Source organism: Rattus norvegicus, chromosome 2, assembly GCF_036323735.1.
Source record: "Rattus norvegicus strain BN/NHsdMcwi chromosome 2, GRCr8, whole genome shotgun sequence".
Lineage (NCBI taxonomy): Eukaryota > Metazoa > Chordata > Mammalia > Rodentia > Muridae > Rattus > Rattus norvegicus.
In genome coordinates, this window is record NC_086020.1 from 18,898,593 (window position 1) to 18,970,681 (window position 72,089).

Consider the following 72,089-nt stretch of genomic DNA (forward strand, 5'->3'; position numbering starts at 1 on the left):
ACTTAAAGGCATACCAGATTTGTTTTACTTTGTAGAGATATGCACAATACAGGCTGTACTTACAATGTAAAACAAAAGAAACTCCAGTGTACATTTTTGTTATTTCTATTAAGGATATGAATACTCATGGGTTAAATGTATTTTAGTTTGAGAATTTTATTCATTCATCCCCTTATCTCCTATTCTGTGACCTCTTCTTCTATAAAAAAAAATTTCATTTAAATAAGGTGGTTTTTTGTATAAGACCCATTAGGTTAAATGATTTTTTAACACTGGCATAGGTAGGAAGTTATTTACTAAAGGATTGGGTAATTTGTCAGTAACCAGATCTACTTAGAAGCAATTACATTACTATAGAAAATCTATGTCCCTCTCCCAACAGCCATTAATTGTGAATAATCTCTCATGGGCTCTTCTTCCATTAATGATGAAAACTTGACAGGCTGAATCTTGTGTGATTATATAAATACAACTGGAGTGACTTCTCAGTGAAATGGCTATGTTATACCAAGAAGACCTCTGCATCAATTTTCACCAACTCAGTGATTTGTGTCATTTTAAAAATCAAAGATAAGTGGTACCTGTTAGAGTATCACAGTCAGATGGGTAGAGAGTAAAATAAGGCCCTAAGAAATGATCTCCAATTATTTAATATTCTTACTTCTGTATTATGTCTTGTAACTAGGATTGGAATTTTAGGAAAGAAGAACTGTTACATAAACTTAGAAAATCAATTTTTCTGGCAGGGGTGGGGGAGCTAAGGATATAGCTGAGATTGTAAATTTCTTGGAGAGGATGCTTTAAGTCTTTGTTTCAACTGGTAACACTGCATATATAAGGCATGGTGCAAGGCACATATAATTCTAGCTGCTCTCAGAAAATAAAGGCAAAAAGACAAGAAGTTCAAGGCGAAATTTTGCTACATAGTACATTTGAGACTAGTATGGGAGTAAATGATCTTATCACAACAAACAAATAAAACTAAAAAGAGAAATAAGGTATGACGAAAGGAAAGCGAACACTTCAATTTGGTGGAAATGCTAGCAATATATATGCTTTTAAACTTTAAAGTAAAAAGATTTTCATATATTTAAACATTGAAGGATGTGCATTCAATACCACCCAAAATATCAATACTACAAATGAAATAACATTCCACTTTCAAAGAAGAGTTTTCAAAACGTAAGTTCAATAATGTTTTTAAATTGGAGATTTAAAGTAATTATGATTAAAAAATACATTTTACCTTTTTCCTTCTTTAATAATCCAAGCTATATTTTGCATGAATATGAGGATTATGTTGGCTTTCAAAAGAGAAAAGAGGTTGACAATAATTAAAGCAGACTCAACCTTCTTTGCAGATAGAGAGTAATTTATCTGCACTATCTCCAATTTAACAGAAAGTTCAAAAGACACATGGAAAAAGCTTCCTTACTCAGTAGGGAGAAAAAGCTTCGGTGGATTGAGGTTTATAGCATATTTTTCATCTTCTTAGCATATTTTTCTTTGTAGATTGCTTTCTTTTTATATGGTGGGTACTCTATTTTTATTATATTTGAAAAGGACAAATAAACTACTAGATTTCACTTAGCTTTTCTGCTTTGGAAAAGTCAAATGTTGAAGACATGTCATGTTACTACTTAGTGATATGAGAACAGAGGTGAGATAGGTTATCCAGAAAAGTAGTAAGGCACATTTCTTTGATTACTGTTTTGAAACTAAATTTTAGGGCTTGGTTTTTCTCATGTAAATTATCTCATCTTTTGAATTCTATTACTTTCTCTAGCTTCTTTATTTTTATTTTATTTTATTTTTTTTAGCCTACTGAAAGTCTTTATTCGAGCTGTCTTGAACCAGTATTTGGGGACCAAGTTGTAGCCCCAAGTGGCCACATCATGAATCCTCCCCTCTCACTGGATATTTTATTTATTTACATTTCACATGTTGTCCCCTTTCCTGGGGTTTCCTCTCTGCAAACCCATCTTCCCTTACCCTGTTTCTATGAGGGTGCTTCCCAACCCACCTACCCACTGTCACCTTACCAAACTAGTATTCCTCTACACTGGGGCGTTAAGCCTTCACAGGACCAAGGGCCGCCCCTCACGCCCTATTGATGCCAGTTAAGGTCTCTTCAGCTTCTTCAGTCCTTCCCTTAACTCCTCCCTCCTCCCTTGGAAGGATCTGGATTGGTCAGGATATGGCAGAGCTTCTCAGGAGACAGCTGTATCAGGCTCCTGTTCAGCAAGCACTTCTTGGCATCAACAATAGTGTCTAGCTTTTGTGTCTGCATGTAGGATGGATCACCACGGGCTCCCTCTGCATGTCCTTTCTTTCATTCTCTGCTCTACTCTTTGTCCCTGTATTTCCTTTAGACAGGAGAAATTCTGTGTTAACATTTTGGAGATGGGTGGATGGCCCCATCTCTCAACCGGAGGCCATGCCTAAACTCTAGATATGGTCTCATCAGGGCTCACCACTTTGTGGGGTATTTCAGGTAATGTCATTCCATGTGGTCTTGGGAGGCTCTTGCTTTCCTGGCAACTGGAAGTTTCTGATTGCTACCCTAAGTTCCCCATCCCCCATTGCTACACAACTCTTTTCAATTTCCTGAACCCCTGTACATCTCTCATCTCTTCCCACCTGATTCTTCCCCCCCTTTTCCCCTTCTGCTCCTCTCTTCCTCATAAGCCCTCCCATCTTCTACTTTCCTTTTAAGTAGGGCTTCTGCATCTACTCTTTGGTTTTCCTTCCTCTTGAGGTTCATGTGGTACATGAGTTGTATTATGGATATTCCAAGCTCTTTGCCTAATATTAACTAATCAGTGAGTATATATCATGTATGTTCTTTTGTGATTGAGTTGCCTACCTCAGGATAATATTTCCTAGATTAATTTGCTTGCAAATTTCATGAAGTCATTGACTTTAATAGCTGGGTAGTATTCCATTGTGTAAATGTACCACATTTTCTGTATCAATTTCTCTGTTGAGATATCTGGGTTATTTTTAGCTTCTGGTTATTACAAATAAGGTTGTTATGAACATAGTGGAGCATGTGTTCTTATGACATGTTGGACCATCATTTGGATATATGCCTAGGATTGGGATAACTGGGAAGTACTATGTCCAATTTTCTGAGACACCACCAAACTGATTTTCAGAGTAGTAGTACCAGCTTGAAATCCTACCAACAATGGAGGAGTTTTCCTCTTTATTCACATCCTTGCCAGCATCTGCAAGCATCTGTTTTGAATTTAGCCATTCTGACTGGCATGAGGTAGAATTTCAGGGTCAGTTAGATTTGCAATTCCTTGATGACTAAGGATGTTGAACATTTCTTTAAGTGCTACCCAGCCACAAAATATTCCTCAGTTGAAAATTCTCTCTTTACATCCGTTCTCCATTTTTGATAGGGTTATTTAGTTCTGTCCTGTGCAACTTCTTGAGTTCTGTGTGTGTGTGTGTGTGTGTGTGTGTGTGTGTGTGTGTGTGTATTGGATATTAGCTCTCTATCAGATGTAAGATTGATAATGATTAAGAAAATTGAAATAATCCCATGCAACCTACCAGATCACCACAGGCTAAGGTTGGTCTTCAATAACAAGAAAAGCAACAGAAAGGCCACATATACCTGGTTGATGAACAACATTCTACTCAAAGATAACTCTGTCAGGGAAGAAAAAAAGTAACTAAAATTTTCTAAAATTTAATGAAAATTAAGGAACAACATACCCAAATATATAGGACACAATGAAAGCAGCACTAAGATGATAACTCATAGCTCTGAGTGCCTCAAAAAAGAAACTGGCGAAAGCATACATTCGAAGCTTGATAGCACACCTAAAATCTCTAGAACAAAATGAACTACATATACACAAAAGGAGTAGATGCACTAAGTAATCAACCTCAGGGCTGAGTTAGTCTCTGTTAGCTCCCAGGTTTCTGGGTTGGTTACTGCTGGTAATCCTATGGGGTTGCCATCCCTTTCGGATACTTCAATTCTTCTCCTAACTTCCATAGAATTTCCAACCTCAATCCATGCTTGGCTCTGAGCATCTACATCTGCCTCAATCATGTTCTCATAGAAGCTCTCAGCAAGCAGCCATCCTAGACTCCTATCCCCAAGTAAACATAGCATCAGTAATAGTGTCAGGGTTTGGTTCCTGCCCATGGGATGGATCCCACCTTGGGTTGTTCCCTGTTTGGCCATTCTTTCTGTCTCTGCTCTATTTTTGTCCTTCCTTCCTTTTAGACAGAAACAATTTTGGGTCATAAGCTTTTGACCAGGTTGGTGTCCCTATCCCTCTAGTGGGGTATTGGTCTCTTCAGGCACTATATCTTCATTTCTGGACGTTTCAGCTCATGTCACCCACAGAGTCCTGAGAACCACCCCCATCTCAGGTCTCCTACATTTTCTAGAGATTCCCTGTACCCCGGGCAGCTGCATATTTTCATTCATTCTTCTGGTGCTCTGAGCTTCTTTCCAGTCTCCACCCCACAATACCTGATTTTGACCCCTTTTTCTCCTCCTCTACACACTCCCACCAGTTCCTTCCTACTCTCTGCCTCCACTGATTATTTTGTTCCTCCTTCTAAGTCGAATTGAAGCATTTCCTGAAGACTTTCACTGACATTGACCTTCAATTTCAAAATTGCCCACCAATTGGCCTGAGGTAAGGAAGTTAAGATATTAGAGGATTGAAATAAGAACTATAAATTGAAAAGATCAAACATGCATATTTTTAAAATGTAGACATATAACACATTATTAATGTTTAATATATAATCATTCAATATTAGTCAGTATAAACTAGAGGCACAGAAATTATGGAATATCTTAAGGGAATTTATTGTACTGACTTGTCATCTGCAGTCCAACTAGTCCAACAATGGGCAGCTATGAATGGAAAGTCCAAGAAACTAGTAGTTGTTTAGTCTCATGAGGCTAATTCTTTCATCTGGTCTCCTGTACAAGCTGGAATCCTAAAAAGTAGGTTCCAGCAGATGTGCAGGCAAGTAAGAGCTAGCAAGTGAAGAAGACTGAGTCATCTTTCTTCCAACATCCATATGTAGGCCTCCAACAGAAGGTGTAGCCTTTGATTAATAAGATAAATACCTTATATAAATAAGAGCAGCTGTGGAGATGGGGCTGCTTGGGAGATCTTAGTGTCTAAACCTGACTCTTCTAACTTTCCTCTACTAGTATATGAACAAAGCCTACCCAGCTTTCTCCTATTCTTTCCTTGTGGCTATGTGGGCAGCACATATTTTAAACTGTCCTAACTCTCAGTTGAGGAAGGTAGTAGTATATTTGATTTTTAAATGTTCATTTAATAAAACACTTTCCAACAGTGTTTATATTTAAACAGTGAAAATTGTGTACACACACACACACACGCACTTGAAGTAATGGTGACATCTGTGACCTACTCTTAAAAAATATTTATTTTTATACCTTTCATATTCAATGAAAATTGCTTTATCTTATATCTTCATTTCAGTATTTACTAGCACGCATGCCCGCTTGTGTGTGTGTGTGTGTGTGTGTGAGTGTGTGTGTGTGTGTTTGTGTGTGTGTGTTTAAGAGAGGAAGAGAATGCCATAAATGTGGAGGCTAAAGAAAAGCTGTGCAGATGGTTTATCTACTTCAGTATTAACTTGGTTTGCAAGGAATGTATTCAGAAACTCAAGAATGTCATTGCATACTTACATTTTCAGGCTTAAGCAACTTTAACTGTTGAGCCATCTTGGTGGCTCCAATATTTAACCCTTAAACAGAAATTATGCTAAGATATTTAAATTTTTTGTTTCATTTAAATATTAACCAAATAATTATCTTGGAGTTTATTTTGGAGTATAATTGAAGTAATTTTTAAGAATGTAATTTCATTGATTTATAGAATGAAGTATAGCCGTGCTTATGCAAGGCATATTAAAAAAGTATAAAAGTAAATAAATATATATCTAAAATAAAATTTCAAATATTAAATTATGTACATACAAATAAGATATAATTAAGCAATTAATAAGTATATAAACATATTTATAATTAGCATAGAATATGTTTCATAATGAGTTTTGTAATATAAATATTTAAAAGTAGTGAAATTGAATGACTGAAAGACTCATAATTGGATCATTGAATTAATCAATCATCAACCCCTAGGGAATCAAATCTTGAAAGTATGTAAAATGTTAAAAATACTGAAAAGTATATATAAATGACATAATGCTGGACTTGACTTGACAAAATAAATAAAATGATGTTAAGACAAAGTTTTCTTTGATGGCAAATCTATGAGGATTCACTGAATTTTCAGTTGTTTCACATTGATGTAAGTAGATAAAGCCATATTCTTGACTCCTCCACAAATGAAAATAAATAATTTCAGAGGTAGTGCTTTTTAAAAGACATTTTAATATAGCTGTTAAGAAGAGAGGTTTATAGAAGGAGAGAATCATAAGGAAAGAGCAATATGCACAAAAAAGCATGATTGTGGGCTTCTGAAGAGGAAGTCACAGTCCACTATTTTTAGCTATGTAGACTTGTTTGTGTGGCATCTGTAGTTGCACGTCAAAGTTTCTAAGGAACCTGAATATATCATATGGTGGTTCCTTTGCTCCAGATAAGACAGGGGGACTCTTCAGGGGGGATGACACAGGAAGGGCCAAATGTTGGAGGAACAGAAGGAGAGATTACAGGGAGAGACAACTAGAATGGTGAGGGACCATGTCTTTGATGAACTAGAAATCAAGTGCAAGGGAAACTCTTAGGAATCCAAAGGATGACTCTTACTGAAATTTCTAGCCGTGGGGAATATGGAACATGAACAGATGAGAATATAGAACATGAAGAGAACATCTCCTGTAACAGGCAAGATTTTAGGTGGAGGGATTGGTACACCAATCCAGCCACAAAACTTGTGATCTACAATTTGTCCTGCCTATAAAATATACAGCAAAAAAGATGGAGAAGAAATTAACAGAGTGGCCAACTAGTGACTGTTCCAGCACGACACCAGTGCCATGAGAAGGAGTCCACTCCAGACACTGTTAATGATATTCTCTCCTACTCCCAGACAGAAGTCTAAGATAATTGATCAACATCTGTGAGACTTCACCAGCAACTGATGGAAAAAGATGCAGAAACTTACAACCAAAATTAGTCAGAGACTGGAATCCTGTGGAATAGAGTAAAGAAAGATTGTAGGAGCCAGAAAAATCAAAATATCACAAGAAAGCCCACAGAAACAACAAATCTAGGCCCATAGGGACTTACAGATTATGAACCACTAACCAGAAGCCTGCATGGGATCTAGACACTTTGCATATATGCAACAGTTGTGCAACTGGGTCTTCATGTGGGACTCCTAACAGTGGGAGTAGTGTTTGTCTCTGACTATGATGCTTGTATTCAAGAACCTTTGCTCCTACTGGGCAGCTTCTTCTAGTTTCAATAGGCAAAGTTGAGCCTAGACTTACAATAGCTTGAAATGCCAGGGCTAGTTACTACTCATGGATGGCTTTCTATTTTCTGAAGAAAAGGGGGTCTTTCCTATTTTCAGAGGAAAAGAGGGTCAGGGGTGGAGAGGGGACTTGGAGAAGAGAAGAAATGAAAACTGATGATAGGATACAAAGTAAATAAATACATTAATAGATTAAAAAATAGTTCAGGTAACAACATAAAGCTTGAAGTTACAAGGATTGTAGGGAGTGTTATACAAGCAAAGGTTAAAATTTATTTTTGAGATTCCTAGAAAACTCCTGGGAAATGAGAAAATATACACTTGAAGATCAAGTTGGTGTAGACATAGTCTTAACATTCTCCTTGTATTAAAAATATTACCTCTATCTTGGTGATCTTCATAACAAGTTCTGTTAGCGTTGCTAGGATCTTTCATTCTTTTTGGTAAATGTCTTCAGTGTTGCGATCCATTCACTTCCAGTGTCCCAGTAGTTTTTCATGTCCTTCCCTTCTGCTGTATGAAGGCTTTATTTTTGTTCATACTTTTATCATTCTAAGAGTATTTAGAAAATAAAACAATTAGTGTTATGGCTGCTGTAATTTCACCTTTGTCAATTGTCCTGTTTTCCATGAAATAGCCTTCATTGATACTCTTGATATTGAAAAGCTTTCCCATATCACAAGCATTGAAGTTTACTTCATTTTAACATTAGTTAAACAAGGATCTGTGTAATTTACTAGGAGAGACAAATTAGCTTCTTTTAGAAATTTTTTTTATATATAACTCCTGATGGTGAGAATGAATGAGTCTCCCATTTTTGTGCCTACTCTTGATACTCTTTTCTTCTTATTAGTATGCACTGTCTAGCCTCAATGTGATGTTTTTGTTTTATCTTAGTTTATTTTTGGTTGGCTAGAGTCATGTTTGGTTGTTTTCTCCTAGTAACCTGTTCTTTTTCCTTTTCTTTTCTTTTCTTTTCTTTTCTTTTCTTTTCTTTTTTTTTCAGCAGAGTTACTCTGTGTAGCCTCGGCAGATTCAGGACTCACTCTGTATCTTTATATACTAGGCTGGCCTCCAACTCAAGAGATCTGCCTGCCTCTGCCTCCCAAGTTCTGGGATTCAAGATGTATAGGCATTCCTTCCAGGGAAGAAGATTTGTCCTGTGTTGGCACACTGTTATTCTGCTCGTTATCCTGCTCTCATTATGTCTTCATCTTTGTAGGACACAGTTTCTATGCACAATGCCTGGTTATAAAAAAAAATCTATTTTTAGTAAACAAAAATAATTTAAAAACAAAACATAACAAAGAATCTCAATAGGGACTGGGTGACATCAGAAAGAACTGAAATGAGAGGGCAGGATTTGGGTAATGCTTCCGCAGATTGGGCATCTAATGACAGGTAAAGCTTTCTTGACTTAGGTAGAGATCTCCCCATGTAGAATCAGTGAATATTACCAATTTGAATGCTTTCTAATTAACAACACCCCAACATTTCTCCAAAATCTCCACAATAGAACATTATAATACCATCACTGATAATTATAAATAAAACATCATTTTAATAAATAATTACATAATCAAAACCAAATATTTCTTTGATAGTGAAAATTTCTACTTCACTTTTCAGTTTATTATTGGACACCATAATACCCATATTTTTCCTATGCCTGGCCAAACTGTTGTATATTAGCTTTATTAGATACTTAGTATGTTGATTTAAGGAAGAAATAGAATTTTAACTTTGGGTTTCAAACTCTGTGAAGCTGATTTTGAATCTTCTTAATGGATGAGAACTGTCATCACTAGGTTCTATTGGTCTCCTTCTTATGAAGGGCATACAGTTTTGTTTTTATACTTTTCTCTGTTGTTATCTTATTTCCATTTGTGATTTAGCTGAGGATGATGTATTAATGTTTACTGCATCACATTATCGCTCTTAACTTATCAGCATTAGCCAGGGATCCATTTTCTTTTCCATCATGATAAGAAATGCGTTGCTTGATAAGAAAATATATCGCCGCCAAGCAGTTTGAAGTATTGTGTTTTCTCATTTGTATTCTCTGTAGGCATTGCTTCCAGGGGAAGAAAATTTGTCTTGTGTGGCACACTGTTATTCTGCTCATTACCCTGCTCTCATTATGTCTTCATCTTTGCAGGGCATGGTTTCTGTGCACAGTATGTCTTGCTGCTTTTAGCAATGAGAGGCTGCCTCTGACATTACAGGGGTGTGTGTCCCACTAGGTAGACAAGAAATCTTATAGAAAATGGAGTGACGATTTAATAGAAATAACTCCCTGTGCTTACATAGGTAGAGAGCACTGATCCATATAACAAGTCAGTATTTATCATGTGTCTCTTGAGCAGAGACCAGTACAAAATGATCTAAGGAATGTATAAGGGAAATGAAAAACTTGCAAGCTAATCTTAAGTACTTGATTTTATATCTTAGTCATAGCTGCATATGTAGAATTTTTGACTGAATGGGAGGACGTATAATATAAATATGTTCGAAAAAGTACTTAATCTATTTATCTCACTTAAAGAACATATTAAGAAAGTCTACTAAAATAAAATAACTAATCAAATACAGATTATACAAATAACTTCTCATCACACAATTGCAGTAACTTAGTTGTAAACAAATTAATTTTTTCACTATTTTACATATTTGGCTTTTTTATTTATGTACTGTAATTCACTTTCAAATTAGTGAATCAATTGAGAAACATATGTTCTTTATTACATTCTTTCTTGTCGTTGTTCATTAGTAGTTTCTTCAGAAATTGATAATAGTGTAGATGTCCCTCAAATGATTAATGAATAATTAAAATATGGTACACATATGTATTAGAATATTATTCAGCTATAAGTAAAAATGAAATTTGAAAGTAAATAAAAGCAGAAAGAAACAAGCATACTGAGTGAGCTAACTCAGACCCTGAAATGCAAATATTATCTTATATATAGTATATATATATATTTACATATATATATGTGTGTGTGTGTGTGTGTGTGTGTGTGTGTGTGTGTGTGTGTGTGATTAAATTCAGATTGCTTTTTGTTCTGTTACTAGTAAGGGGAGGAGAGGACCATCCAAGGAATGGAAGACACAGTATAGTGTTTTCATCAGATAAAGGAAAAGCAAAAATTCAATGATTCAATAGAGAAGAGATTGGAATGGCAGTGTAAATGAGATATATGGCAGTGACAGCTAACACTAAATGCCTCTTAAAAAGCCACATAGGATTACTACTATAGAAACCTTGTAACAAATATAGATATGAAATAATTTTAAAGGAGTCTTAATGGATAATGTTCTAATAAGTCATAGGACCAAGTAAAGCCTCCAGTACCAAGAGTGTCGTACTTTTGCTTGAGTCATTGTCCAATATACCCCACAGGGTCCCTAACCATACAACATCACAGTCTATTGCCAAGTATATTGACTATTGTCCATAACCATAATTCCCTATTATGAAGAGACAAGTTACATTTTTCAATACGAAGAATGTTGGCTAGTGCCCAACCAGAAACTGCACATCTCCTCACTAACATTCATGATACCTGGAGGTACTTCCATGCTGACCTGAGGAGAAAAGTCACCATCAACATCATTCAGTTACAAACACAGAAACCTCCAACGTAGATCTGTAACAAAGTCACAAATATAATGGGAGCAATTAGACAAATTTTATTGCATACTTTGTGAGATGGAACCCATATCTGACATTAGCAATGTGGCCAAGAATCTGAAACCTGAACCTAGGTCATGGGACAAGGGAAAAGATACTATCCTATTTTGCTAATGAAATATAAGAACAATAGGATTCCTAGTGACATATTACTATACTCATAGATCAGTTCATTGTTCAGCTACCGTCAATGAAGTTTCTTTTAATAGAATGTAAATAATACAGAAACCAAAACCTGGGCATTATGACGACAGGAAAAAAAACTGAACCATGCAGTTCTAAATATCTTTATATTTATATATTTACATTTGATGTCTTTATCACAACTATTTTCTGAAACTTCAGCAATCAATGCCAAACAGGCAACAGAATGATTATAAGAACCAGAGTTGATGGATAATGTCAGGGGGAAAAAAGTATCATCTATACCCAGTGAGACCTAGAAACTCACAGAAACTCTGGGGTTGCTCACAAGGTCTATACAGGTTCAAACAAACCAAAGTCCTAGCACAGAGAAGGGGTCATGAACAGAAAGCCTACCCCTAACCAACAAGTTTTTTGCAGTTGATAAACCACCAGGAAGAAGAAAATCAGTTTTCTTCACTGGACATTCACAGGTTATATGAACTACTCTTTAGGATAAGTCGCATTCATATGGGTAACTCAATTACACAATATAAACTAAATGATTTTTTTGTGGACCTTTTGTTTTTTTCTAGCCTTTTGTACTGTTGATTTTTTTCATTGTTTGTCTTAATTTTTCAAAGACATAAAAAGAACAAAAAATTGGGTAAGTATGTGGGCTGGATCTAGGAGGAGAGAAGTAAAATGTTATGAAATTGTATATATAATGGAAATCTTTCTATAACACTACCAAAATATACCTTGTTTCTATACAGTTTTCTTCTTTTTATCAATATAGCCTGATCATGAGGAGAAATCTTTCTAGAATCCCAGATCCCTACAAACCAAAATTCATATTGTTGTACTATATCTTAAAAAAGAGAAAAAGCAAACAAACAAAAAAATTCAAAACAAACTATTAAATAGAAAACAATTTTAAGGGTTTGTCTGCCATTTAAGATTAGGTATAGAAGAGAGTGAAGACTCCCAGCTCAAAGGACCAGTAAATATCTTCAACAAAATCATAGAAGAAAACTTCCCTAACCTAAAAAAAGAGATACCCATAGGCATACAAGAAGCCTACAGAACTCCAAATAGATTGGACCAGAAAAATAACATCTCCCGTCACATAATAGTCAAAACACCAAACGCACAAAATAAGAAAGAATATTAAAAGCAGTAAGGGAAAAAGGTCAAGTAACATACACAGGCAGACCTATCAGAATCACACCAGACTTCTCGCCAGAAACTATGAAGGCCAGAAGATCCTGGACTGATGTCATACAGACCCTAAGAGAACACAAATGCCAGCCCAGGTTACTGTATCCTGCAAAATTCTCAATTAACATAGATGGAGAAACCAAGATATTCCATGACAGAACCAAATTTACACAATATCTTTCTACAAATCCAGCACTAAAAGGATAACAAATGGTAAAGACCAACATAAGGAGGCAAGCTATACCCTAGAAGAAGCAAGAAACTAATCGTCTTGGCAACAAAACAAAGAGAAGAAAAGCACACAAACATAACCTCATATCCAAATATGAATATAACAGGAAGCAATAATCACTATTCCTTAATATCTCTCAACATCAATGGCCTCAACTCCCCAATAAAAAGACATAGATTAACAAACTGGATACTCAATGAGGACCCTGCATTCTGCTGCCTACAGGAAACACACCTCAGAGACAAAGACAGACACTACCTCAGAGAGAAAGGTTGGAAAACAACTTTCCAAGCAAATGTTCGGTAGAAGCAAGCTGGAGTAGCCATTCTAATATCAAATAAAATCAATTTTCAACTAAAAGTCATCAAAAAAGATAAGGAAGGACACTTCATATTCATCAAAGGAAAAATCCACCAACATGAACTCTCAATCCTAAATATCTATGCCCCAAATACAAGGGCACCTACATACGTAAAAGAAACCTTACTAAAGCTCAAAACACACATTGCACCTCACACAGTAGTAGTAGGAGATTTCAACACCCCACTCTCATCAATGGATAGATCATGGAAACAGAAATTAAACAGAGACGTAGACAGACTAAGAGAAGTCATGAGCCAAATGGACTTAACGGATATTTATAGAACATTCTATCCTAAAGCAAAAGGATATACCTTCTTCTCAGCTCCTCATGGTACTTTCTCCAAAATTGACCATATAATTGGTCAAAAAACGGGCCTCAACAGGTACAGAAAGATAGAAATAATCCCATGCGTGCTATCAGGCCACCACGGCCTAAAACTGGTTTTCAATAACAATAAGGGAAGAATGCCCACATATACGTGGAAATTGAACAATGCTCTACTCAATGATAACCTGGTCAAGGAAGAAATAAGGAAAGAAATTAAAGACTTTTTAGAATGTAATGAAAATGAAGGTACAACATACCCAAACTTATGGGACACAATGAAAGCTGTGCTAAGAGGAAAACTCATAGCGCTGAGTGCCTGCAGAAAGAAACAGGAAAGAGCATATGTCAGCAGCTTGACAGCACACCTAAAAGCTCTAGAACAAAAAGAAGCAAATACACCCAGGAGGAGTAGAAGGCAGGAAATAATCAAACTCAGAGCTGAAATCAACCAAGTAGAAACAAAAAGGACCATAGAAAGAATCAACAGAACCAAAAGTTGGTTCTTTGAGAAAATCAACAAGATAGATAAACCCTTAGCCAGACTAACGAGAGGACACAGAGAGTGTGTCCAAACTAACAAAATCAGAAATGAAAAGGGAGACATAACTACAGATTCAGAAGAAATTAAAAAAATCATCAGATCTTACTATAAAAGCCTATTTTCAACAAAATTTGAAAATCTCCAGTAAATGGCCAATTTCCTAGACAGATACCAGGTACCGAAGTTAAATCAAGAAAAGATAAACCAGTTAAACAACCCCATAACTCCTAAAGAAATAGAAGCTGTCATTGAAGGTCTCCCAACCAAAAAGAGCCCAGGTCCAGACGGGATTAGTGCAGAATTCTATCAGACCTTCATAGAAGACCTCATACCAATATTATCCAAACTATTCCACAAAATTGAAACAGATGGAGCACTACTGAATTCCTTCTGTGAAGCCACAATTACTCTTATACCTAAACCACAGAAAGACCCAACAAAGAAAGAGAACTTCAGACCAATTTCCCTTATGAATATCGACACAGAAATACTCAATAAAATTCTGGCAAACCGAATCCAAGAGCACATCAAAACAATCATCCACCATGAGCAAGTAGGCTTCATCCCAGGCATGCAGGAATGTTTTCATATACGGAAAACCATCAACGTGATCCATTATATAAACAAACTGAAAGAACAGAACCACATGATCATTTCATTAGACGCTGAGAAAGCATTTGACAAAATTCAACACCCCTTCATGATAAAAGTCCTGGAAAGAATAGGAATTCAAGGCCCATACATAAACATAGTAAAAGCCATGTACAGCAAACCAGTTGCTAACATTAAACTAAATGGAGAGAAACTTGAAGCAATCCCACTAAAATCAGGGACTAGACAAGGCTGCCCACTCTCTCCCTACTTATTCAATATAGTTCTTGAAGTTCTAGCCAGAGCAATCAGACAATAAAAGGAGGTCAAGGGAATACAGATCGGAAAAGAAGAAGTCAAAATATCACTATTTGCAGATGATATGATAGTATATTTAAATTATCCCAAAAGTTCCACCAGAGAACTATTAAAGCTGATAAACAACTTCAGCAAAGTGGCTGGATATAAAATTAACTCAAATAAATCAGTAGCCTTTCTCTACACAAAAGAGAAACAAGCCGAGAAAGAAATTAGGGAAACGACACCCTTCATAATAGACCCAAATAATATAAAGTACCTCAGTTTGATTTTAACCAAGCAAGTAAAAGATTTGTACAATAAGAACGTCAAGACACTGAAGAAAGAAATTGAAGAAGACCTCAGAAGATGGAAAGATCTCCCATGCTCATGGATTGGCAGGATTAATATAGCAAAAATGGCCATTTTACCAAAAGCGATCTACAGATTCAATGCAATCCCCATCAAAATACCAATCCAATTCTTCAAAGAGTTAGACAAAACAATTTGCAAATTCATCTGGAATAACAAAAAACCCAGGATAGCTAAAACTATCCTCAACAATAAAAGGACTTCAGGGGGAATCACTATCCCTGAACTCAAGCAGTATTACAGAGCAATAGTGATAAAAACTGCATGGTATTGGTACAGAGACAGACAGATAGACCAATGGAATAGAATTGAACAGCCAGAAATTAACCCACACACCTATGGTCACTTGATTTTTGACAAAGGAGCCAAAACCATCCAATGGAAAAAAGATAGCATTTTCAGCAAATGGTGCTGGTTCAACTGGAGGGCAACATGTAGAAGAATGCAGATCGAACCATGCTTATCACCCTGTACAAAGCTCAAGTCCAAGTGGATCAAGGACCTCCACATCAAAACAGATACACTCAAACTAATAGAAGAAAAACTAGGGAAGCATCTGGAACACATGGGCACTGGAAAAAATTTCCTGAACAAAACACCAATGGCTTATGCTCTAAGATCAAGAATCGGCAAATGGGATCTCATAAAACTGCAAAGCTTCTGTAAGGCAAAGGACACTGTGGTTAGGAAAGATCGGCAACCAACAGATTGGGAAAAGATCTTTACCAATCCTACAACAGATAGAGACCTTATATACAAAATATAGAAAGAACTCAAGAAGTTAGACAGCAGGGAGACAAATAACCCTATTAAAAAATGTGGTTCAGGGGTTGGGGATTTGGCTCAGTGGTAGAGTGCTTGCCTAGCAAGCACAAGGCCCTGGGTTCGGTCCCCAGCTCAAAAAAAAAAAAAAAATGTGGTTCAGAGCTAAACAAACAATTTACAGCCGAGAAATGCTGAACGGCTGAAAAACACCTAAAGAAATGTTCAACATCTTTAGTCATAAGGTAAATGCAAATCAAAACAACCCTGAGATTTCACCTCACACCAGTGTAATTGGCTAAGATCAAAAACTCAGGTGACAGCAAATGCTGGCGAGGATGTGGAGAAAGAGGAACACTCCTCCATTGTTGGTGGGGTTGCAGACTGGTACAACCATTCTGGAAATCAGTCTGGAGGTTCCTCAGAAAATTGGACATTGAACTGCCTGAGGATCCAGCTATACCTCTCTTGGGCATATACCCAAAAGATGCCCCAACATATAAAAAGACACATGCTCCACTGTGTTCATCGCAGCCTTATTTATAATAGCCAGAAGCTGGAAAGAACCCAGATGCCCTTCAACACAGGAATGGATACAGAAAATGTGGTACATCTACACAATGGAATATTACTCAGCTATCAAAAACAACGAGTTTATGAAATTCGTAGGCAAATGGTTGGAACTGGAAAATATCATCCTGAGTGAGCTAACCCAATCACAGAAAGACATACATGGCATGCACTCATTGATAAGTGGCTATTAGCACAAATGCTTGAATTACCCTAGATGCCTAGAACAAATGAAACTCAAGAGAGATGATCAAAATGTGAATGGTTCACTCCTTCTTTAAAAGGGGAACAAGAATACCCTTGGCAGGGAATAGAGAGGCAAAGATTAAAACAGAGGCTGAAGGAACACCCATTCAGAGCCTGCCCCACATGTGGCCCATACATATACAGCCACCCAGTTAGACAAGATGGATGAAGCAAAGAAGTGCAGGCCAACAGGAGCTGGATGTAGATCGCTCTTGACAGACACAGCCAGAATACAGCAAATACAGAGGCGAATGCCAGCAGCAAACCACTGAACTGAGAATATGACCCCCGTTGAAGGAATCAGAGAAAGAACTGAAAGAGCTTGAAGGGGCTCGAGACCCCATATGTACAACAATGCTAAGCAACCAGAGCTTCCAGGGACTAAGCCACTACCTAAAGACTCTACATGGACTGACCCTAGACTCTGACCTCATAGGTAGCAATGAATATCCTAGTAAGAGCACCATTGGAAGGGGAAGCCCTGGGTCCTGCTAAGACTGAACCCCCAGTGAACTAGACTGTTGGGGGGAGGGCGACAATGGGGGGAGTGTTGGGAGGGGAACACCCATAAGGAAGGGGAGGGGGGAGGGAGATGTTTGCCCGGAAACCGGGAAAGGGAATAACACTCGAAATGTATATAAGAAATACTCAAGTTAATAAAAAAAATATTCCTCTATTGATAGTTCTCTGTTAAATCTATTGCCATTTTTTCTTTTTCTTTTTATTGGATATTTTATTTATTTACACTTCACATGTTAGCCCTTTTGCCAGTTTCCTCTCTGGAAACCCCCTATCCCATCCCCCTCCCTTTGCTTCTAGGAGGTTGCTCCCTACCCACCCATCCCCCCGCCCAAGCCCATCTCCCTGCCCTCGAATTCCACAACTCTGGGGTATAAGCCTTCACAGGACCAAGGACCTCTCCTACCATTGATGTCTGACAAGTTCATCCTCTGCTATATCTGAAGCTGGAGCCATGGATCCCTTCACGTGTACTCACTGGTTGGTTGTTCAGTCCCTATGAGCTCTGCGGTGTCTGGTTGGTTGATATTTTTGTTCTTCCTATGGGTTGCAAACCCCTTCAGCTCCTTCAGTTCCTTCTCTAACTCCTCCATTGATGACCCCGTGCTCAGTCCAACGATTGACTATAAGCATCTTCCTCTATATTTGTCAGGCTCTAGTACAGCCTCTCAGGAGACAGTCATATCAGGCTCCTCCTGTCAGCAAAAACTGGTATCCATAATAGTGTCTGGGTTTGGTATCTATATATGGGATGGATCCCTAGGAGTGGCAGTCTTTGGATGGCCATTCCTTGCTATTTTTAAATTAGATTATATGGTTTTATGTTATCTATTTTCTTGAGCATACATAGTCCTTTTTCAGATGTAGAGTTGGTAAAAATCTTTTGCCATTCTGTAAATATGTATTGTAGGCTGCTGATCAGTCTAATTGATGATGTGACGTGATATCATTTGCCTTACAGAAGTATTTCAATTTCATGAGGTCCCATTTATTGATCTTAGTGCCTGAGCTATGGAAGTTCTGTTCAGGAAGTTGTCACCTATGTCAGTATACTCAAGGCTATTCCCTGCTTTGCCTTCTATCAGGCTGAATGCATCTAATTTTATGTTGATGCACTTTGACTTGGGATATTTGCAGGGTTACAAATATAGACACATTTGTATTCTCTACAATCAGACATTGACCAGCACCATTTGTTGAAGATGCTGTCTTTTTTCTAGTATTTCTGGCTTCTTTATAAAAATATGTCAGGTATCCATATGTGTGTAGATTTGTGTTTGGGTCTTTGATAGATTCAGTTGAAAAATGTGTCTGTTTTCATGCTAATGTCATGTGGTTTTTAATATTATTGCTTCATTATACATCTTCAAATTGTGAATGGTGGAACCTCCAGTAGTTCTTTCATAGATAAGAATTGTTTTAGCTGTCCTGTAATTTTTGTTGTTCCACAAAAAGTAGATGATTTTTCTTTCAACATCATTAACGAATTGTGTTGATGTTTTAATGGAGATTCCATTGAATCTATAGATTGCTTTTCATAATTGGACATTTTTACTATATAAATTCTTCCTACCCTTGAACACAGGAGACTTTTCCATTTTGTGATAATTTCAATTTCTTTCTTCAAAAACTTGTACTTTTACTGGTATTTGACTTGCTTGGTTAAAGTTATCCCAAAATATTTTTTATTATTTGAAGCCATTTTGAAAAGAGTTTATCCCTGTTTTTTCCCCCCTCGGTCCATTTTCATTTGCATAAAGAATTGTTCAATAAGTTAAAGCAATGTTGAGCATCCTTAGTCATAAAAGAAATGCACATCAAAACTAATTGGAGAGTTCATTTTGGACTTGTGAGAATGGGTAAGATCAATAATATAGATGATAGCTCATTTTGGTGAATATGGAGCTAGGGGAACACTTCTCCATTGTTGGTAGGAATGAAAACTTGTACAATTACTAGACAAATCAATATGACATTTTCTTAGATTGATGGGAATCATTCTGCCTAAAGACACAGCTATACTACTCCTGGGTATATATCCAAAGCATCCTTCATTCTGTTGCAAGGACACTTGTTCAACCATGCTCCTTGCAGATTCTTTGACAATAGTGAGAAATTGGAAATAACCTAGACAATGTTCAACTAAGAATGGATAAAGAAAATGTGGTACATTCACACAATGGAGTATTACTTAACAGTTTAAAAAATGACATCTGGAAAATGGATGTACCTAGAAAAGAAAATTATCCTGAGTGAGGTAACCAATACACAGAAAGATAAATATGGTATATTAACTTACAATTGGGTATTAGCTGTTAAATAAATGATAGCTAAGCTACAATATATAGAGCCAGAGAGATTGGGTAAAAGGTAAGTGTCTAAAGGCTCTCTCTGATAGGAGGAAATAAAATGAATTTTATGGGCAGACTGGTGGTGAGTAGAGATGGAAATAGAAGAATCAGATGGAGTAACGTTGGGTTGGAGGGAGAGTATAAAGAGATGTAGCTGGAACTGGAAGGGGGAATGGTAGTTTGAATATGCTTGGTCTGTAGGGAGTGGTACTCTTAGGAGGTGTGGAATTCTTGGATGAAATATGTTACTCTGGGCATGGGCTTTGAAGGTTTCCTTTTATTCTCAGTTGCCACCAATTGTGGAAAAGAACATTGTCCTCCTAGCTGTCTAAGGAGGTCAGTCTTCTTTTGTTTGTCTTTAGACCAAGGTGTAGAAATCTGAGCTCCTTCTGTATCATGCCTGCCTGTACTATACTATGTTCTCTACCATGATAATAATGGTCTGAGCCTCAGAACCTGTTACCCAGAAGGTTGTCTTGGTCACCATGTCTCTTCATAGCAATAAAACCATAATTAGGGAAGGTTCTTTTTATTTAATATTCCCTTTATATATGGAGTCTCTTGATTCACTGAAGAATTTAGGATAACATTAGTAGGGTGTAGAAGTATTGTTTTGTAGAAAGAAAGGAATAGGGAGTTTAAGAAATTCAGAATAATAAAGCAGTGCCATTGCTGGAGGAATTCAATCACAGAAAGGCAAATCTCTGCTTAGAGAATTGTGCATCTGACTGCATTTGAAATACTACACTATGATGGTATGGTGTAGTATAGTTTCTTTTTATTTAGACTAATTTTATTTTTTATTAATTTACTTATTCATTTATTTTAGATCCTGATCACAGTTTTCTCCTCTCTCAGACACCCCCACCAATCTATTCTTCCTCCATTATTTTTAAAAAAGGAAGTACTCCCATGGATGTCAACCCACTTAGGCATATCAAGTTGCAGTAACACTAGGCATATCTTCTGTAATTAAGGCTAGATAAGGAAACCCAGTTAAGGGAAAGGAATCAAAACCCAGGTAACAGAGTCAGAGACAGCCCCTCCTGCTGTTGCTGTTGGGAGTCCTACATGAAGACCAAACTGTAGAACTGTTACATATGTGCAAATGACCTATATCAGTCCTTTGCAGGCTAGGCTGGTTGGTTGTTGGTCTCCACTGACACCTCGGGAACCAGATTAGTTGATTCTAAGATATTTTTTTGGTGTCTATGACCCTCTGGCTTCTCCAGTCCTTCCTTCCATTCTTCTGGAGTATCCCCCAAGCCTACTGTTTGCCTGTGGGTCTCTGCATCCTTTTCCATCAGTTACTTCGTGAAGCTTCTCTGATGATGCATATGCTAGGCACCTGTCTTCATGAATAGCTCACACAAGTATAGTTACACATACATCTGTAAGTATATATAAAATGTTAAAAGTTCTAAAGTTCTCTGAGAAAAACAAATATTTTTCATTTGTCTATACTATGTGTGTGTTCATGTCTTGTTTTCTAATGTTAACATTTTTTTTTAGAATTAAAATTTTATTTTTATTATTTAATCCTGTTTTACATTCCAGACTGCACCTACCTCCTGGTCTACCTCCCGACTACTCCTCATCCCATAAGTCACCATCCCTCCAAGAGGATGTCCCCACTCCCAACCCCTTCACTACCAGGCCTCGCTACACCATGGGACTTCAAGTCTCTCTCTCTCTCTCTTTTTTTTTTTTTAATTAACTTGAGTATTTCTTATATACATTTCGAGTGTTATTCCCTTTCCCGGTTTCCGGGCAAACATCCCCCTCCCCCCTCCCCTTCCTTATGGGTGTTCCCCTCCCAACCCTCCCCCCATTGCCGCCCTCCCCCCATAGACCAGTTCACTGGGGGTTCAGTCTTAGTAGGACCCAGGGCTTCCCCTTCCACTGGTGCTCTTACTAGGATATTCATTGCTACCTATGAGGTCAGAGTCCAGGGTCAGTCCATGTATAGTCTTTAGGTAGTGGCTTAGTCCCTGGAAGCTCAGGTTGCTTGGCATTGTTGTACTTTTGGGGTCTCGAGCCCCTTCAAGCTCTTCCAGTTCTTTCTCTGATTCCTTCAATCGGGGACCTATTCTCAGTTCAGTGGTTTGCTGCTGGCATTCGCCTCTGTATTTGCTGTATTCTGGCTGTGTCTCTCAGGAGCGATCTACATCCTGCTCCTGTCGGTCTGCACTTCTTTGCTTCATCCATCTTGTCTAACTGGGTGGCTGTATATGTATGGGCCACATGTGGGGCAGGCTCTGAATGGGTGTTCCTTCAGCCTCTGTTTTAATCTTTGCCTCTCCCTTCCCTGCCAAGGGTATTCTTTTTCCTCATTTAAAGAAGGAGTGAAGCATTCACATTTTGATCATCCGTCTTGAGTTTCGTTTGTTCTAGGGATCTAGGGTAATTCAAGCATTTGGGCTAATAGCCACTTATCAATGAGTGCATACCATGTATGTCTTTCTGTGATTGGGTTAGCTCACTCAGGATGATATTTTCCAGTTCCAACCATTTGCCTACGAATTTCATAAACTCGTTGTTTTTGATAGCTGAGTAATATTCCATTGTGTAGATGTACCACATTTTCTGTATCCATTCCTCTGTTGAAGGGCATCTGGGTTCTTTCCAGTTTCTGGCTATTATAAATAAGGCTGCGATGAACATAGTGGAGCACGTGTCTCTTTTATATATTGAGGCATCTTTTGGGTATATGCCCAAGAGTGGTATAGCTGGATCCTCAGGCAGTTCAATGTCCAATTTTCTGAGGAACCTCCAGACTGATTTCCAGAATGGTTGTACCAGTCTGCAATCCTACCAACAATGGAGGAGTGTTCATCTTTCTCCACATCCTCTCCAGCATTTGCTGTCACCTGAGTTTTTGATCTTAGCCATTCTCACTGGTGTGAGGTGAAATCTCAGGGTTGTTTTGATTTGCATTTCCCTTATGACTAAAGATGTTGAACATTTCTTTAGGTGTTTCTCAGCCATTCGGCATTCCTCAGCTGTGATTTCTTTGTTTAGCTCTGAACCCCATTTTTTAATAGGGTTATTTGTTTCCCTGCGGTCTAACTTCTTGAGTTCTTTGTATATTTTGGATATAAGGCCTCTATCTGTTGTAGGATTGGTAAAGATCTTTTCCCAATCTGTTGGTTGCCGTTTTGTCCTAACCACAGTGTCCTTTGCCTTACAGAAGCTTTGCAGTTTTATGAGATCCCATTTGTCGATTCTTGATCTTAGAGCATAAGCCATTGGTGTTTTGTTCAGGAAATTTTTTCCAGTGCCCATGTGTTCCAGATGCTTCCCTAGTTTTTCTTCTATTAGTTTGAGTGTGTCTGGTTTGATGTGGAGGTCCTTGATCCACTTGGACTTAAGCTTTGTACAGGGTGATAAGCATGGATCGATCTGCATTCTTCTACATGTTGCCCTCCAGTTGAACCAGCACCATTTGCTGAAAATGCTATCTTTTTTCCATTGGATGGTTTTGGCTCCTTTGTCAAAAATCAAGTGACCATAGGTGTGTGGGTTCATTTCTGGGTCTTCAATTCTATTCCATTGGTCTATCTGTCTGTCTCTGTACCAATACCATGCAGTTTTTATCACTATTGCTCTGTAATACTGCTTGAGTTCAGGGATAGTGATTCCCCCTGAAGTCCTTTTATTGTTGAGGATAGCTTTAGCTATCCTGGGTTTTTTGTTTTTCCAGATGAATTTGCAAATTGTTCTGTCTAACTCTTTGAAGAATTGGATTGGTATTTTGATGGGGATTGCATTGAATCTGTAGATTGCTTTTGGTAAAATGGCCATTTTTACTATATTAATCCTGCCAATCCATGAGCATGGGAGATCTTTCCATCTTCTGAGGTCTTCTTCAATTTCTTTCCTCAGTGTCTTGAAGTTCTTATTGTACAGATCTTTTACTTGCTTGGTTAAAGTCACACCGAGGTACTTTATATTATTTGGGTCTATTATGAAGGGTGTCATTTCCCTAATTTCTTTCTCAGCTTGTTTCTCTTTTGTATAGAGGAAGGCAACTGATTTATTTGAGTTAATTTTATACCCAGCCACTTTGCTGAAGTTGTTTATCAGCTTTAGTAGTTCTCTGGTGGAACTTTTGGGATCACTTAAATATACTATCATGTCATCTGCAAATAGTGATATTTTGACCTCTTCCTTTCCGATCTGTATCCCCTTGATCTCCTTTTGTTGTCTGATTGCTCTGGCTAGAATTTCAAGAACTATATTGAATAAGTAGGGAGAGAGTGGGCAGCCTTGTCTAGTCCCTGATTTTAGTGGGATTGCTTCAAGTTTCTCTCCATTTAGTTTAATGTTAGCAACTGGTTTGCTGTATATGGCTTTTACTATGTTTAGGTATGGGCCTTGAATTCCTATTCTTTCCAGGACTTTTATCATGAAGGGGTGTTGAATTTTGTCAAATGCTTTCTCAGCATCTAATGAAATGATCATGTGGTTCTGTTCTTTCAGTTTGTTTATATAATGGATCACGTTGATGGTTTTCCGTATATTAAACCATCCCTGCATGCCTGGGATGAAGCCTACTTGATCATGGTGGATGATTGTTTTGATGTGCTCTTGAATTCGGTTTGCCAGAATTTTTTTGAGTATTTTTGCTTCTATATTCATAAGGGAAATTGGTCTGAAGTTCTCTTTCTTTTTTTGTGTCTTTGTGTGGTTTAGGTATAAGAGTAATTGTGGCTTCGTAGAAGGAATTCGGTAGGGCTCCATCTGTTTCAATTTTGTGGAATAGTTTGGATAATATTGGTATGAGGTCTTCTATGAAGGTTTGATAGAATTCTGCACTAAACCCGTCTGGACCTGGGCTCTTTTTGGTTGGGAGACCTTTAATGACTGCTTCTATTTCCTTAGGAGTTATGGGGTTGTTTAACTGGTTTATCTGTTCCTGATTTAACTTCGATACCTGGTATCTGTCTAGGAAATTGCCCATTTCCTGAAGATTTTCAAATTTTGTTGAATATAGGTTTTTATAGTAAGATCTGATGATTTTTTGAATTTCCTCTGAATCTGTAGTTATGTCTCCCTTTTCATTTCTGATTTTGTTAATTTGGACGCACTCTCTGTGTCCTCTCGTTGGTCTGGCTAAGGGTTTATCTGTCTTGTTGATTTTCTCAAAGAACCAACTTTTGGTTCTGTTGATTCTTTCTATGGTCCTTTTTGTTTCTACTTGGTTGATTTCAGCTCTGAGTTTGATTATTTCCTGCCTTCTACTCCTCCTGGGTGTATTTGCTTCTTTTTGTTCTAGAGCTTTTAGGTGTGCTGTCAAGCTGCTGATATATGCTCTTTCCTGTTTCTTTCTGCAGGCACTCAGCGCTATGAGTTTTCCTCTTATCACAGCTTTCATTGTGTCCCATAAGTTTGGGTATGTTGTACCTTCATTTTCATTACATTCTAAAAAGTCTTTAATTTCTTTCCTTATTTCTTCCTTGACCAGGTTATCATTGAGTAGAGCATTGTTCAATTTCCACGTATATGTGGGCATTCTTCCCTTATTGTTATTGAAGACCAGTTTTAGGCCGTGGTGGTCCGATAGCACGCATGGGATTATTTCTATCTTTCTGTACCTGTTGAGGCCCGTTTTTTGACCAATTATATGGTCAATTTTGGAGAAAGTACCATGAGGAGCTGAGAAGAAGTTATATCCTTTTGCTTTAGGATAGAATGTTCTATAAATATCCGTTAAGTCCATTTGGCTCATGACTTCTCTTAGTCTGTCGACATCACTCTTTAATTTCTGTTTCCATGATCTGTCCATTGATGAGAGTGGGGTGTTGAAATCTTCCACTATTATTGTGTGAGGTGCAATGTGTGTTTTGAGCTTTAGTAAGGTTTCTTTTACGTATGTAGGTGCCCTTGTATTTGGGGCATAGATTTTTAGGATTGAGGGTTCATCTTGGTGGATTTTTCCTTTGATGAATATGAAGTGTCCTTCCTTATCTTTTTTGATGACTTTTAGTTGGAAATTGATTTTATTTGATATTAGAATGGCTACTCCAGCTTGCTTCTTCTGACCATTTGCTTGGAAAGTTGTTTTCCAGCCTTTCACTCTGAGGTAGTGTCTGTCTTTGTCTCTGAGGTGTTTTTCCTGTTGGCAGCAGAATGCAGGGTCCTCGTTGCGTATCCAGTTTGTTAATCTATGTCTTTTTATTGGGGAGTTGAGGCCATTGATATTGAGAGATATTAAGGAATAGTGATTATTGTTTCCCGTTATATTCATATTTGGATGTGAGGTTATTTTTGTGTGCTTTCATTCTCTTTGTTTTGTTGCCAAGATGATTAGTTTCTTGCTTCTTCTAGGGTATAGCTTGCCTCCTTATGTTGGGCTTTACCATTTATTATCCTTTGTAGTGCTGGATTTGTAGAAAGATATTGTGTAAATTTGGTTTTGTCATGGAATATCTTGGTTTCTCCATCAATGTTAATTGAGAGTTTTGCTGGATACAGTAATCTGGGCTGGCATTTGTGTTCTCTTAGGGTCTGTATAACATCAGTCCAGGATCTTCTGGCCTTCATAGTTTCTGGCGAGAAGTCTGGTGTGATTCTGATAGGTCTCCCTTTATATGTTACTTGACCTTTTTCCCTTACTGCTTTTAATATTCTTTCTTTATTTTGTGCGTTTGGTGTTTTGACAATTATGTGACGGGAGGTGTTTCTTTTCTGGTCCAATCTATTTGTAGTTCTGCAGGCTTCTTGTATGTCTATGGGTATCACTTTTTTTAGGTTAGGGAAGTTTTCTTCTATGATTTTGTTGAAGATATTTACTGGTCCTTTGAGCTGGGAGTCTTCACTCTCTTCTATACCTATTATCCTTAGGTTTGATCTTCTCATTGAGTCCTGGATTTCCTGTATGTTTTGGACCAGTAGCTTTTTCCGCTTTACATTATCTTTGACAGTTGAGTCAATGATTTCTATGGAATCTTCTGCTCCTGAGATTCTCTCTTCTATCTCTTGTATTCTGTTGGTGAAGCTTGTATCTACAGCTCCTTGTCTCTTCTTTTGGTTTTCTATATCCAGGGTTGTTTCCATGTGTTCTTTCTTGATTGCTTCTATTTCCATTTTTAATTCCTTCAACTGTTTGATTGTGTTTTCCTGGAATTCTTTCAGGGATTTTTGTGTCTCCTCTCTATGGACTTCTACTTGTTTATTTATGTTTTCCAGGAATTCTTTCAGGGATTTTTGCGATTCTTTCAGGCATTTTTGCGATTCCTCTCTGTAGGCTTCTACTTGTTCTCTAAGGGAGTTCTTCATGTCTTTCTTGAAGTCCTCCAGCATCATGATCAAAAATGATTTTGAAACTAGATCTTGCTTTTCTGGTGTGTTTGGATATTCCATGTTTGTTTTGATGGGAGAATTGGGCTCCGATGATGCCATGTAGTCTTGGTTTCTGTTGCTTGTGTTTCTGTGTTTGCCTCTCACCATCAGATTATCTCTAGTGTTACTTTGTTCTGCTATTTCTGACAGTGGCTAGACTGTCCTATAAGCCTGTGTGTCAGGAGTGCTGTAGACCTGTTTTCCTCTCTTTCAGTCAGTTATGGGGACAGAGTGTTCTGCTTTCGGGCGTGTAGTTTTTCCTCTCTACAGGTCTTCAGCTGTTCCTGTGGGCCTGTGTCTTGAGTTCACCAGGCAGCTTTCTTGCAGCAGAAAATTTTGTCTTTACTGTGGTCCCGAGGCTCAGGTTCGCTCGTGGGGTGCTGCCCAGGGGCTCTCTGCAGCGGCAGCAACCTGGAAGACCTGTGCCGCCCCTTCCAGGAGCTTCAGTGCACCAGGGTTCCAGATGGTCTTTGGCTTTTTCCTCTGGCGTCCGAGATGTGTGTGCAGGGAGCAGTCTCTTCTGGTTTCCCAGGCTTGTCTGCCTCTCTGACGGTTTAGCTCTCCCTCCCACGGGATTTGGGTTCAGAGAACTGTTTATCCGGTCTGTTTCCTTCTGGTTCTGGTGGTGTCTCAGGCAGGGGTCCTGCCGCTCCTGGGCCCTCCCCCACGGGAGCCCAGAGGTTTATACAGTTTCCTCTTGGGCCAGGGATGTGGGCAGCGGTGAGCAGTGTTGGTGGTCTCTTCCGCTCTGCAGCCTCAGGAGTGCCCACCTGACCAGGCGGTTGGGTCTCTCTCTCACCAGGTCTGGGAGCAGAGAGCTGCTGCGGGCCGGGATCCGCAGGTGTGGGACTTCCGGTAAACACAGAACGTGCCTGGTCCTAGAGAAATTCTGCTTCGGTGTGTCCCACGCTCACCAGGCAGCTTTCTTGCAGCAGAAAATTTGGTCTTACCTGTGGTCCCGAGGCTCAGGTTCGCTCGTGGGGTGCTGCCCAGGGGCTCTCTGCAGCGGCAGCCTAATGTTAACATTTTGACAACTACAATTTAACTCAACACAATGAAATATAAATAAAGAAATCGATCCCCCGCGGTAGCTGCTGCTCCTCCTGCCATCACTGCCTCTGAGAACATGGCTGTCCCTCCTACATACGCTGATCTTGGCAAGTCCACCAGGAATGTCTTCACCAAGTGGCTTAATAAAATTTGATTTGTAAACGAAGTCTGAGAATGGATTGGAATTTACTAGCTCAGGCTCTGCCAACATGGAGATCACTAAAGTGAATTGTGGTCTGGAAACCAAGTACAGCGACCGAATATGGGCTGACGTTTTCTGAGAAGTGGAACACAGATAACACCCTGGGCACTGAGATCACCGTGGAAGACCAGCTTGCTCATGGACTGAATCTGACCTTTGATTCATCTTTCTCACCTGACACTGGGGGAAAAATGCTAAAATCAAGATAGGGTACAAGAGGGAGTTTGACAACCTGGGCTATGATGTGGACTTTGACGTCGCTGGGCCCTCAATCCGGGGTACCCTGGTGCTTGGCTCTGAGGGTTGGCTGGCTGGCAACTAGATGACTTTTGGGACCTCAAAGTCCCGAGTGACTCAGAGCAACTTTGCAGTTGGCTACAGGATGGGCGAATTCCAGCTTCATACTAATGTGAATAATGGGACGGAGTTTGGTGGCTTTATTTACCAGAAGGTGAACACGAAGTTGGAGACTGCTGTCATTCTCTCGTGGACTGAAGGAAACAGAAACACTCGTTTTGGAATAGCATCCAAGTATCAGGTGGACCCTGATGCGTGCTTTTCGGCCAAAGTGAACAACTCCAGTCTAATTGGCTTAGGGTACAGGCAGACTCTAAAACCAGGTATCAAACTGATGCTGACAGTCCTGCTGGATGTCAAGAACCTCAATGCGGTTGGCCACAAGCTCGGTTTAGGACTAGAATTTCAAGCAAAAATGAATATTGTACAATGATTAATTTTAAGCTATTTTGCAGCATAGCGACCTTCAGAATTTAGTGTACGTTTTAATGTTATATATTGGGTATGCGAGAGTTGATAAATACCACGTTAGACCTCCAGGCTAAGGATGACTCAGCTTTAAGGTGTTTACCATTTCAGAGGTACTGCGGAAACCCCATTCCAGGAAGGGTCCTTTTTAGCTGTAGGCATGGGTTAGGGAGGAGCACCTCTAGAGATGCCAGGCTACATGTGGAAGCTGGGAGTGTGTGAACCCTTTGTAAATCTGTATCCAGTCCACACATGAAATTGTGAATTCCTGAACATTGAACCCCGGTGTCCCGATCCTATCTGCTTGGAAGCATATACACACCTATGTGAAAGGGATGTTTGGTTAGACAGAAGGTTATGCTCTGTTCCCATCCTAGCCCATCCGTTACCTGTTTCTCACCAAAGTAGTCTTTAGGGTGTGGTTAGCTATTTTTTATGTGACACTTTAGGGTGAAGAGGGTGGCATGATGGAACCAATCATTCAGGCCTTAATTCTTCCTTGTGTTGTGGTGTGGTTTTCTTTCTTTCTTCTATTATTTTTAATTCCTTTTTTCCCACCATTGCACCAGAGTATGAAATAGCTTCCTGGTTCTCCAGCTCTGAGCTGGGTGGGAGATTGTGGTCACACCCTGACAAGGGTCTTAATTGACTCCTCTTGTAGCCACACCACTATTTTTAGCAGTTTAATGAGTACATTATACAGTCTTCCACTTTGTGTGGAATTAGTTCCTCCCCTTCAAATGCTGTAATTAACATCAATTAAAATAAAACTTGAATAAAATACAGAAACCTCAAAAAACAAACAAAAAACAAAACAAGTGAACAAACAAAAAACAAATCAAGCCTAACTCTGAAAAAGGATAAGTTTAAATGAAAGTTAATTATGATTATATATATATATTATTTGTAGGAGAACTTAGACTATAAATATATTCTTAATACCAGTGTGTTAAATGCAATATACATATGCCCTACAACCAGAGTAAGAATCTAAAAGAGTTTGTGGAAATATGTACAAGGCCCACACGAGTCTGCACCAGATGGGAACCCAGTAAGGGGTCTCAAACTGATAGCCACTTGCAAATGAAAAATTAGTTTCTCCAACAATCTCACTAATGGTAACCAGCAATTTTCTCTCTCTCTCTCTCTCTCTCTCTCTCTCTCTCTCTCTCTCTCTCTCTTTCTGCTCTCTGTCTTCCTTCCTTCCTTCACTGTACATTCCAACATCAGCCCCCCTTTCCTCCCAGTACTCCTCACTCAGATCCATACTCATTTCTCTGTTCTCACAGCACACATAGTACTCTCCCACACCTCCCAACCCCCCACGCCCCATCTGTCCCTCCACCCCACCATCCTTTCCACCCATTCCCTCCTCACCCATGGCATATCAAGTAACTGTAGTACTAGGTGATACTTCTCTCATTGAGGCCAGAAAGGTAGCCTAGTTAGGGGAACAGGATCTGCAGGCATGCAAACAAGCAACAGGGAAAGTCTCCACTTGACTTGCTGGAGGATCCAGATGAAGACCAAGCTGCACATCTCTTACATCTGTGCAGATGGCTTAGTTCCAGCCTGAGTTTGCCATTTGGTTGGTGGTTGGATCAGCTTCTGGGAGTTCCCAGGAGTCCAAGTTGTTTGACTTTGTTGGTTTCCCTGTGGTGTCGCTGTACTCTTTGGGTTCCTCAATCGTTCCCCCAACTCTTCCATAACACTTTGTGAGCTCCATCTAATGTTTGACTGTGAGTCTATGCATCTCTTTCCTTTGACTGTTTGGTGGAGCTTTTCAGAGGACAGTTATGGTAGGCTCCTGACTTCAAGCATAATAGAGTATCACTATTAATGTCAGGGATTGGTTCTTGCTCACGGGATGAGTTTCAATTTGGGGTAGTAATTGGTTGGCTAATCCCGATGTCTCTGATCTACCTTTATTCCTGTATACCTTATAGGCAGGACACATTTTGGATCAAAAGTTTTGTTGGCTGGTTGCTCTCCTTATCTGTCCAATGTGAGACTACAAGGAGTGGTCTCTTTGGGATCCATACCTCTCATTGTTAGGAGTCTCAGCTAGAATCATCTCCATAGACCATCTAGGGTAAATGATTAAACTGATATACACTTTCTAAGGAAGTAGTTTATGCAATTGTAGTAAATAAAAGGCTGGCTTTGTTCTGACAGAGAGAGCTAGCTCAAGCAGATTACAGTGCTATTGGCTTACAACATTGACTTCAAGTCTTTCTCCTGCTATTCCCATTCACCCCTTTCACAGCATCATCTCTCAGGCTCAGGGTGGACCTCAAACAAAGAAACAGAAGAAAAATAGCTTTAGAAATCCTTGAGAAGTATACATAAACACAAAGACACACACTTGTATACCCATAGGAATGCTGTAAAATCAAAAGATTGGAAGCATAATACATATGTAAAGGACACGTAAGGTATGAAGAAAGAAAGAAAAAGAAAACAAGAGAGAGAAAGGAAGACCTTCTAACAAAAAGAAGATCCAAAGATGCCCGATGCCTTTGAATTCTTTTTGTGTGGACCATGTACTTTTGGGAATGGAACCTGCCACTAAAAATGGTGTGTATCTCCTACAATAGAAAATGGAGAGCATCTTCAACAAATGGTGTTGTTTTCTTGAATGTATGCATGTATAAGAATACAAATAGATCTACATTTATTACCTTGTATAAGACTCAATTTCAATTGGAACGAAGACCTCAACATAAATCTGGATACAATAAATCTAATAGAACAGAAAGTAGGGAATATCCTTGATATCAGCAGCACAGGAGACAACTCTCTGAAAAGAGGGCTCAGGCACTAAGATCAACAATTAATAAATGGAACCTCATGAAACTAAAAAGCTTCTTTAAGTCAAATGACACTTTCAATAGAATAACACTGTACCCTACAGACTGGGAAAAGATTTTCATGAACACTATACCTAACAGAGGGTTAATATCAAAAATATATAAAGAACTCAATAATTTAGACACCAATAAATCAAATAGCCTAATCAAAATATGGGGTATACAATGGAGTACTACTCCACAATTAAAATCAGTGACTTCATGAAATTCTCAAGAAAATGGATGGAACTAGAAAATATCATCCTGAGTGAGGTAACTCAGACACAAAAGAACAAGCATTGTATGTACTCACTGATAAGTGGATATTAGCCTAAAAACTGAGAGTACCCATGATACAACCCATAAACCATATGAAGCTTAAGAAGAAGGAAGATAAAAATGTAGATGCTTCAATCCTACATTCTATGGAGAAGAAAAACTTAAAGGACAGTAAATGCTGGAAAGGATATGGAGAAAGGGGAATGATCTCTTATTGTTGGCAGTCGTATAAACTTGTAAATCGCTGTGGAAGTCATTTTGGTGGTTTTTGAGAAAACTGGAAACAGTTTGACTTCAAGAACCAGATATACCACTCCTGGGCATATACCCAAAAGATTCTCCACCATCCCAATAGGATACGTGTTCTACTCTGTTCATAGCAGCTTTGTTTGTAATAGCCAGAAACTGGAGACAATCAACAGGTCCCTCAACTAAAGAATGTATAAAGAAAATGTGGCTCATTTACACAATGCAGTAATAAGGTTATTAAAAAAAAGACACCATGGGCATAAACAAACTTTAACCAACATCGATGATATTCTCCTTTCACGTGAGTGTTTGACCTTATTCGGAATTTGATGCAAAATAATTTTTTGTTTCTTATAAAAACATCACAGAAAAAAAGTATCTGAGATCAAGGCTAATGGTTCTTTGCCTCCTAATATTGTGATTCTTTAATCAGTTTCTCATGTTGTGGTGACCCCAACAATAAAATTATTTTTATAGCTACTTTATAGCTGTAATTTGCTAATGTTATGCATTGGAATGTAAATATCTGATATGCAGAATATCTTATATGCAACCCTTGTGAAAGGATCATCTGGCCCACCAAAGGATTTTCAACTGACATGTTGAAAAACACTGACATAGAACAAGGTAAGTGTAAGTAAGTAATCATCATGCCTTTTCTTAGTTACTGTGAAGTGTGAAGGTTCTGTAATGATATACATTTCTAGATAGAAAATTCACCACTTACCATGAACCCAAATGATAGATCATATTATTGGTCCAGATGAATCAATATACTGGTACTTGCAAGTTATCATATGAAATATTTCTTCCCATTGTTTGTACAAGATGCTTTCAAGAAAATATACTTTGACAAGAAGAGACAGGACCCAGCAGAATAAAGTATGGTTTGGGCTCATAAAATTCTATAATATATCTGAAAACAAAAATGAACTAAAGTCTCATCCAGGAAAAAGGCATGAAACTCCAGCTCATGATTGGCATTTCAAAGTTGTCATTTGGTTAGTTCTTCCTGATGGATGTTAGCTCTCTTTAGGCAGGTTTGTGATTACATTTACCTTTTTTGTCCATAGTGACTTTCTGGTTGAATGAGAAACATGCCTTTTTCATACTTCTTCAGATAATGTACTCAGCATCATTTGGATCATGTAGTTATAGTTACTGTAATTAGCTTGTACTTGTAGGTCACTACTAAAGCATTGTTCTGAGACGTGGGATATTACCTGTCATTATATCAGAATTTGTCTAGACAATTGAGTCTGTCTGGGACATATTTTTGAGTGCTATAGAGTACCATTTCTTGCCTTTTAAAAATATATGCTTTAAGCTATGTTTAAATAAAATTATGAAGGAAACAGGGACTGAGCTCAATCACCATCATTTCATTTTTTTAATCCAAGGTTATGTCTCTGATCCATGTTTTCCCAATATAGTAAAATGCAGATTGAAGTTGTTCTATAAGTTAATTATTTAAATTAATTTCCCTGAACAGCTAAAGGTGAGGAAGTACAGTCCTAAGAAAATAGATGTTAGAAAGCATAGACTCTGCTTCAATCTAGCTGTAGACACTTCTTAGTCCTCTTTAATAGAGGTAGCAAACAACGAGAAAATGAAAAAACAATAGTAATTGTATAGGGAATTCTCTGATATAATTACCAATTTTTAACTAAGGCCAGGCAGGCCAGGTTACAATACCGAGGACCGAAAACCACATATTTATCATTTCTGTGCTGCTTTCTGATATGAGGAAAAAACCATCTCTTTTCTTACCCTCTGACTCTTGAGAAATTTCTTCATTAAATTGTCAAAAGTTACATTAACCATCATAGAAATTGAGTTTCCTACTTTGTGAGCAAAGGGGAGAATGTTGAATGAATGATCAATGAACTAGAAGGCTTTAAAGAAAACTAAGTTCAGAAACTCCATTACAAAATGTACTAAACTCAGATGCAAAAAGAAAAAAAAAAGAACAGAGTTTGCATCCTGCCTTTAGTTTAGCACTTGAGTATGTGGGAAGCAGAAGAAAACATTCAAAAGCAAGTCTCATCTTAATTTATGTCTTTGAAAACTGCAAAAACTAGTCACTCAACGTTTACAGTAGTACAATACATATATATGTATATATATTATTTATTAAATGCAACCTATTGGAGACACTGAACAGAATAAAAGGCATACTTAATTTATTGCATATTGAATTTGTTAAAGCTTTTATCTAAAGACATAGAAAATAAATATCAATATCTATACCTTGATATGTATTTATACCAAATAAGAAAATGACCAAGGTCCAAATGAAAAATAATCTGTATTATTTAAAATTGTAAGATACTTTATCAGATTAATGCAAATAATTATAAAGTGTGTTTTATTTCATATTAAAGATTTTTGTCATTAACTACTTCTAAAAAATAAAAATCTTGCACTTATGGTGACCTCCCTATCGTATAATCAATCTTGGTATAATCTAGAGTAACAATCAGGTTGGAATAGCTGATTAGCATGTTCAAAATTTATCTTAAATAATTTCTCATTAATTTGTATTTAAACATATCTTTTAAAATTTACATAGTACTATAATGCAAGAACCCAGAAATCCATAATCCTCAGTGAATTTGCCTTCCATATATTATAGTCTCTAGAAAACATATCAAATACAGATAATTACTTTTCCAATAATTTACTACTATTTTTCTAAACATTATATTATTGTTGTTTCTTAATGAACTAATTTACCTAATATTTAAATTTTTATCCAATCTAGATCTCATAAAACATCCAAGTATAAACCACAACAACTCAATTGAAGCTAAAAAGCAGAAACTCATAAGAAGTTTTCTAATGAAACTGCTAAAAAATTGTGGTAAAAGACTGAGGAATGTCAGAATCAGTGATATAGTTGTCACAGAGTCATGAGGACAAAAGATCAGATTAATTCAGCACACCACCCACCGACACACACAGCATACACAGATGTATACAGCACATACTCACACATGGGTATGTGTGCACACAAACACACACAGGCACACACACAGACACACACGCACACACAAACACACAGAAACACGCCATTAAATAAAAATCTAGTTACTGTACATCTGTAATCCCAGTAGTAAAGATGCTGAGTCAAGTACAGCTTTTCATTTAAGTGACCAGTAAGCATCATCAAATGGGTAAACTTACAGCTTCAGAGAAAGAGATCCTCTCTCTCTTTCTAAAAAAAAAAAAAATAGGAAAAGGAAAATGTGAAGAAATTCTACCTCTGGCTTCTGTATACATGTACACAAACATGCACATACAGTAGTACTTGAAATTTTAATACAGGAAATTTTTTCTAAATTTGAAATCAGCCTGAAGTATCTATTGAATTTTGTTTCAAAACCAAATCTAAAATATTTTCCGTTAAAAATTCCCAAAAAACTAAATGTACTTCTGTCCTTATTTTTAATTTTATTTTATTGAAAATTGACTTTTCATGAAATATGTCCTATTTATGGTTTCTACTTCCTCAACACCTCCCAATTTCTCTTCACCTCCACTCTCATTTGTATCCATCTCTTTTTAGTCTCTTATATAATCTGGGTCATTCTGACTGTTGTAAGATGAAATGTCAAACTAGATTTTTTCTTTTAATTTTGAATGTTTTTCTTTAATTTCTTACATTGGTACAAAATTTATTTTGATACAGATTTAAGGTTTCCATTGGTATGAATTTCTTATATTGTTACAAAATTTGGGATTAATACTGTCATTCTTTATCTTTATTAAATTGGGTATTTCTTATTTACATTTCAATTGGTATTCCCTTTCCCAGTTTCCAGGCCAACATCCCCTAACCCCTCCCCCTCTCCTTCTATATAGGTGTTCCCCACCCCATTCTACCCCCATTACCTCCCTTCCCTGAACAATCACCTTCACTGGGGGTTCAGTCTTGGCAGGACCAAGGTCTTCCCCTTCCACTGGAGCCCTTACTAGGCTATTCATTGCTACCTATGCAGTTGGAGCCCAGGGTCAGTCCATGTATAGTCTTCGGGTAGTGGCTTAGTCCCTGGAAGCTGGTTGGTTGGCATTGTTGTACATATGGGGTCTCGAGCCCCTTCAAGCTCTTTCAGTCCTTTCTCTTCAACAGGGGTACCCCCCTCAGTTCAGTGGTTTGCTGCTGGCATTTGCCAATGTATTTGCTGTATTCTGGCTGTGTCTCTCAGGAGAGATCTACATCCGGTACCTGTCAGCCTGCACTTCTTTGCTTCATTCATCTTATCTAATTTGGTGACTGTATATGTATGGGCCACATGTGTGGCAGGCTCTGAATGGGTGTTCCTTCAGTGTCTTTTCTAAACCTTTCCTCCCTCTCCCCTCCCAAGGGTATTCTTGTTCCCCTTTTAAAGAAGGAGTGAAGCATCAGCATTTTGGTCATCCTTATTGAGTTTCATGTGTTCTGTGCATTTTGGGTAATTCGAGCATTTGGGCTAATATCCACTTATCAATGACTGCATACCATGTGTTTTTCTGTGATTGGGTTACCTCACTCAGGATGGTATTTTCCAGTTCCATCCATTTGCCTATGAATTTCATAAAGTCATTGGTTTTGATAAATGAGTACAATTCCATTGTGTAGATGTACCATATGTTCTGTATCCATTCCTCTGTTGAAGGGCTATTTTGGATATTTTTACTATATTACTCCTGCCAATCCATGAGCTTCAAACCTCTCAAGAAACAAATTGAACAAGATTTCAGAAGATGGTTTATTATTGCTCTGTAATTCTGCTTGAGGTCAGAGATGGTGATTTCCCCGGAAGTCCTTTTATTGTTGAGGATAGTTTTAGCTATCCTGGGATTTTTGTTATTTCAGATGAATTTGCTAATTGTTCTTTCTATCTCTATGAAGAATTGGATTGGAATTTTTATGGAGATTGGATTGAATCTGTAGACCACTTTTGGTACAATGGGCATTTTTTAATATATTAATCCTGCCAATCTATTAGCATGGCAGATCTTTCCATCTTTTAAGATCCTCTTCAATTTCTTTCTTCACAGACTCGAAGTTCTTATCATATAGATCTTTCACTTGCTTGGTTAAATGCCTCACATCGAGGCATTTTATATTATTTGGTACTATTATGAAGGGTGTTGTTTTCCTAATTTCTTTCTCAGCCTGTTTATCTTTTGTGTAGAGGAAGGCTACTTATTTGTTTGAGTTAATGTTATACCCAGCCACTTTGCTGAAGTTGTTTATCAGGCTTAGTAGTTTTCTGGTGGAACTTTTGGGGTCAGTTAAGTATACTATCATATCATCTTTAAATAGTTATATTTTGACTTCTTCCTTGCCAATTTTTATCCCTTTGATCTCCTTTTGTTGTCTGATTGCTCTGGCTAGGACTTTGGGAACTATATATTGAATAAGTAGGGAGAGAGTAGGCAGCCTTGTTTAGTCCCTGATTTTCGTGGGATTGCTTCAAGGTTCTCTCCATTTAGTTTAATGTTAGCTACTGGTTTGCTGCGTTTGGCTTTTACTATGTTTAAGTATGGACCTTGAATTTCTGTTCTTTCCAGGACACTTATCATGAAGGGTGTTGAATTTTGTCCAATGCTTTCTTAGCATCTAATGAAATGATTATGTGGTTTTTTGTCTTTGAGTTTGTTTATAAAGTGGATTACGCTGATGGTTTTCTGTATATTAAACCATCCCTGCATAACTGGGATGAAGCCTACTTGATCATGATGGATGATAATTTTGATGTATTCTTGGATTCAGTTTGCAAGATTTTATTGAGTGTTTTGGCATCAATATTCATAAGGGAAATTGGTCTGAAGTTCTCTTTCTTTGTTGAGTGTTTGTGTGGTTTAGGTATAAGAGTAATTGTGGCTTCATAGAAGGAAATCAGTAGTGTCAGTCTGTTTCAATTTTGTGGAATAGTTTGTACAGTATTGGTATGAGGTCTTCTATGAAAGTCTGGTCAAATTCTGCACTAAACCCATCTGGTCCTGGCTCTTTTTGGTTGGGAGACTTTTAATGACTGCTTCTATTTCTTTAGGAGTTATGGGGTTATTTAAATGTTTTATCTGTTCTTGAACTAACTTTGCTATCTGATATTTGTCTAGATAATTGTCCATTTCCTCCAGATTTTCAAGTTTTGTTGAATATAAGGTTCTGTAGTAGTATCTGATGAATTTTATAATTTTCTTTTATTCTTTTCCCTTTTCATTTCTGATTTTGTTAATTTGGACACACTCTCTGTACCCTCTGGTTAATCTGGCTGAGGGTTTATCTATCTTGCTGATTGCCTCAAACAACCAGCTTTTGATTCTGTTGTTTCTTTGTATAGTCCTTTTTGTTTCTACTTAGTTGTTTAAGCCCTGAGTTTGATTATTTCCTGCCATCTACTCCTCCTGGGTGTATTTGCTTCTTTTTGTTCTAGAGCTTTTATGTGTGCTGTCAAGTTGCTGATATACATTCTCTCCTGTTTTTTCCTGTAGGCATTCAGAGTTATGAGTTTTCCTTTTAGCACAGCTTTCATTGTGTCCCATAAATTTGATTATGTTGTATCTTCATTTTCATTAAATTCTAAGAAGTCTTTAATTTCTTTCTTTATTTTGTCCTTAACCAGGTTATCATTTAGTAGAGCATTTTTCAACTTCCATATATATGTTAGTGTTCTTTCATTATTGTTATTGAAGACCAGCCTTAGTCCATGGTGGTCTGATAGGACACATGGGATTATTTCTATCTTTCTGTATTTGTTGAGGTCTGTTTTGTGACTGATTATATGTGAAATTTAGAGAAAGTTCCATGAGGTGTGAAGAAGGTATATCCTTTTGTTTTAGGATAGGATGTTCTATAAATATCTGTTAAGACCATTTGATTCATAACTTCTGTTAGACTATCTATTTCTCTTTTTAATTTCTGTTTCCATGATCTGTCCATTGATGAGAGTGGGATGTTGAAATCTCCTAGTATTATTGTGTGTGCAGTAGTGCAAGCTTTTACCTTAAGTAAGGTTTCTTTTATGTATGTAATTCCCCTTGTATATGGAGCATAGATATTTAGGATTGAGAGTTCATCTTGGTGGATTTTTCCTTTGATAAATATGAAATGTCCTTCCTTTTTTGATGACTTTTGGTTGAAAGTCGATTTTATTTGATATTACAATGGCTAATCCAACTTGCTTCTTCAGACCATTTGATTGGAAAGCTGTTTTCCAGCCTTTTACTCTGAGGTAGTATCTGTCTTTATCTTTGAGGTGTGTTTCCTGAATGCTGCAAAATTCTGGTTCCTCATTATGTATCTAGTCCATTAATTTGTGTCTTTTTATTAGGGAATTGAGTTCATTGATGTTGAGAGATATTAAGGAATAGTGATTCTCACTTCCTGTTATCTTTATATTTGGAGGTGAGATTATGTTTGTGTGCCTCTTTTCTTTTTGTTTTTTTTTTGCAAAAAAGATTAGTTTCTTCTTTTTCTAGGGTATAGCTTTCCTCCTTGTGTTGGGCCTTGCCATTTATTATCCGTTTTATGTCTGGATTTGTAGAAAAATATTGTGTAATCCATGACAGAAATTTGGTTCTGTCATGGAATATCTTGGTTTCTTGATCTATGCTTATTGAGAGTTTATCTGGATACAGTAACCTGGGCTGGCATTTGTGTTCTCTTAGGGTCTGTATGAGATCTGCCCAGGATCTTCTTGTTTTCATAGTCTCTGGTGAGAAATTTGTTGTAATTCTGATAGGTCTGCCTTTATATGTTACTTGACCTTCTTCCCTTACTGTTTTTAATATTTTTTCTTTGTTTTGTGATTTTGGTGTTTTGACTATTATGTGATGGGAGGAGTTTCTTTTCTGGTCCAATCTATTTGGAGTTCTGTAAGCTTCTTGTATGTTTATGGGCATCTCTTTCTTTAGGTTAGGAAAGTTTTCTTCTATGATTTTGATGAAGATATTTACTGGTCCTTTCAGTAGGATGTCTTTACTCTCTTCTATAGCTATTATTCTTAGGTTTGACATTCTCATTGCTTCCTGGATTTCCTGTATGTTTGGGCTAGGACCTTTTTCCATTTTATACTTTCGTTGACAGTCATGTCAATGTTTTCTATGGTATCTTCTGCTCCTGAGATTCTCTCTTCTATCTCTTGTACTCTCTTGGTGAATCTCGCATCTATAACTGCTGATCTCTTCTTTAGGTTTTCTATCTCCAGGGTTGTCTCCCTTTGTGCTTTCTTTATTGTTTCTATTTCCATTTTTAACTCCTGGATGGTTTTGTTTATTTCCTTTTTCTGATTTGCTGGGATTTTTCCCAGTAGTTCTTTAAGGGATTTTTTTTGTATCCTCTTTATTGCTTTTATTTGTTCACTTGTCTTGTCCTGTATTTCCTTAAGGGAGTTTTTATGACTTTCTTAAGTCCTCCATCATCATGATAAAAATGGAATTTTAAAACTAGATCTTGCTTTTCTGGTGTGTTTGCATATCCATTGTTTTCTTTGGTGGGAGAATTGGGCTCTGATGATGCCAAATATTCTTGGTTTCTGTTGTGTCGGTTCCTGTGCTTGCATCTTGCCATCAGGTTGTCCCTGGTGTTAGCTTGTCTTGCTGTTTCTGACAGTGGCTTGACTGTCCTCTAGGCCTGTGTGTCAGGACTGCTGTAGACCAGTTTTCCTGTTTGCTTTCAGCCAGTTATGGGAAAAGAGTGTTCTGCTCTCAGGCATGTAGTCATTCTTGTTGGCTGGCTTTCATCTCTCTATGTTTGCTGGAACCAGAAGGGTCCTGCCCCTACTTCTCATAGGTCCCTGTGCACAGGGGGCATTGAAGGCACAAGGAGTTTTCCTCTTGAGTTGGGAATGCGGGCAAAGGGTTGTCTCCTCTGGTTTCCCAAGAGTGTCTGCCCCTCTGAAGGTCTAGCTTCCTCTCCGGAGCCCCACAGGATTTGGGTGCTGGGAACTGGACTGTTGGGCTGCTGCAGTTGACTGCGCCTATATTTCTGTGCCCAGAGGTACTGTGCAGTTTCCTCTTGGGCCAGGGATGTGGGAAAAAGTGGGCAGAATTGTCAGTCTCTCCTGTCCTGCATTCTCAGGATTGTCTGTACTTCTTGGTGTTCAGCTCTCTCTCTCAGGGGTTGGGATCAGGGAGCTGTGCTGCAGGCATCCGTGAGGTTCAGGCACCAACTTGAAACTGGAAGTGCCCAGTCCCAGAGGAATTCTGCCTTTGTGTATCCTGAGTCCATCAGACAAGTCACTTGGAACAGAAATTTGGTCTTACCTCTGGTCTTGGCCTGTAGTTACTGCTCAGAACTGGCTTTCAGCTCTCTGTGAGGGCATCAACCAGAAGGGCCCTGCCCGTCCTGTTCCTAGTTCCGTGTGCGCATGGGGCCCAGATGGCACTAGCCGATTTCCTCTTGAGTCAGAAATGTGGGCAGAGAGTAGTCTCCTCTGGTTCCCCTGGAGTGACTGACCCTCTAAAGGTCTAGCTCCCTTCTATAGGATTTGGGTGCAGGGAACTGCTTGACTGGTTCTGTTCAGATTTGGACACAGTCTGGCCTGTGGAGCTCCTGCAGTTGACTGCTTCTATATTCCTGTGTCCAGAGACACTATGCAGTTTCTTCTTGTGCCAGGGATGTGGGAAAATGTAGGCAGAAGTGTCAGTCTATCCTGTCCTGCAGTCTTTGGATTGCCTGCACTTCTGGGTGTCACGCTCTCCCTCCCTCGGGGTTTTTGGAATAGAGTTGTTTTATTTGTTTGTTTGTTTGTTTTTAAATCAGCTATGTATTTGTGGGTCTTTTTTGCTACAGATACTGACCCTTTATGATGCAAGAGTTAGATGATTCAAGGTGTATCAGACATGAAAGCATATTTCTTACACTTTACCCTCTTTGGTACCAAAGGCTACTTAACAATCTAATAACAGAGTGAAGCAATTAAAGCATCATTGACAGTTGCAACACTGATGAATTATGTCAATGATTACTATGGGAAAATACCATTGAATGTGCATTAAGCAGCACTCAGATGTCCTAAATAACCAAATGCTATCTAACTGGACATACGGCCTACTCAACAGAAAGGAAAATGTGACTGTTGCTGAAAGCCTAGCCCATGTTTACAAAGCTAGCAAGGTCATAGGTATTGAGGTCATTTTAAAAATTATTTACGGTTTCTGTCTGTGCCCAGAGTTGACCCAGTGCCACAGCTCTCTGTGCTCAGATGTGACCAGGAGAGAGCTAGACTCCCAGCAGTGCAGCAGACAATATTGCCTATGCTAAGAAATGCATACTGATAGAAACCTGATATAGCTGTCTCCTGAGAGGCTCTGCTAGAGTCTGACAAATACAGAGGAGGATTCTTGCAGTGAACCATTGAACCAGGTCCCCAATGGAGGACTTAGACAAAAAGTTTGGAGGAGCTGAAGGGGTTCGCAAGCCCATAAGAAGAACAATATCAGCCAATCAGACCCCACAGAGATCCCAGGGACTAAAACAGCATACTAAGAGTACAAAAGGATGGACCTATGGCTCCAGCTACATATAGTAGAGGATTGCCTTGTCAGGCACCAGTGGGAGGAAAGGCCCTTGGTCCTGTCAAGGCTTGATGTCGAAGTGCAGGGGAATGTCAAGTCGAGGAGGTAGGAAGGAGGGGTTCTATGAGAGAACCCTCATAGAAGCTGGATGAGATAGTGGGTTTCTGGAGGGGAAACTGGAAAAGAGGATAACATTTGGAATGTAAATAAAATAATATTCAACAAGAGAAGAACTAGAGGAAAAAATAATTATTTGATTTTATGTTTATGAGATTGACTGTATGTTTATATCATCGAATTATTTACCCTTGGTGTCAGTTACTGACTCTCTAGGATAATTTTAATAGGAGAAAGTTTTTCCTTATCTTCTTCTAGAATCTGTATATTCTTGAACATATTTGTTTATTAGAGAATCAGACATCATTAAAAGTTTTCCAAGATATTATTTTATAATCTCTATTTTAAAATGCATTGTTTAGATATTCAACTATTCTTAGGCTCATTTTCTACCTTGATGGAATTCCATCTTTCTATAAACTTAAGTATTTAGTTTAAATCTTTGGGTACCTACTTTTCATAACATTTCTTTGCTTCTCTTTTATTTCAATTCAATTTTCTTGTGTTACCAACTGAGTTGGGAATAACATTTCAGCTTCAGGCTACTGTTTTCTATATATGTTCATTGGTCAACAGTTTTATTGTACTTTTTTGTCTGTATATTATTCATATCCATTTGTTTTTTCAACCTATTGATGTAAGAATTGGTTCAATGCACAACTTCACTCACTATTTCCTAGCTGCTCAGAACATCAGCTGTGCTCAGAAAGAAACCCTCTAATAGCTGAGATTTTTACTTAGACTGAGAGTCAGATTTCATTTTAATTTAACTCTCCTGAGTACCATTTACCATTTCTCCCTCATTGCTATTTAGCCACTCTGGGTCTGTAGACCATAACATGATTTGTCTTTTACTTTACAGTTAGTATACATTTATAATGAATACTTACTAACATTGTTTTTCTGTGTCTGGGTTCCCTCAATCAGGATGATTTTTTTTTCTAGTTCTGTCTATTTGCCTGCAAGTTTTTACTATGCCATTATTTTTAACAGCTAAGAAGTACATCATGGTGTAAATTCACAGCATTTTTTCTATCCATTGTTCTGTACAGTGACATTTAGGTTGTTTACAGTTTCTGGCTATTATGAATAAAGCTGCTATGAACATAATTGAGCAAGTGTCCTTGTGGTAGGATGGCATATCCTTAGGGGATATGCACAGGTATAAATGGGTCTTGAGGTAGATCTTTGTCCAATTTTCTGATAAACTGCCATATTGTCTTCCCTTGGAGACTTGCTCTTTTCTGAGTAGCAGGAGAGAGGTTGTGAATTTAGCAGATACAGGAGGTAGGCAAGAGATACCAGAGAAGAGGAAGAAAAAGAAACTGTAAGCAGGAGGTAATATATGAGAGAATAATAAAAATAAATAAAAATAAGTAAAATAAAAATATTTACGAAAATAATGAAAGCTTCAGGAGTTCTGGAAGACCTGCAAGGCTCTTTGCTATCTGTTCACACATGCACGCATGTGTAAGAGAGAGAGAGAGAGAGAGTGTGTGTGTGTGTGTGTGTGTGTGTATGTGTGTATGTGCGAGTGTGTTTGTTTGCTTGTGTGTGTATGCATTTGTAAAATTAGATGGATATATATTTTGACAATAAGATTATAGCTGTCATTTTTACCTTTCAACGCCTTTACAATACTTTAAATAATTAATGACTCCAATAATCCATACATGATAATAAAATTAAATAGAAACAGGTTACTGTAACAAAATTTAATATTTTATTGACAATATGTCACAATCATTTAACCTTTATGAAGAAAACAAGAAGATAGGAGTAAAGGAAGGGTAAACTATCAGAAAAAAACAAAAGATGTTTAATGAGTCGTGACTGCTTCTGATCTTCTGCTGTTTATTTAAGGTTGGTAATTTAGTAGTTGCTAAGCTAGTTATATGTAGTGTGGCAGTGGGATATCAAACCTTTCTGGACAAAATATAAATGAGAAGAGAGAAATATAATCTTTGTAATCAGATACTTTCACAAATTTTGGTGTTAGAAGGAAAAAAACGTTGGGGAATTAAGAGGTTTTGTATAAGATATAGGGTATTAGTATATACATTTTTGCTGTGACAATAAACTGGGCAAAATTTAGACTCAGTAGCAAATATAGATTTCTGACTCCTAATATACCGAATAATGATGATATATATGGAGAATGGCTAAGTGATTGCATATTGTTGATACAAATATGCCATGTCAAAGAACCCAATATTCTAGACTCATGGGAATAAACAGATCTTCACTGGATCAGTCCTAGCAGAGTCGTAATGCCTCCCACAAGACTGAAAATGAATGTTGATGGTTAGCCTTTAACTAAAAATAGTATGTGCAAAGAATACAAATCACAATTTCTTGTCCTACATGACCATATTTACCTAAAAGTGCTTCTATACAATGAACCCCTATGAAGATTAACCAACTCCATTCTTATTTCTTATACAATAAATATGTTGAATTTCTCAGCTGATGGTATGTCTCCATCTGAACCTATGCCCCACTTTAACCTAGGATTATATTACTTCTGTCCATTTCTTCTTGTTTCCAGTTAGGTTTCCAAGATCCAGATGCATGGGACACGGCCAATATTATATATAACATATCTCTTTTTTGAGATATAAGATTCTTCAGTTTAGAAGGAATAGTACCTCTACTTAAGAAAAAAAAATAGTCTATCATCAAAGCTCAGAAACATACCAAGTGGAATACTTATTTGCAATGTGATTTCCACACAATAACTCTTTTTTTTCTTGGCTTGCTGTTTCTTTTTTCTTTTTTTTTTTTATTAACTTGAGTATTTCTTATATACATTTCGAGTGTTATTCCCTTTCCCGGTTTCCGGTCAAACATCCCCCTCCCCCCTCCCCTTCCTTATGGGTGTTCCCCTCCCCACCCTCCCCCCATTGCCGCCCTCCCCCCAACAGACTAGTTCACTGGGGGTTCAGTCTTAGCAGGACCCAGGGCTTCCCCTTCCACTGGTGCTCTTACTAGGATATTCATTGCTACCTATGAGGTCAGAGTCCAGGGTCAGTCCATGTATAGTCTTTAGGTAGTGGCTTAGTCCCTGGAAGCTCTGGTTGCTTGGCATTGTTGTACATATGGGGTCTTGAGCCCCTTCAAGCTCTTCCAGTTCTTTCTCTGATTCCTTCAATGGGGGTCCTATTCTCAGTTCAGTGGTTTGCTGCTGGCATTCGCCTCTGTATTTGCTGTATTCTGGCTCACACAATAACTTTTAAGATTGAATAAAAAGCATGAGGACACTGGAGACTAAGAGATAAATACATATTCTTTCTGGTCATTCAGAGGACTCAACTTTGCTATGAGTATCCACATGATAGCTCACAAAATGTTGTAGCTTTAGTTCCAGGGGGTGATGTAACACAATATTCTGGCCTGTGGGCATCAGGCTTAAACTCAGTGCATATTCATACATGAAACAAAATGCTATGCACATAAAATAATTATATCAAAATATGAGCAACTTTATAAAAAATAATAGGATACTGAGAATCATTTAATTCGTGGAGGCAATTTGGGTGAGAAAATTACAAGTCACCACAAAATAGTTTTTTCATGTAAGTAGAAATATCTAAATCAATTTTATACTTACATTGTAATAAATAAGATTATTTTAGATGTTCCAGACAAGTCCTTATTCTTAGGCAATATAAATTCATGTTGAAAGGATACATGGATTCAAAGGAGGCTAAGACTTTAAACAAAATATACATCAATTTGCAAAGTTGTACTTATCCTTAATTTTAATGTGGGTACCAATGGAATTCTAAAAGGCAAAAGCTATCTAATAATCAAATGAATTATTTTATCATCTTTTCAGTTCAAACATATGGGCAGGTTCTGAGGCATATTGGGTATTCATTAAAATAATGCTGAATAAATGAGTTGATTCATCTGTGTGGCTAGAATTTTGTTACTTTCCACTAAAGTAAAATATTAAACAACTTAAGACTTCAAAAGAGAAAGTTGAACGGATAGATACAAACTAGTCTTTGTTCACAAAATATAAAATTAATTATACTGAACAGTGGCAATAGATTTTCACAATGTTTTCTTTTTTTATTATCTGAAGAAAGTAGAAGAAAAACGCCTAAAGAGTAAAAGAAAAAAATCTTTGCCCTTTTGTTTCTTGTGTTTTGTTGATTTTGTTTAGATTTTGCTTAGAGTATGTCTCCTTATGTAACAAAAGCTGTCTTCTTAATTCATTTGTCCAAGCACTGTGATTATGAGGGTGCATTTCATAGTTCATCTTGATTTTCAACTTGACGTTAGAATCATCGTAGAAACAGACCTTTGTATATGGCTATGAGGAATTTTCTGCATTTGCGTTATGAAGGTAGAAAGATATATTCTAAATATGGATAGGACACTTTCATGGAATAATGGACTGGACTAAATAAACAGGACAAAATGAACTGAGCATCATCATTCATCACTGTCATGATTGTGTGACTGTGGACACACATGATTTTGAGGCTGCCTAGAGCTCTTACAATTTTGACTTTCCCACTATAATACACTGTGCTCTTCAACTGTAGTCCAGGTTATACTCTTCATTCTGTATTGTCTACGTAGCAAAGAAAAATAACGACTACAAACATGACTAATGAACTTTTATTTTTAAATATTGAATAACATTTATACTAATCTACAAATGTTAAGATGCTATAATTTTATTGAAATTTCCCATGTTTTACTAAGTCAAGTCAGTACTAAGTTTTACATGCTTACTTTATTTAATCTTTAAAATATTCATTCTAATTAATAAGATCACTACAAGGAGACACAAGAAAGATTTGTCCTCTAGCATATTTGTAAAGTGGAAAGAAAGAAAATGAACAGAAAACTGAAAGACAATGGTTTTTGTCTGAAGTATTTTAATGAAAATCAGTCCTAGCCTGTTGTTGTTTGCCCTGGAGTTATCTGTATTTTGATCCTAATTCTGCTGCCCCAAGGAAGGCTGCTTGGACTTAGGTGGCTTTATCAGAACCTTCTCCAGTCTAATTTGTAAAATAAAAACAAGAGCTGGTGAATGGGCAGGGAAAGGGAAGTTGGAGGGAAGGAGGAGAAACAAGGGGTCAGAGGAGAAGGAGGAGGAGAAGGAAAAGGAGGAGGAGGTGGAGGAGGAAGAAGAAGAGGAGGAGGGAGAAGAGGAGAAGGAGGAGGAAGAAGAGGAAGAGGAGGAAGAGGGAGCTGAAGGACATGGCATGGAGAAACTTCAAGTTATGAGGGATTTCAGGGCTGGGGATAGTGTAGTTGTAGATCTGCCCAATCTATGCGCAAACTTGTACTTACTTTAATCGAGTTGTGTTTTCTTTGCGCAGGCATATTCCATTTGGAGAGGTTACTGCAACACTAACTTACTATACTATCTCTTCTCTTTAGTGAAAGGTAAGGCATATATCTTTAAAAGGTTCGGATCTTTTAAGTAAAAATAACAAAGTGAGTCTTTTCCTCTTCTTTCAGATGACAGTAATTTACTTTGTTGCCTGTCACAATTGAATTTTAATGGTCCAGAAAAATAGTATACATTAAACATATTCTCGGTAATATTAAATAGTAACTTTGTAGGGAGCCGTATTGGATTTGGGCCTGGCCGCTTTGTGACTGTATAGTTCAAAGTGGCTACGTGACTCTGGGCTGTATGGTAAAAGATACTCAGCCCTAAGATGACTGCCAAAAAGTCTTGAGATTGTTGGACAAAAGCCTCTCCCATGAATTTGTGGCACAGGAAGATAACAATCACGGAATGCTTCAGCCGGAGCAAATACCAGATGTCTCCTGAGAAAACACTAGATGTCTCCACCTCCTGACCTCTTCGTTTACCGCCTGACCTCTCTGCTTCTTGCTATCACTACCTGAATACCCTCGCCCCTCCCTCCTTTGTCTTTCACAAAGGTCACTCCCCCTATCTGAATGCCTTATAAGATGTAATGCTCACCCCAATAAATGAGACCTTCACAACAGAACCTTGCTTGGTTTCCTTCTTTTCTCACCCCCTTGACCCTCAGGTAGCGCCTCTTCAGAACCCTGAATAACTGGACCCGCTGGTGGGTCAGTAACTGGAATACATTATTTTAAAACTCCCTTACTTGGTATTGCTTGGATCTTAACTACCCATTTAAAACTCACGTGTATAAGGTTTGATATACAATGATGTAGTATTCAGAGGTATAGGTCAGTGGATCATAAGAGTTCTGATTCTCTTCATTTTTACCCCCTTTTCATTCTCTTTCCTGGTTACTATAAACTGAGCAGTAGTACCTTGGATTCCTTTGCTCTAACTGGGCTGCTTTGCCTAGCCATAATAGCCGAAGATGCTTCTATGCCAACTGCACCTTGATATGGCAAGAGAGGACATGAGGACAGGAAGATGTGGGTGGTGAATGATGGAGGGATTATGAGAAAAGGAGGGAGGGGAAACATGTATTCAGTATGTAACATAAATAAATAAATTATGTTTTAAAAGTCAGCAGCATCACTATATCATTTTCTTCCTGCCAAGATATTCCATGTTACCACTGGCCTGAAAACATTAAAACCAAGTGATCAACGATTAAAATACTTAAATTTTAAAGAGTTGAAATCTTTCTTACATTATTTTGATTTTTATCAGGTATTTCATCACAGTGACAGAAGACTGGCAGGCCTAAATTTTGACATATGGCAGTGCATAGGTAAAAATGAAGATAAATTAACTAGTATTCCTGTAGCAGCATTTTGTTACTGTAAAGATGAATTGAATATAGTGATAAAGTGAAAATGCATAAGCTGTGAAACTAGCCATGAGAAAGATAACATTCTGTTTTAATAATTCATATTTGGGACACAGTATTAATCTCACTGTTCTTATTTTTACTTATCTGAAAAATGAGATTAGTAAAGTTGAATATGGAATGTTGAACTAAAAACAAAAAGAATTATAAGTGCTGTCACAATGTATATCAGAGTCAGTTTAAATGAGAACATGTCAGTGGTTCATATATTTAAATGCTTGGTCATAGTTGATCAAACTGTTTTGTGAAGGATTAGGATGAATGGCCTTGTTGGAGAAGATATGTCACTGAGGATGGGGATTGAGATTCAAAGTACAATGTCTGACTCAGGTCCCTCCTATTCCATGATTCTCATTTTGTCTGTCTATCTGTGTGTGTGTGTGTGTGTGTGTGTGTGTGTGTGTGTGCTATTTGTGAATAAAATGTTAGCTTTCAGCTATTGCTCTAGCACAAAATTTTGCTTGCAGTCATGATCATGGCCATCATAGATGTGATTTTGCCCTCTGTGTCTTTAAGCAAGCTTGCAATTAAGCACTTTCTCAAAAAAAAATTGGTATGTTTGTGGTTTATCTTCACAGAAATAGAAATGTAACTGAAATAGTAAATCTCATATTAAGGACATGGAATAGAATACTAAATCAATTACTATGCTAAAATATTTAAGTAGGACTAATCATGTATACCATAATTTTAATTTTTGTATAATTGCTTTAGGCTTCTCTTCATGTAATACTTTTCTCAAAGAATTTGGGTACAAATAAGGGGAAGTCATTTAAGCCCAATTACCTGGGTACTTGGAATTTTTATTTTGAAGTCTTTCATTTTTTTGGAAGGTTGATTCCAAGGCATTCAATTTATTTATTTTTATAGCTATCATGAATAGGATTGTTTTGGTAATTTCTCTTCAATGTGTTTGTCGATATGTTTTTAATATAGAAGTGTTATTTATTTTGTGCATATTTTACTGATACAGATTTGGGTAGAGTCTATAGGGTCTGTGATATTCTGAATAGGGAAGCTTCCCATAGGTTTGGGTTCATTTTATGGTGCTGTTCGATAAAGTTTAGGAATTGCAAGCTTTGTAGAAGAAGTACATGATTGGGAACAGACTTTTAGAAAAAAAAGACTCAAACCACTTATATTTCAGTTTCTCTGTTTTGTGCTTTTAGTTGAAGATATGAATGCTCAGCTTCCTGCTATAACCACAGTGCTTACCAATAGCTATGTGTTTATTTGCCAAGATGAATTCTTATCTTTATGAACTAAAAGCCAAAGAAAGCTGTTTTTCCAGTAGGTAGCTTTCAATCATTTTAGCAGTTTTATCATAGCAACAAAAACATAACTACAAAAATAGAAGTTAGTACAGAGAATGAGTTATTGCTATGGAGAAACTTACCATGGTACATTTTCTTTGTTTCTTTCTTTCTCTTTTCTTTTTAATTTTTTTGGAAGAATTTAAAATACCTTGGAAATTTGGACTACAAAATTTGGTTAATCCTTTAAGCAGAGTTTAAAAGATCATCTTGTATGAGGCTAGAAGACAGTGAGCAGTTGAAAGCCATCTCAAGTTGTTTTGGAGGGCAAAAATATTAGCATCCAGGCTAAAAGCCATTCTTGTGATATTTTGGTAAAAATCTGAATGTTTATATACTTCCATACATTGAGTACTTCAATGAAACTAAATTAAAAACAAGTCCTAAATTATCTGATGGATTCAATTTGAAAAAATATAATGTTGATTTTGTGATTTAGTTATTATTGATAATACAGGTCTACTATTGATAAAACAATCAAGTATGGTAAAAAATAAATTTTAAAAATACACAGGATGGAGAGAAAATGTGCACTATAAAGCTTTATTAAGCCAACCCTGTGCTATAATGGAGGCTTTATTTGTTAAGCAGGTTAACACCGTAACAAAGATGCTTTCTGTGCATGCTCATGAAAAGAGCAGTGACTTCAAGATCCCATATACCTAACCCTTAAACTCGTGAAATACAGCCCAAGATTTCTAGTTTTAGAAAGCAGCTCTAATCAAAACCTGGTGCTAATGAAGTTCAATGAGTTAAGGGACTATCTTGAGTAGACAGCTGAAATTGATATTGTCATCCACATCATGATATTTTTAGAGGCAGGAAACATGGCTCTGTCTAGTTTCAGATATTCACTGATCCTAAATTATGCTGTAGGTGAGTCCTTGAATGAAACTGTGAGAAGGTCGGAAGCTCTAAAGAGACATTTTGTGAAACTGAGAAAGTGATGCCTCAATTGCTGTGGAGACCCAATGATGTTAGAAATTCTAGAGCCATGAGACATATGCAAGAAGAGGTATGTATAAAGGAGAGAGAGAGAGAGAGAGAGAGAGAGAGAGAGAGAGAGAGAGAGAGAGAGAGAGAGAGAGAGAGGAAGAAGGCATGGAGCTAAAAGGTATGAAGGAGAATGGGATTTGAGAGGAGATGAAAGAAGAGAAACTGTGATACAAATTTACTACCTGAAAAGTTGTTTCAATAAAAAACAAAGGATGGGAGATGAGAGATGAGGGAATCGAGGGGGCTGATTTATTTATTTATATCACAGATGCCTCCCTCCTGGTTCCCTTTTCAGAATTCCTCACCTCTACCCACTCCCTTCACCTCTGAAAGGGCAACCTCCTCCATAACCCCAAACCCTGGTGCATCAAATCTTTGCGAGATTAAGTAAATCTTCTCCCACTGAGGTCAGACAAGATTTTCCTCTGCTACATATGTGCCAGGGGATTTGGATTAGTCCTTGTGTACTTTTTGGTTGGTGGCTTAGTCTCTGGGAATTCCCAGGGATCCAGATTCTTTGCACTGTTCATTTTCCTGTGGGTTTACCATGTTCTTTAATCCTTCCCCTAACTCTTCTATAGGCATTCCTGGGCTCTGTCCAATGTTTGCCTGTGGATATCTGCATCTATCATGGTCAGCTGCTATGTATAACCTCTCAGAGGGCAACTATGCTAGGTTTTTGTCTGTGAGTACAACATAGTATCATTAATTGGGTGAGGGATTGGTGCCTGCCCATTGGATGGGTCTCCAGTTGAGATAGTCTCTAGTGGATTATTCCTTGAGCCTTTGCTCCATCTTTGTCCCTACATTTCTTTTAGACGGGACAAATTTTGGGTCCAAACTTTTTACATGTAGGTTGATGTTGTCCCCATCCCTCCACAGGGGTCCTGTCTGCTACTGGAGGCTGTCCCTTCAGTTTCCATATTCTCACTCTTGGGAATTTTGACTAAGGTCACGTGCTTTGACTCCTTAGAGCTTCTCTCACCCCATGTCTCTAAAACTTCATAGAGGTTTCTCCTGCCCTCTCCCCTGGCAGCTGCATATTTCCATTTATTCTCCTGACCCTCTGGGCCTCTTTTCTATTTCTCCCCTTGCTGCTTAATCCTCTCCTGATATTCCTATCACCCTCTCCTCTCCCATCCAGATTCCTCCTTCACTCTGACCCCCAGGACTATTTTGTTCCCCCTTCGATGTGGAATTCAAGCATCCTAAATTGAAGCCTTCCTTCTTTTTTAATGTCTTTAGGTCTGTGAGATGTGTCATGGGTATTCTGAACGTTTTGGCTAATATCCACTAATCAGTGGGTACATTCCATTCATGTACTTTTGGGTCTGGGTTATCTCACTCAGAATGATGCATTCTAGCTCCATTCATTTGACTGAAAAAGTGATGATGTTATTGTTTATGATAGGTAAATAATATTCCACTGGATATATTTATCACATTTTCACTATCTATTCTTCAGTTTAGGGATATATGGGTTACTTAAAAGTTTTTGGATATTCCAAATAAAGTTGCTATGAGCATAGTGGAGCTCATGCCCTTGTGGTATGCTGAGCAACTATGCCCAGGGAAGGTATAGCTGTGTCTTCAGGTAGAACTACTTCCAATTTTTTAAGGAACTACCATATTAATTTCACAAGTGGTTATACCAGTTTACAATCCCACCAGCAATAGCAGATTGTTTCCCTTTTCTCTGCATTCTCAACCACCATGTATTGTTGCTTGAGTAACCTCTCTGGTTGGTGTAAAGTGTAATCTCAGAGTCATTTTGATTTGCAATTTTGTTATGAGTAAGGATGAGTAAGTTTGCCAAGTAAAACTATTTTATTCAACTTGAATTTTTTTCACTCTGTCTCCAATACACTTGATGTCACAGCAATCTTAATATGCACTGAGAACATGTGGTCAGTTTGTATTTATGGACAGGAAATTTTGAATCCTGATATGTATACCAACCATAAATTTTAAAAATCCATATTCATTGCAACAATCTCTTCACAATATTGGTAATTTTGACATCACCATTAACATAACTATATAAGTAAGTATAAAATACATTTTGTTTAACTGAATTATTGTCATACTTGCTTATTAAATTCTATATTAAATACCAATTAAGTACTCTGAAGTATATTCTTAATATCATAAATTGGAATGTTTTATAAAATGAACATGAATCAATTCTCCAAGCTATTTAGTCACTCTGATATACTTTGTGTCTGTAGGTCCCATTTAAAATATTTTAAGCCTCACCTTTTTTTTCCATCTTTATTAATTTGAGAATTTCTTATTTACATATCGATTGTTATACCTCCCGGTTTCCAGGTTAAAATCCCCCTCCCCCTCCCCTTCTATATGGGTGTTCCCCTCCCCATCCTCCCCAATTACCACCCTTCCTCCAACAATAACCTTCACTGGGGGTTCAGTCTTAGCAGAACCAAGGGCTTCCCCTTCCACTGGTGCTCTTACTAGGCTGTTCATTGCTATCTATGAGCCCAGGGTCAGTCCATGTACAGTCTCTGGGTAGTGACTTAGTCCCTGGAAGCTCTGGTTGGTTGGCATTGTTGTTTATATGGGATCTAGAGCCCCTTCAAACTCTTCCAGTCCTTTCTCTGATTCCTTCAATGGGGGTCCCGTTCTCACTTGAGTGGCTTCCTGCTGGCATTTGCCTATATATTTGCTGCATTCTGGCTGTGTCTCTCAGGAAAGATCTACATCCGGATTCTGTCGGGCTGCACTTCTTTGCTTCATCCATCTTATCTAATTGGGTGGCTGTATACATATATATGGGCCACATGTGGGTCAGGCTCTGAATGGGTGTTCCTTCTGCCTCTGTTCTAAACTTTGCTTCCCTATTCCTTGCCAACGGTATTCTTGTCCCCCTTTTAAAGAAGGAGTGAAGCATTCGCATTTTGGTCATCCTTCCTGAGTTTCATGTGTTCTGTGCATCTAGGGTAATTCAAGCATTTGGGCTAATAGCCACTTATCAATGAGTTCATACCATGTGTATTTTTTCTGTGATTGGGTTATCTCACTCAGGATGATATTTTCCAGTTCCATCCATTTGCCTATGAATTTCATAAAGTCATTGTTTTTGATTTCTGAATAATATTCCCTTGTGTAGATGTACCACATTTTCTGTATACATTCCTCTGTTGAAGGGCATCTGGGTTCTTTCCAGCTTCTGGCTATTAAAAATAAGTCTGCTATGAACATAGAGGAGTATGTGTCTTTGTTATATGTTGGGGCATCTTTTGGTTATATGCCCAAGAGAGGTATAGCTGGATCCTCAGGCAGTTCAATGTCCAATTTTTTGAGGAACCTCCAGACTGATTTCCAGAATGGTTGTACCAGTCTACAATCCCACCAAAAATGGAGGAGTGTTCCTATTTCTCCACATCATCCTAGCATTTGCTGTCACACGAGATTTTGATCTTAGCTATTTTCACTGGTGTGAGGTCAAATGTCAGGGTTGTTTTGATTTGCATTTCCCTTATGACTAAAGATGTTGAACATTTCTTTAGGTGTTTCTCAGCCATTCGGCATTCCTCTGCTGTGAATTTTTTGTTTAGCTCTGAACCCCATTTTTTTAATAGAGTTATTTGTTTCCCTGCGGTCTAACTTCTTGAGTTCTTTGTATAATTTGGATATAAGGCCTCTATCTGTTGTAGGATTGGTAAAGATCTTTTCCCAATCTGTTGGTTGCCGTTTTGTCCTAACCACAGTGTCCTTTGCCTTACAGAAGCTTTGCAGTTTTATGAGATCCCAATTGTCGATTCTTGATCTTAGAGCATAAGCCATTGGTGTTTAGTACAGGAAATTTTCTTCAGTGCCCATGTGTTCCAGATGCTTCCCTAGTTTTTCTTCTATTAGTTTGAGTGTATCTGGTTTGATGTGGAGGTGCTTGTTCCACTTGGACTTATGCTTTGTACAGGGTGATAAGGATGGATCGATCTGCATTCTTCTATATGCTGACATCCAATTGAACCGGCCCCATTTGCTGAAAATGCTATCTTTCTTCTATTCAATGGTCGTTTTCGGTCCTCTGTCAAAAATCAAGTGACCATAGGTGTGTGGGTTCATTTCTGGATCTTCAAATCTATTCCATTGGTCTATCTGTCGGTCTCTGTACCAATACCATGCAGTTTTTATCACTATTACTCTGTAATACTGCTTGAGTTCAGGGATAGTGATTCCCCCAGAAGTCCTTTTATTGTTGAGGATAGTTTTAGCTATCCTGGTTTTTTTGTTATTCCAGATGAATTGGCAAATTGTTCTGTCTAACTCTATGAAGAATTGGATTGGTATTTTGATGGGGATTGCATTGAATCTGTAGATCACTTTTGATTAAATGGCCATTTTTACTATTTAATCCTGCCAATCCATGAGCATGGGAGATCTTTCCATCTTCTGAGGTCTTCTTCAATTTCTTTCTTCAGAGGTTTGAAGTTCTTATCATTCAGATCTTTTACTTGCTTGGATAAAGTCACACCCAAGTATTTTATATTATTTAGGATTATTATTAAGGGTGTTGTTTCCCTAGTTTCTTTCTCGGCTTGTTTCTCATTTGTGTAGAGGAAGGCTACTAATTTATTTGAGTTAATTTTATACCCAGCCACTTTGCTGAAGGTGTTTATCAGCTTTAGTAGTTCTCTGGTGGAAATTTTGGGATCACTTAAATATACTATCATGTCATCTGCAAACAGTGTATTTTGACTTCTTCTTTTCCAATCTGTATCCCTTTGATCTCCTTTTGTTGTCTGTTTGCTCCGGCTAGAGCTTTAAGAACTATATTGAATAAGTAGGGAGAGAGTGGGCAGCCTTGTCTAGTCCCTGATTTTAGTGGGATTGCTTCAAGTTTCTCACCATTTAGTTTAATGTTAGAGACTGGTTTGCTGTATATGGCTTTTACTATGTTTAGGTATGGGCCTTGAATTCCTATTCCTTCCAGGACTTTTATCATGAAGGGGTGTTGAATTTTGTCAAATGCTTTCTCTTTGTGTTTCTTTTTTTAAAGAATGTTTTTTGTTTTTGTTTTTTTTAATATTTTATTTATTTATTATATTTGAGTACACTGTAGCTGTCTTCAGACACACCAGAAGAGGGCATTGGATCTCATTACAGATGGTTGTGAGCCACCATGTGGTTGCTGGGATTTGAACTCAGGACCTTTGGAAGAGTAGTCGGTGTTCTTAAGCACTGAGCCATCTCTCCAGCGTCAAAGGCTTTCTCTACATCTAATGATATGATCATGTGGTTTTGTTCCATCAGTTTGTTTATATAATGGTCACTTTGATGGTTTTCCGTATATTAAACCATCCGTGCATTCCTGGGATGAAGCCTACTTGATCATGGTGGATGATTGTTTTGATGTGCTCTTGGATTCAGTTTGTCCGAATTTTATTGAGTATTTTTGCATCAATATTCATGAGGGAAATTGGTCTGAAGTTCTCTTTCTCTGTGGGGTCTTTGTGTGGTTTAGGTATAAGAGTAATTGTGGCTTCATAGAAGGAATTCGGTAGCGCTCCATCTGTTTCAATTTTGTGGAATAGTTTGGATAGTATTGGTATGAGATCTATGAGTGTCTGATAGAATTCCGCACTGAACCCATCTAGACCTGGGCTCTTTTTGGTGGGAGACCTTTAATGACTGCTTCTATTTCCTTAGGAGTTATGGGGTTGTTTAAATGTTTTATCGGTTCCTGATTTGACTTCAGTAGCTGATATCTGTCTAGGAAATTGTCCATTTCCTGTAGATTTTCAAGTTTTGTTGAATATAGGCTTTTGTAGTAGGATCTAATTAATATATTGAATTTCCTGTGATTTTGTAGTTATGTCTCCCTTTTCATTTCTGATTTTGTTTATTTGGAGAGACTCTCTGTGTCCTCTCCTTAGTCTGGCTAAGTGTTTATCTATCTTGTTGACTTTCTCAAAGAATGAACTTTTGGTTCTTTTGATTCTCTGTATGGTCCTTTTTGTTTCTACTTGGTTGATTTCAGCTCTGAGTGATGAAAACTCATAGCTCTGAGTGCCTGCAGAAAGAAACAGGAGAGAGCATATATCAGCAGCTTGACAAAACACCTAAAAGCTCTAGAACAAAAGAAGGAAATACTTTCAGGTGGAAGGCAGGAAGTCTCACCTTTTTGATTTTCTGGTTTTTGAAACGTTCTTGCTGATTTCAAAGATGAGATTTTAAGTGATTCTCAGCCATTTAAGATTTCTCTGTTTATCTCTGTACCTCATTTTTTCATTGGGTTAATTACTTGTTTGGAGTCTATTTCCTTGAAATTTTTTATACATTTTGCATATTAGTCCTCTGTCTGATGTTGGGTTAGTGAGGAGCTTTTCCCAATTGTAGGCTGAATTTTGTAGTATTGACAGTGTCCTTTGCCTAACCAAATCACTATTTAAAGATGATAACATAGTATACAAGAGTGACCCTAAAAATTCTACCAAAGAACTCCTATAGCTGATAAATACCTTCAGCAAAGGGAAAGTATACAAAGTTTAAGAAATAAGAATACTTCACATGATAAATGTGCAGAGAAGGATGTTAGTGAAACCATACTTTTCACAATAACCATGAATAGCATAAAATCCCTTGGTGCAATTATAACCAAGTAAGTGAAAGTCCTGTATGACAAGAAATTCAAGTCGCTGAAGAAAGAATTCAACAAAGATATCAAAAGATCTCCCTTGCTCAAGGATTGATAGGATTGACATAAAGAAAATGGCCAAGTAGAAACAAAAAGGACCATAGAAAGAATCAAAAGAACCAAAAGTTGGTTCTTTGAGAAAATCAACAAGATAGATAAACCCTTAGCCAGACTAACGAGAGGACACAGAGAGTGTTTCCAAATTAACAAAATCAGAAATGAAAAGGGAGACATAACAACAGATTCAGAGGAAATTCAAAAAATCATCAGATCTTACTATAAAAACCTATATTCAACAAAATTTGAAAATCTTCAGGAAATGGACAATTTCCTAGACAGATACCAGGTACCGAAGTTAAATCAGGAACAGATAAACCAGTTAAACAACCCCATAACTCCTAAGGAAATAGAAGCAGTCATTAAAGGCCTCCCAACCAAAAAAGGCCAGGTCCAGAAAGGGTTTAGTGCAGAATTCTATCAAACCTTCATAGAAGACCTCAACCAATAATATCCAAACTATTCCACAAAATTGAAACAGATGGATCACTACCGAATACCTTCTACGAAGCCACAATTACTCTTATACCTAAACCACACAAAGACACAACAAAGAAAGAGAACTTCAGACCAATTTCCCGTATGAATATTGAAGCAAAAATACTCAACAAAATTCTGGCAAACCGAATCCAAGAGCACATCAAAACAATCATCCACCATGACCAAGTAGGCTTCATCCCAGGCATGCAGGGATGGTTTAATATACGGAAAACCATCAACGTTATCCATTATATGAACAAACTGAAAGAACAAAACCACATGATCATTTCATTAGACGCTGAGAAAGCATTTGACAAAATTCAACACCCCTTCATGATAAAAGTCCTGGAAAGAATAGGAATTCAAGGCCCATACCTGAACATAGTAAAAGCCATATACAGCAAACCAGTTGCTAACATTAAACTACATGGAGAGAAACTTGAAGCAATCCCACTAAAATCAGGGACTAGACAAGGCTGCCCACTCTCTCCCTACTTATTCAATATAGTTCTTGAAGTTCTAGCCAGAGCAATCAGACAACAAAAGGAGGTCAAGGGGATACAGATCGGAAAAGAAGAAGTCAAAATATCACTATTTGCAGATGATATGATAGAATATTTAAGTGATTCCAAACGTTCCACCAGAGAACTACTAAAGCTGATAAACACCTTCAGCAAAGTGGCTGGGTATAAAATTAATTCAAATAAATCAGTTGCCTTCCTCTATACAAAAGAGAAACAAGCCGAGAAAGAAATTAGGGAAATGACACCCTTCATAATAGACCCAAATAATATAAAGTACCTCGGTGTGACTTTAACAAAGCAAGTAAAAGATCTGTACAATAAGAACTTCAAGACACTGAAGAAGGAAATTAAAGAAGACCTCAGAAGATGGAAAGATCTCCCATGCTCATGGATTGGCAGGATTAATATAGTAAAAATGGCCATTTTACCAAAAGCAATCTACAGATTCAATGCAATCCCCATCAAAATACCAATCCAATTCTTCAAAGAGTTAGACAGAACAATTTGCAAATTCATCTGGAATAACAAAAAACCCAGGATAGATAAAGCTATCCTCAACAATAAAAGGACTTCAGGGGGAATCACTATCCCTTAACTCAAGCAGTATTACAGAGCAATAGTGATAAAAACTGCATGGTATTGGTACAGAGACAGACAGATAGACCAATGGAATAGAATTGAAGACCCAGAAATGAACCCACACACCTATGGTCACTTGATTTTTGACAAAGGAGCCAAAACCATACAATGGAAAAAAGATAGCATTTTCAGCAAATGGTACTGGTTCAACTGGAGGTCAACATGTAGAAGAATGAAGATCGATCCATGCTTATCACCCTGTACAAAGCTTAAGTCCAAGTGGATCAAGGACCTCCACATCAAACCTGATACACTCAAACTAATAGAAGAAAAACTAGGGAAGCATCTGGAACACATGGGCACTGGAAAAAATTTCCTAAACAAAACACCAATGGCTTACGCTCTAAGATCAAGAATCGACAAATGGGATCTCATAAAACTGCAAAGCTTCTGTAAGTCAAAGGACACTGTGGTTAGGACAAAACGGCAACCAACAGATTGGGAAAAGATCTTTACCAATCCTACAACAGATAGAGGCCTTATATCCAAAATATACAAAGAACTCAAGAAGTTAGACCGCAGGGAAACAAATAACCCTATTAAAAAATGGGGTTCAGAGCTAAACAAAGAATTCACAGCTGAGGAATGCCGAATGGCTGAGAAACACCTAAAGAAATGTTCAACATCTTTAGTCATAAGGGAAATGCAAATCAAAACAACCCTGAGATTTCACCTCACACCAGTGTAATTGGCTAAGATCAAAAACTCAGGTGACAGCAGATGCTGGCGAGGATGTGGAGAAAGAGGAACACTCCTCCATTGTTGGTGGGATTGCAGACTGGTAAGACCATTCTGGAAATCAGTCTGGAGGTTCCTCAGAAAATTGGACATTGAACTGCCTGAGGATCCAGCTATACCTCTCTTGGGCATATACCCAAAAGATGACCCAACATATAAAAAAGACACGTGCTCCACTATGTTCATCGCAGCCTTATTTATAATAGCCAGAAGCTGGAAAGAACCCAGATGCCCTTCAACAGAGGAATGGATACAGAAAATGTGGTACACCTACACAATGGAATATTACTCAGCTATCAAAAACAATGACTTTATGAAATTCGTAGGCAAATGGTTGGAACTGGAAAATATCATCCTGAGTGAGCTAACCCAATCACAGAAAGACATACATGGTATGCACTCATTGATAAGTGGCTATTAGCCCAAATGCTTGAATTACCCTAGATACCTAGAACAAATGAAACTCAAGACGGATGATCAAAATGTGAATGCTTCACTCCTTCTTTAAAAGGGGAACAAGAATACCCTTGGCAGGGAAGAGAGAGGCAAAGATTAAAACAGAGAATGAAGGAACACCCATTCAGAGCCTGCCCCACATGTGGCCCATACATATACAGCCACCCAATTAGACAAGATGGATGAAGCAAAGAAGTGCAGACCAACAGGAGCCGGATGTAGATCGCTCCTGAGAGACACAGCCAGAATACAGCAAATACAGAGGCGAATGCCAGCAGCAAACCACTGAACTGAGATTAGGACCCCCGTTGAAGGAATCAGAGAAAGAACTGGAAGATCTTGAAGGGGCTCGAGACCCCATATGTACAACAATGCTAAGCAACCAGAGCTTCCAGGGACTAAGCCACTACCTAAAGACTATACATGCACTGACCCTGGACTCTGACCTCATAGGTAACAATGAATATCCTAGTAAGAGCACCAGTGGAAGGAGAAGCCCTGGGTCCTGCTAAGACTGAACCGCCAGTGAACTAGACTGGTGGGGGGAGGGCGGCAATGGGGGGAGGGTTGGGAGGGGAACACCCATAAGGAAGGGGAGGGGGGAGGGGGATGTTTGCCCGGATACTGGGAAAGGGAATAACACTCGAAATGTATATAAGAAATACTCAAGTTAATAAAAAAAAAAAAGAAAGAAAATGGCCATCTTACCAAATGCAGTTTACAGATTCAATGCAGTCTCCTGCAAAATTCCAAGAAAATTATTCACAGACCTTGAGAGAACAATTTTCAACTTTGTAGAACAAATCCAGAAAATGGTAGTTAGCCAAAAGAACTTGAATTGTAAATATAGTCAAAAAAATCTTGAATAGTAAAAGAACTTTTGGAGGTATTCACCATCTATAACCTATAGCTTTAACTACAGAGAAATAGTAATAAAATCTTCATGACATTTGTATAGAAACAGAAAGGTAAGTTAATGGAATAGAATTAAAGACCCAGAAGGAAACTCACACATTTATGGACACTTATTTTTTTGACAATTAAGCCAAAAACATGCAATGGAACTGGGAGAGCATCTTCCCTAAATGTTGCTCTTCTAAGTGGATGTCTATATATAGAAGAATGCAAATAGATTTATATTTTTCACTCTGAATCAAAACAAGTCCAAATGAATCAAAGACCTCAATGTAAAAGCAGACTCACTGAAGCTAATAGAAAAGAAAGTGGGACATAAGCTTGAACACACTGGCACAGGGGAAAAGTTCCTGAATAGAGCACCAGTGGCTCAGGGAATAAGGTAAAGAATTACAAAAAATGACCTCATGAAACTGAGAATGCTTATATATTTCAGGACTCAATTCCAACTTGGTGAAAAACTTTGAAAAGAATCTGAGGTCTCACTGTATTAGAAGAGGTGTGTCACTGTGATGGTGCTTTTTATTTCAAAAGCCCATGCCATTGTCTGTTTGCTCTACTTGTTTCCTATTTAGTGATCAAATGTGAGCTCTCATATTTTACTCCAGTAGCCTGTCTGTTTGCCTGCTGCTATGCTCCCCACCATGAATATGAGAAACTTAATATACTTAAACTATAAGCCTCAGATAAACAAATTTTTATAATTTGCCTTGATCATGGTGTATTATCACATCAACAGAAATGTTAATTACAAAAATATACATAGAAAAAACATTTTCTTCAAAAATGGTACTAATAAATGGTTGTCAACATTTCTAGAAACAAAATTGAGCTGTGATTCTTGTCTTTTATAAACTTCAACTTCATGGGGATCAAATATTTCAAACTTCAGACTTGACCCTGAAACTGTCAGAAAAAATAGAAAAACTTATAGGAAGATGGAGTACTTTCTGAATAGGATTCTAGTCATAGAAAATAAGACTCATGATGAACAAATGAGGTCTCATGTGCTAGGTAAAATATGACTACTATGTAGAAATAGCATGGTGATTTTGTGGATAATCACTAAGATAGAGATCATGTTTGAGGTCTGATTCTCTGGAGATATATAATGCTGGGTGATGTAAAACCAATCATTAAAATCCTTGACCAAGGAAGGATAGTAGAGGTCCTAGGTATTGACATTTGGCTAAATCTTCATACCACCAAATTCTCTTCTAAATATTGATGTTTATATTCACTGTCCTGAATTGTTCTCCACCTTTACAAAGATGGTTTTTATATCAGTGGGATATGGTCAATGTAGACACTCATAAGCTGTTATAGAATGAGGATAAGTGACTATGAGAACTCATCCCTAAATAATTCCTAATTACATCACTGTTATTTCCATCTTCAAAAAGGCTGCAGGGGCATTGTGTGTGTGTGAGAGAGAGGAAGTAGAAAGAATATAATTGTATTAGGATATGCAAGACTGCTTTGAAATGAAGTGCTGATTTGTGTACACATGTCTCTTTCATTCCTATAGTCAAAATATCTAAGTATAGCTGCACAAGAATTGTGTAAGACCAGTCCATTCAGAATTCCAGCATGGATTACAGAGACACTTATAAAATACCATCCCTAATACATATGTATTGGTTGTTAACATGGCTGCTGAGGAAAGAATAATTTTTGAGGAATGGAACTGCTTAAGAAAATTGATTGTATTCTAGTGGATGTCAAACTCCTCTATAAGTTTAGATAACATTAATTAGACCAACTCAGTTAAAATATCAAATTAGAAAGAGGATGATATAAAAATGTGAAAGGAAAATATCAGAGAGTGTTGTTATGGGAGGTTGGAAAATAGAGATAGGATAGGATAAAAATACATTGCCTCCATATATGAATTTTTTTAGAAAAAATATTAGACAGTTATATCGTCCTTAAAATACGGGTCATAGGTAGGTGATGGTAGAACATATCTTTAATCCTACACTTGGGAGACATGTAGCACTCTGTAAGTTTGAGGCAAGTTTGGTGGACAGAATGAGTTCCAGGACAGCCAGAACTCCACAAGGAAATCTTAATCCAATTGCAAAAGAACACCCATGGTATGAACTCACTGATAAGTGGATATTAGCCAAAAAGCTCAGAATATCCAAGATACAATTTACAGATCACATGAAGCTCAAGAAGAAGGAAGATCAAAGTGCAGATGCTTCAGTCCTTCTTATGAGGGAGAACAAAATACTCACAGAAGGAAATAGAGAGACAAAGTATGGAGCAGAGTCTGAAGGAAAGGTCATCCAGAGACTGCCCTAACTAAGGACCCATCCCAAATATAGTCAATAAATCCAGACACTGTTGCTGGTTTTGAGAAGTGCATGCTGACAGGAGCTTGATATAGCTGTCTCCTGAGAGGCTCTGTCAGAGCCTGACAAATATAGAGGCCAATGCCTGTAGCCGACCATGAACTGAGAATGGGGCCCCTAAATGGAGGAGTTAGAGAAAGGACTAAAGGAGCTGGAGAGGTTTGCAACCCCATAGATTGAACAACAATATCAACCAAACAGTCAACCCAGAGCTCCCAGGGACTAAACCACCAACCAAAGAGTACACATGGATGACACATGGATCCAGCAACATATGTAGCAAAGGATGGGCCTTGCCAGGCATCAATGGGAGGAGAGGTCATTGGTCTTGTGAAGGCTTAATGCCCCAGTGTAGGGGAATGTGTGTTTGTGTGTAGGGGTGGGGAGTGAGTAGATGGGTGGGGTAGCACCTCATAGAAGCAGGAGGAAGGGGATGTGATTGAGGGTTTGGGGAGGGGAAACTGGGAAAGGGGATAACATTTGAAATGTAAATAAATAAAATGTCCAATAAAAAAAGAAAGAAAATGCAATGTAAAAAGTATAACACTAAAATGCAAAAAAGAACCCATACATAAAAGTGAAAGTATATGAACTATATCATACATATATGTTTGAAAAATACATACATATGTGTGTATTATGTATCCATCTATGCATATACATATGTATTATGTATATGTAACAATTGTCAAAGGAAAAAGGCCATGAGAAAATTAGTGCCACAGACATAAGTAGCATTCACTCCTCACCAACAAAACATCTTTTTGCAATAGACAAAGGCTATTACAGAAAAGCAACTAACAACTAATCACAGCAGAGGGCTATGGATTCATCTTTAAAGCATCTCATACACCTAAGGCTTAGGTAACATTGTGGAAGAGAAGAGGAGAAGACTCTAAAAGCCATAGGATCATGGACACATGTCTTATAATACTTTTAGATATATACCCATAAAGTTTCAACAATATGACTGCCAAATAGGCTTGAACCCCTAGGAATATGGCAAACTGGAAGAGGAAAAGCATATGAGTTCCAGCCTTACACAAAGAGTTCCAGACACTCTTTGGTTTGTCAGTGGAAAATCCTCAGCCTGAAAACATATATTAAAATAACATTTTACATATCCTGGTGAGGGATTAGCTATATATCTCCTACATATATATTTATATACACATATATATTAATAATTAGTGAAAATATAGACCATAAATTTGAAAGGGAATGAGGAAAAATACAGTATCGGGCATTGGAGCAAGGAAAGGGAAGGCAGAAATAAAATCACATTACAGTCTTAAAAATTCAAATAAAGAACATAAGGACAAGAAGGGCAAAAACACTGTTACGATTTTTAAAGAAAGTGTAAAAAGAGAAAAAGCACAAGCCATCAAGCTCTACTGGCAGATTTTGATTTTTGATGCCTGATTCCACTTTGAGAATGAATGTTGCATTGACTATCATGTGAGTGTTTTCAAACTTGGAGCTATTGTTTCTGTTCATGTCATGTTTAAGGATGTGTCCTTGTTCACACAGAGTTGTACCTTTTCATTGTGCTTATTTTATAATATAATTTGATGCCTATTTTTCTTCTAGAAACACTGTGCTTCACTATATTTCAAAGGCCAAAATGAACATACTTTGAATTTCAATTATTTACTATTTTTGAATTATATGTAATACAGTTTTCTGCTCTAATACTAGAACTTAGAATTCAGACCTTTAAAATAAATTTGCATAATATATTTCTGTGAATTCTGATTTATTCTTTGTAATGTTAATTTATATAGCTTTTGTTTATCTGACACTGTAAAAGTTTGGTCATGAAAACAAGAAATGAAAAAATAATTAGGTTTGCATACTTTCGACAGATAACATAAAATCCCTGAGGACATTGCCTGTGTTTGTTTTATTTGCTCATTGAGCTATTTGCATAATATATTCTGAAAACATGTAGACTTGACAACAACAAAATAATTTTTCTATTTGTGTGTGATGCACATTGTTTTAAGTATTTATGTTAATCCCATATTTTTTTAAACTGTTAAAAATTTCCAAATAATAAAAGGAAGTTGCCTAGTGAATGTTTCTACATAAGCAAAAGTAACCAAAAGTGATCCATATTTAGTCTTTCCTGAAGGCTTTGGAATTAAGCCAAGTGATTTTGTTCAATAGTTATGATGAATGTTAGTTGTCCTTTGCTTTATTTTTTATTTTTTTTTCCTTTTTTTCGGAGCTGGGGACCGAACCCAGGGCCTTGCGCTTGCTATGCAAGCGCTCTACCACTGAGCTAAATCCCCAACACCTGTCCTTTGCTTTATGATTGCAGCAATCGTATTTATAATTTTCAGACTGATTCCATACTTACTGTGTGCCATTTAAACTTCATTTCTATTCACAAAAAAATGTACTGCTTCTTTAAAGATGAAGAAACTGAGATTCTGAGAAACTGAGATCCCGACTTGCCCGGAATTTCTGTGAACATCTCTAAGTTTGTCTGCTCCTCAGATTTGAAATTTGCCAATCCACTAGTAATATATTTCATGAGTATAAATAATCACTTAGTGTTGAGAATTAGAAACAGTCTCACAGATTTTAACTGATGACTGGAACATTATTTATTTTCTCCTTTTTTGCTTATAAAGAATAAATTAAAACAAACATTTATCATCTTTAAAAATCTTAACTTTTTAAAAAATTAAATACCCAATTCCTTTCTAAATACTTCATTTTTGTGTTGACTATTACCATGGTAACAGAAACAGACAAGTGTGATCATGAAAAACAAAGAGAAGAAAATCTGTTCTCTGCAGGACAGTGGGTTCACTATAGAGCAGGGGACACAGAAGCCCCTATTATCTGAAAATAATTTTCCTGGTTTGCTCTCCCTGCCTTCCTTAGAGGTCACAGATTATTAGTGCTTTTCTAAGATCAAGGCATGTAAGAGAATGATCTTAGGTAGTCCTCTAAAGATTTACTTCATGTAGATATTCCTCCTACACAGAAAACAACAGCTCTGCCTACTACTTGTCACACTTTTGTAAGAATGATAATGCAGATATGATTGCAAGGAAAATGATGTCTCACCTAAGTATGCACATATTCATGTCCATGAGCATATCCATCACAGTTATAATCCTGGAGGCAGAATAGAAACTTTTGTAGCACATGCTTGAATAATGATTTTGTGGACATTTCCATACAACTAAAAATCAAGTATATTAAGGCCAATTTCTATGCCTTTAAAATCATCATATGCTCAGGAGAAATGGTAGCATTCTCTTTGATTTCAAAATTAATTCTTATTTAAATGTTTTGAGTTTGTTACATTATAAACAACATCTAGAAGAGGTCTTATTAATGACATTGAAAGCAAAGTAAGGCTAAATGAAATTCTCAGTCTTTCTTAGTAAAATGATGTTTTATTCAGAATAACAACAAAACTAGAAAGCATTGTTTCTTTACTTTTTTTCGTGTGTATATAAATATCTATTATTTGTGTGTGTGCATTCATGTGTGCTCACAATTTTGTGTGTGTGTGTGTGTGTGTGTGTGTGTGTGTGTGTGTGTGCATGTGTGTAAGTCTTTGTGTCTGTGTCAGGTTACAGCTTGAAAAAATCAAATCACAGTTTTTCAGCATAGACTTCCTCTGGGATATTTTTGCTTGTTTGTGTGTTTGTTTGTTTTGAGATTTTTTTTCTTTACCTGCATTCTCTGAAAGGATAAAGAACAGAAAAAAATGAAGGTAAAGTCAGAGGAGGGCAAGGTGGGAGAGGCACAGAGGCAATAAAAAAAGAGTAAGAGGCAGCAACTATAGGAAACCGAGACATTGTGTGACATTTGGCAGCTTTGCAGAGGGTACATAACTGCTAGAATCCTGAGAGGTGGGCTTGGTGGTTAGTGGTTGTTTAGGGGGTGTTGCAGTTTGTTAGTAGTTAGTGCTCAAAGAAGAAACAAAAGGAAAGGTTGTAAATTCAGATCACCCTCCTAAATCTCCCTCTGTCTCTCTCTTTTTCTTTGCCTTACTCTCCTCCTCCACTTCCCCCTCCTTGTCCTTCTCCCTGTCCCTGTCTCGCCTCTCTCCCTCCCCTTCCTGTCTCTGTCTCTCTCTGTCTCTCTCTGTCTCTCTCTGTCTCTCTGTCTCTGTCTCTGTCTCTGTCTCTGTCTCTGTCTCTCTCTCTCTCTCTCTCTCTCTCTCTCTCTCTCTTTCCTCTATCCTTTTTCTTCTATCTAGTGATAAGGGATGAAACTGGGTAGGCAGGCAGATAAAGTTTTGGAAAAAGAAAAACCCAAAAAGAAGCAAAGATCAACTACTCAGAGAGGAAAATGAAGAATAGAGATAGGACAAAAATGAAATTGTGATAGCAATACTTGGCATATCAAAGCAACCATATTTGGTGACATAAAACAACAGTACATTGACTAAAGGACTAAGAATTTAATGCTGAAATTAAAAATGTTCTGAACAGACTACCTAATTGTCCTTCTTGAATTAAAGTGTATATACTCAAAAAATGGTAAAATTATTAAAGTAATTCTTAAATTTACTTTTACAAGTAGCTCTTTTGAGCAGCACTTATATTAGAAATACCATTGAGCATCCACTCAAAAGTTGTGCAGTTGTGATGAAATGGATTTTTAATGTAGTCTTTAACAACTTCGCTCAATTATGCTTCCAATGGACTATTTTGCATAGTAAAATAAAGTACTGTATGAGGAAAACTTTGGTCTAACTATTTTTCATTTCCATGGATTTGAATGTTTTAAATATACAAAATTTATCAGAAATATTTCAATAGCTAAATAGAAGCATATACTCCAAAAAATATGTGCTAGATAAATTGTCTAGGGATTGCAGTCAGGAATCCATTTTTTATTTTATTTTATTTTATTTTATTTTATTTTATACACTGCATATTTAATTTTCCTCCTGGTCTACCCACTGACTGTTCTCCATCACATACTTCCTCCCCACGCCCTGTCTCCATGAAGATGTATCCCCCCCCAACAATCAATACACAACACACCAGACCTCTAAATTCCCTGGGGCCTCCATTGTGTTGATGGTTAGGTGCATCTTTGCTCACCGAACCTAGACCAGTTAGTCCTCTGCTGTGTATGTGTTAGGGGTCCCATATCAGCTGGTATATGCTGCCAGGTTGGTGATCCAATGTCTGAGAGATCTCGGGAGTCCTGGTTAATTAAGACTGCTGGTCCTCCTATAGGCTTTCCTCCTCTTCAGCTTTTTCCACCTTTTCCCTAAATCAACTACAGGGGTCAGCAGCTTCTGTCCATTGTTTGGTTGCAAATATCTGCATCTGACCGTGTAAACTGCTTGTTGGGTCTTGTGGAGTGCACTCATGATAGGTCCCTTTCTGTGAGCGCCCCATAGCCTCAGTAATGGTGTCAGGTCTCAGGGCCTCCCTTAGAGCTGGATTCAACTTTGGGCCTGTCACTGGACTTCCTTGTCTTCAGGCTCTTCTCCATTTTTGTCACTGCAGTTCTTTCTGACAGGAACAATTATGGGTCAGAATTTTCACTTTGAAAATTTCCCTCACTTGATGCCCTCTGTTGATGTCATTCTGTTGGAGGTGAACTCTACAAGTTCCTGCATCCCACTGTAGGCCACTTTTTCTAAAGTCCCAGGACTGTGGTACATTCTGGAGAGTCTCCCCACCTCCTACCTCTCCAAGTTTCCTGTTTCCATTCCTTCTGCTGGCCCTCAGAGCTTCACCCCTTTTCACTCACCCAATACTAGATCATGTTCACAACTTCTACTCCCCCTGTCTCCTTTCCCACCTAGATCACTAGTTCCATCCATTTGCCTGCAAAACTCAAGATGTCCTCATTCTTAATAGCTGAGTAGTATTCCATTGAGTAAATTGACCACATTTTCTATATCCATTATTTTGTCATGGGACATCTGGGTTGTCTAGCTATCTGGTTGATAGCTTCTGCCTATCACAAACAAGGCCACTAGGAACATAGCAGAACATGTGCCCCTGTGGCCTGAAGGTCATCTTTGGGGTATATTACCAAGAGTGGTATTATGGGTTCTTCAGGTAAATCTATTTCTAGCTTTTTGAGGAACCTCCACATTGTTTCCCAGAGTGGTGATAGCAGTTTGAAATCACACCAGCAATGGAGAAGTGTTCCTCTTTCTCCACATCCTCAATACCATGTACTGTCTGTCACCTGAGGTTTTGATCTCAGCCATTCTAATTGGTGTAATGTAGAATCTCAGGTTCATTTTAATTTGTATTTCTCTGATCACTAAGGACTTTGAACATTTCTTTAGGTGTTTCTCAGCCATTTGAGATTCCTCTGTTGTGAATTCTCAGTTAGTTTTATACCCCGTTTTATGATTGGGTTGTTTGTTATTTTTTTGGTGGCTAGCTTCTTGAGTTCTTTATATATTTGGGTATTAGCTCTCTATTGGATGTAGAGTTATTCAAGAAATTTTCCCAATCTCTATGTTGCTGATTTGTTTTATTAACTATGTCTTTTACCTTACAGAAGGTTTTCCAGTTTAATGAGGTCCCATTTATCCATTCTTGATCTTAGAGCATGAGCCAATGGAGCTCTGTTTAAGAAATTCCTGTTTCAGAAATTTCTGTTTAAGAAATTCCCCCTGTGCCAATGAGTTCAAGGCTCTTTCCCACTTTTCTATTAGATTGAGTGTATCTGGTTTTATGTTATAATCCTTGATCTACTTAAACTTGAGCTTTGTTCAAGGTGACAAATATGTATCTATTTTCATTGTTTTACATACATACAGCCAGTTAGACCAGCAGAATTTATTGAAGATGCATTTTTTTCATTGTATATGTTTCGGTTCTTTGTCAAAGATCAAGTACATGTAAGTATGTAGCTTTATTTCTGGGTCTTCAATTCTCTTCTATTGATCAACCTGTCTGTCTCTGGACATGCCGTTTTTATCATTATTACACTGTGCTTGAGGTTAGGGATGGTGATTCCCTAAGCCACTCTTTTATTGATAAGAATTGTTTTCACTCTTCTGGATTTTTTTTTTTACCTTTCCAGATGAATTTGAGAATTGCTTTTTCCAAGTCTTTGAAGAACTGTGTTGGGATTTTGATGGGGATTATGTTGGCTCTGTAGATTGCTTTT

The 72,089-nt window shown here is 37.6% G+C and overlaps 1 pseudogene; it reads left to right on the forward strand.

Moving 5' to 3' along the window:
- The first annotated feature begins 28,110 nt into the window (after window positions 1-28,110).
- Vdac1-ps1 (voltage-dependent anion channel 1, pseudogene 1) lies at window positions 28,111-28,999 on the forward strand (annotated as a pseudogene).
- Window positions 29,000-72,089: the final 43,090 nt, after the last annotated feature.